Raw genomic sequence first — 60,875 nt, 5'->3', positions numbered from 1 at the left:
GGGGTGGGGAGGGGGAGGGTGCGCAGGGGTGTGTGTGTGCGTGTGTGTGTGTGTATGTGTGTGTGGTATGTGCTGGTGGGGCATGATACATGTCATGTGGTGTGTGTGATGGGGAGGGTGTGGGGGTTGTGAAGGGGGTGTGGTGTGTATGTGGGGGTGCGGAGGGGTGTGGGGTGTGTATGAGGGTGTAGGGCAGTGTAGTGTGTGTGTGGTGTGTGGTATGGGGGTGTGTGTAGGTGATGTAATTGTGTGTGGGGGGTGTCGGGGAGTGGGGGGCGTCGGGGGGTACAGGGTGGTATGGTGTGTGATGGTGTGGGAACGGATGTAGGGGGTGTGATGTGTGTGTGTAAGTCGGGGGTGGGGCTCCCCTTTACAGGAACTAAATGGAAATGGCCTCATAATGCTAACACGATGACAGTTCTAATGTTCATGCCCTTACACACAGACCACATTCATGCACATTAGGGGCAGTAGGATCACTGCGGCTGGATAAGTATGGTGGGACGTGGACCAGTAGTGAAAGGCGGGAGACAAAGGTGTGGAACAAAGGAACAATTCCCCTGGTTCTCTGGGTCTCTGTCTCTGTCTCTCAGGCTCTCATGACCTCTTTCAGAATATCCTCTCCACTTACCCTCAGTGCTGCCAGACCCGTCCAGCTGGGAGCCGTGTCCTCATGTCCCTCTCGACACCCCCATAGGAGGGCTTCCACATTTGTTCCTTCTTTGAAAGTCCTTTTCCCTCATTAGGAAGTTAATCACCACCTGCAGCCTGTCCTCAGACTTTAGGGAAGGAACTTGCCAGTGTCAGGGTGACTGGTCTGAGATCAGAAAGCCCCACCATCTCACAGAAGAGAGTTAAAATCTAGGGCTTCTGTCCCAAAGGAGTCACATACTCCAGGAATGAGCTCTCCTCATGGAGAGTCAGACAGGGAAGTGACCTTCAAGATCACCTTCAAGGCCGTGCCCTGATTCTTTCTAGTCTGCCTTCAGAGGGGCTTAGGGTGGTCTGGTTTAATGACACACCCTGTCCTGGAATCAGCTGAGGTGGTCACCATTCCTCAAAAAGATGGAACTGGAAGGAACAGGTTTTATAACCTCAAGACTGAATAAAAGGCATCCGGACCAATGAAGGCAAAAGGGGGCAGAGCAGCCTACACGCACCTCGTAGTGAGCGTGGCTGGTGTGGAGTTAGTTTTGCTTAGTGGTTAAGCTTGTGGGCACCTGTGTTCTAATCCCAGCTCAGCCATCAGCTGTGGCCACTGATCCTTCTTTTCCCCAGAGTCCCCAGTTGGAGTTGGTCAGACAGAACCTCTCGTTCTCATCTGGGATCTGCTGCTTCTTAGCTGTGTGACCATCGGTGTCACTATCTAAAAAACAAAATGGCAGTAAGAACATCTCCTTGTGGGGTTATTGTCAGGATTCAGAGACAATGGATACAAAGCACCTGGTACAGAAGGTAATTAATATGTTAGTCATCCATTCTTGCTGCTCATGACCATGTGATGACGGCTAGGTAAGCCCTCAGAGGGCATGGACCATGTCTTCCGCACCTTTGCACCCCTCGCCACTTGGTGACATGATGAAAATGCTCAGCACCATGTTTGTTCAATAAATTTTTAAAAGCGAGCATCTCCTTCCACTCGATCGACAGCCCTACAAGAGGGAACGAGAAGTGATGTGTTCCGGAAATAGAGCACCAAATCCACCCCTCGCTGAATATGTCATATTGACAACGCTGGTGGGCACGTGACTTGTATCTGGCCGCCTCCATCTGAATCACCTTCTAATTTAGAGGAATTCCTGCACCCCCACGAGGGGCTGAAACAGTCTGTCTTGGGAGTAGAAAAGACTAGCCATTTCCTTTCTAGCCTATCCTGCAGCTCACATTTATGCTCTCCCCAACAGAAACCACTTCACCAAATTTTTACATGGGAGCTGATGAGACAAGAGAAAAGGGACAGGGCAGCAGTGGGAGCAATGACAGCTGAAAGGTTGAATTTCAGGGGGTAAAAGAGCGCTGGTACAGGCTGCAGTCACAGAAGCCACTGATGCCTTAACAGAAATGCCAACTCTGGCGTCTGGGTCTCTGTGAGGCTGGCAGTGGTTTGCTCACCAGGAAAATGGCTGCCTGGCATCGGTCTCTGTGACCTCCCCTGATCCCCCTAGCTCCAAGGTGCCACGCCAGGCATGCCTCTGGAGGCTTAGCCCTGGTTCTCTGTGAGCTGCCCAAATTCCTCTCAGTGGTCTGTTTCTGCTTTATCCCACAGTCATCTCCTGTAGCTTACTGGACAGATACAGCAAGGTGCTTAATCTCTGCAGCTCAGTTTCCTCATCTTCAGAATGGGGTGAATTACTTAGGGACAGAGGAGGTACTATATGCCAAGCGTCCAGCATCAGAGGACTCAATAAATATTATTTTCCTATGACATCAGTCTGGTGACAGTCATAGTCTCCAGCCACAACATTACCTTAGATTCCTTTCCTGACTTTGGAGTATTTGCGTGCCTTGGGGATCCAGATGATTCTACCATCTCATTGGTTGGTTCTCTAGCTAAAGTGAGGTCAGGAGGCCAGGAATAAATCATACCCCACATGTATAGGTTGAAAGGCTCAGAGCCCTCAAGAGTGATCTGTAAGATGGGGTGCCTGGGTGGCTCAGTCGTTTAAGCATCCAACTTGGGCTCAGGTAGTGATCTTGCCTTTCGTGAGTTCCAGCCCCATGATGGGCTCTGTGCTGATGGCTCAGCTCTTCCCCTGCTCCCACTCTGTCTCTCTCAAAAATAAACATTAAAAAAAAAAAAAAAAAAAAAAAGAGTGATCTGTAAAAAGTGAACCCAGGATGGGGACTGTGGTCCTCATTTCAAAAAAAATAAACCACAGTTAATATATCTAAGTTTCCCCAAACCCTCCAGATGAAATGGAATGATCTTGGCACAAATACTCTTTCAAGGCTTTCGAGACTATAATTCCTTGCATTTTCAATATTTATTGAACTGGAATAAGAAACAGTTGCAGAGTTATTACCCCTTGACATCTCTTTCACTCACGGACTGGTTGGTTTTTGCCCCTTTGTGAAGACCCCTGCACTTTATGGATATCTTCAGGTGGTGATAAAAAGCCACATGCTCTTACCAGGGAGCCTTAACAGAAATTCTAGATACCTTATCACTGCTTTAGACTCACCTTGTGGATTTGTAGATGACTTTGTAATTTGTTAACTGTAAGAAAGGAAAACCACTCAAACTGGCTTAAGCAAAAAGGGATAATTCATTGGATGTATAGCCTAGTATCTAACAGAACCCAAGGACAGTAAGGACAGCCAGATCTCAAAAGAATTGCTCTCTCCATTTCTCTAGGACCACAGGAAGCCTTGTCGCTAATCCTCTCAGTGGCCTGCTTCATTATTTCCTGCTAGATAGCCCCTTGGATTGTTCCCTTGTTTCACCTCCCCTGTCCTCCTTCTCAAAAATAGCAGCCTCGGAGCACCTGGGTGGCTCAGTCGGTTAAGCCTCCGACTTCAGCTCAGGTCATGATCTCGTTGCTCGTTGAGTTTGAGCCCTGCGTTGGGCTCAGTGCTGACAGCTCAGCCTGGAGCCTGCTTTGGATTCCATGTCTGCTTCTCTCTGCACTTCCCCTACTCTCTCTCTCTCTCAAAAATAAATAAACATTAAAAAATTAAAAAAAAAAAATAACAGCCTCACAGCCATCCATCTCTATGGCCTTAGGGGCTTCCTTTTCCTGCATCGCATGTATTATGGCCTGAGCATATAGTGTGCATGTATTTATTTTATATCTTTCCCTTGCCCCACTAGCATGTAGACTCTGTGAGGAAAAGGACTTTGTTTTAGGCAATATTGCATCATCTGCATCTCAAAGAGAGCATAATGCCTAGAAGGTATTTACTGAATAGTTTAAAATGAATAAAGAATGAATGAGTGAGTGAATTCTCCTCTCTCCAGTCTTGTTCTCCACTTCTGGGTATTCATGGAGGAAAATGGCTGCCTAGCATGGGTCTCTGTGATCTCTCCTGATCCCCCATTCAAACTCCTAATTATTGACTAATTTAGTTTCTTCGTGAAATCCTTTTTTTTTTTTTTAACGTTTATTTTTGAGACAGAGAGAGACAGAGCATGAACGGGAGAGGGTCAGAGAGAGGGAGACACAGAATCTGAAAGAGGCTCCAGGCTCTGAGCTGTCAGCACAGAGCCCGACACGGGGCTCGAACTCACGGACGTGAGATCATGACCTGAGCTGAAGTCGGCCGCTTAACCGACTGAGCCACCCAGGCTCCCCATCTTCATGAAATCCTTGAAGAGAGAATCTGATTGCCTCAGGTTATCCTGCAAATGAGTTCCTTTGGAGTCTACTCTATGTCCCAAGACCTTTGGGTGCAGAATGGAGCCCAGAGCACAAAAAGGCATCCAGGACTGTCGGAAGAATTTGCATCTTTAAGTAAAAAGCCATCATGAACAAAGTCTTTGTTTTATTTAATTTTGTGTTCCCACTGAGGAGATTGGACAATCACTAATTGGTTTTTGTTGTTATATACGCACACCTATGATATTACACCAAAAAAATACACAAAACACACGTGTATGTGCCTTTCTTCATGAATTCCCAATTGTTTCTATGAAAGCCTTTTTAAAAATTGTTTTAATTTTTATTTATTTTTGAGAGAGAGAGAGAGAGAGACAGAGTATGAGTGGGGAGGGGCAGGGAGAGAGGGAGACACAGAATCTGAAGCAGGATCCAGGCTCCGAGCTGTCAGCACAGAGCCTGACTTGGGGCTTGAACTCATGAGTCATGAGATCATGACCTGAGCCGAAGTCAGAACCTAACCAACTGAGCCACCCAGGTGCCCCTCTGTGAAATCCCTTTTCAGTGTATCTTCTCAGGAACGCTGATCAGAAGGCTTGGCTTTCCACGGAACCTGAACCCTAACTTGGCAATTAAGCTTCTCTCCTGATAGAGCTTCTCTCCTAAGAAAACCTTCAGCTATTTTTCTGCTGGTCATCCAGTTGGCTATGAGCTGAACTATTTTCATCCACAGTTCCCCGCCACACACATCAGTTCTTTCAGGTTCTTTCCCCAGTTAGCTTTAAAATGAGACATAAACCCTACTCTGCTGTAAAATTCCATGTTTCTCTTTCATCCATCCCTCACCAGGAAGAAAATCATCCCAACCAGCTTCCTCTTCTCTATAGCTAGAGTTGGGTGCAATCACTGTGGTATTAATTAATGAACAGACTCTTGGTCTGGTTGCCCTGGCAATGCTCATCAAAGCGTCAGAACCCTTCCAACAGAACAGCACATCCAGTAGTCGATTAACTGTTTTCTTCACATATGTAAGCCAAGTGCACAGAGCACCTGGTGCAGAGATGGGCACCCAGGGGATGCTCAGTAAACACTTGCTGATTAGCTGACAATACCTAGGCCAGTGAAGAGGGTGCTTAGTCCGCTGCCTTGAACATCTGAAGGCATCTAGAGCTGGTGGCTGAGACACCATCCAAAGGGAATAGCAACCAGTGTGATTTTACAAGAGCATCAGCATGGTGCTGCGACCTTAGAAATAATCTGGAAGAGCACGGAAGGGACTATAAGCCCTTTACTAGGGTCAGGCTGTGATTGGAGGGGAAGACGGGAAAACTAGAGCAATTCTTTCTGCCTGTCATTCCCACTACCATCTCCCAAGGCAACAAAGAAGACTCTCCACTTTGGACTTCAGTCTCAGGGGTTCCTACATAGCCAGCCATTAGCCCAACTCATGCTAGGTCAGACGTCCAGGCAGGAAAAATCTCCCTCACTCAAGTGTAACATAGAATGCCAACTGTATGCATAAACATAAGAACCAGCTTTCAGCTTAGTTACAAGCATGGATTTTCCAGCTTGTTTCTTCTGAGCCCATGTTTGGGGCTGTACTCTTTAGGAAAGTTGAGTCCTCCCAGGTACATCTCAAACCCAAGTGGAAACTGTTTACTCCATTACATGCTCAATCACTGATTGCTTCTCACATTTCTTTGGAAAATAAAGAACAGAGGGAGACCCGTTTATCCTAGCCCACTTAAAGGAGAGTTTATTGAAAAGATGAAGAACTGGCAGTCACCTGACCTATCCAGGCTTCTTGGAAAGAGGATCTAAGTAACTGAGAGGCGTGAGGCCCAAGCAGCTACCCTCTCTGGTTCTCTCGGACACAATAGTCGTGCATCTCAGCCTCTCTCCAACGTCTACTATCTTTTCCTCTCTGCTTCGTCACTCATGGTTTCTGCTCTCATAATTTAAGCTTTGGCCTGCACTGGAGCTGACTCTGACCCCATCCCTATATGCACTTTGGGCCCACATGATGACAAATAACTCTCTCAGTCCCTCACTATTCCACTTCCAGATTTCAAGAGAGGGATCTGATTGACTCAGCTCTGCTCAGGAAACTGCTCTAGACCAAGTAATTATATGAGAAGCAAGGGGCAAGAGTGGGTTGTATGCTATAGTCATGACCACCTTGGTCAACCTTCCTGATCTGGGCTGGGAGCAACTGCCCAAGGAGGAAGCTTTGGGTGGGAGCATGAACCCCAAGCTATGTTGACTGCAGCTTCTGGGATGGGGATCTCCTGGGCCTTTTCATTTCCCGTAGTTTCTATATACTGCTGCCCATCATTTAATACTTCCTTTTGTTCTTCCACATTTTCTTTTTACCTTTTGAGCATCCTTTTCCTGACCATGGCCTTTGTGGTCTCATCACCTACCCTCAACTGTAGTTACTCCTGCATGATATTCCTAGATTCTTTTATGGATGAAGGGTATCGTACACAATATGGTGCATGATGGTATAGAATCTCCACGCAGACATTCCACATCTTCCACTCATGCTCACCTGCTTTTACTCCACTTATCTGAGCACACACCCACCTTCCTACTCACTGAAAAACATTTGTCTCCAAAACTCATGTTGACATGATACTCTATAGCCATCTGTCTACCCAAAGTCTGTTCCGTAAGTCATTTTGTCAGCAAAATCGACTTCCTTTGAGAATTTGAGGACTTAAGCTTAATGAAGATAGTCATAACACATCAATCAGCATGGTCCCTGAATCCAAGTTAAGCCATAAACCAGTTTTCACAAATTTTCAATTCAAACTTATTTTCTAGACTGCTTAATTCTGATTCCTAGAACTTAATGAGACCAGGTGCTTTTTGAGTGAGTTCAAAACAATAGCCCTCATTCAAAATAAAAGCTGCACATTATCTCCTTCATTTGCTCACCAACGATTCACCTGGTGTGTGTTAAGTCTTACCTTCTAGGGCGAAGGAGACACAGGTAAACAAAAACAGACAAGTCCCTGCTCTCCTGGAGACAAACATTAATCAAGTATCTGTATTACTGTCATGATTATAAACTAAGATGAGGACAATGAGGGAAGGAACACAGTTTGAGATCATATAACAAAAGAATTTTATCTAGACTGGGGACAGGGCTGAATTGGAGGTTTCCTGAGGATGTGAGATTTGTATTCAGTGCTGAAAACAAAGTTACCTAGGCCAGCAGGCAAGGATGAGAAGACAACTCCAGGTGGAGGATGTTCATGCGCAAAGGCCATGTAGCCAAAGGCAGCAGGTTGCATTTAAGGAAGTGCAAGACATCCCGAGCAAAGGGATGATAATTCCCAATGAGACTAGAGAGGCAAGGGGGCAACTAGACTCCACAGAACTTGTAAGGTCATGTTCAAATCTTTGGGCTTTGTCCCAATAGCACAAGGAAGCAGTGCCATGGGAGGACTTTAAGTGTCAGGTGGGTGAGGAAGGGTTGCAGAGGGCTAATACTACCAGACTCCTGTGTTCAAAGACTCCCTTTGGCTATAAAGAGAAAAACAATTTGGAACGGGGAGGAATGACGTGGACAGACCAAAGAAGCAATGTAGGAAATGTGAGCAAGACAATGGAGCTGGGACCAAGCCAGTTGGGAGAAGGGTATGGATTTGAGAGATATTCGGGGGAAACCCATCAAGAGCTGTGCAATCTGCTGAGAGAGCTAATGTACATACATGAGTACATAACTGTAGGAGTTAACCTATTTTAAATGACAGAGAGAAACTGGTTGAAGCGGGGGAGGGTAGTGTTAGCTCTAACCAGGAAAGGCATTATGGAGAGACAACATAGCTCTGAACTGGGGCTTATTGAACATGATTAGATTTGGACATGCTGGAATGGGGGAGAATGGGGACCCCAGATGTTCCCGGGGAATATGTTTTGCAGTTCAGATGATGGGTTATTGCGCTAGTATACTTTACACATAGACTTCTCATTGCCCAGTGAGGAGTAAAACTTGAAAAAAATAAGTCAGATAATCTTGAAAGTGCACAGAGGTATTCACTGAACACGGGCCAATGTTTGTGGGATGTCTCCTCTGTGACAGTCACTGTGATTATACACAAATCAACACCACACAGTTGCTGCCCCTAATATGCTTATGGTCCAAGCCCACCATCTTCGCAGCCCACAGAGCAGTCTCTACAAGTAGAGTCTGAAGACCGCTTGCGTCAATGTCACCTGGGCAGCTTGCTCAAAGTGCAGATTCCTAGGATTCTCTCCAGACCAACCAAATCTGACTCTCTGGAATGAGATCCCAGAATCTTTAGAGGCTGTATATGCATCTCAAGCCCAAAAATGGAGTCGGGAGGGGTGTGGAGAAGGAAACAAGTATTCTCCAAGTGACTGTGCTTTGTATGTGACAAGCATTTTACATATTAATTAATTTAATCCTCCCCATGATACTACCCATGTTTTTATTATCTCCATTTTATAGACAAGGAAACCCAGATGCAGAGAGGCTAAGGAAGTTACCTAATGATACAACACGTGTTGTAAAATGGAGGTTTTCAAAGGTGAGATGTTCTGTTCCACAAAAGACATTTTTTTTAAGTTCAGTCCAACAGTCAAAACTTGAGACAGACCACCACCTTTTAGCGCAGCAACAGAATGGCATTGGGCCATTTGATGAAAATGCCCCGTGAAGATCTGTGATCTTCCCAACAGAAACAGGTAGAACTCCTTTTGACATCTCTCAGGGGGATCAGTCATGGGGGAAAAGGAACAGAAGGAAAAGAGGGAGCCAAGGAAGAACAAAACTGACTCACAAGCTGGTAAATCGAGTCAGGTGGGCCACAAAATCACTGGAAGGGCCACCTGGGTAATTCACATGCTATCTCTTGACAAAGTCATTGGTTTGCAGATAAAATGGCCTCTTTGACACTTAGACTCCCTGCAGAGCCACTTCTATAGGGAGAAACAGCAAGCAAAAACATCAACACCTTTTCTTCCCCCTCCAATGCCATTTAAATATAACCTCCTGGGTCAGGCACTCGCTGGTCCCTCCCGGATTGCAGATCATACCCAGCAAAGCAAACACAAACCTAGAGGACCAGACCTGCAATTAAGCCACTGGGAGTTAGGAGGAGAGAATTGCCAGGTAGAATAAACAGGCACTGAGACTGCAGACAGACGAGGGTGGAGGTTTAATTCTGTCGAGCAGGGAAGATTGGTGAGCATGTCCCAACTGGAGCAGACTTTTGCAGCAGAGGTGAAATATTTCATTGGATATTTTCAGAGGGAGATACATGCAGAGGAGCTGTTCCAAATATTTTTTTAAGTATCTTTGCAGTAACAAGCTAGGTAGGAGCCTGTGAGTAATTGATGCATATGCATGAGAGCATAATTAAGAACTGTAAGACCTGGAAGATTTTCAAGCTCTATGGCAATTATAAACTATGAAAAAATGCCCTTCCTTGGGGTGTATGGCTATTATTCAAACATCTCTCCTCATTATGGTAGCTGGAACTTACGTGGCACCGCACAGAAATGTAATAAACAAGGGGTGAGCTGTCATCAACTAATAATGATTCCTGGCTTTGTGTTTTTCCCAGAGTCTTCCCATGCATTATTTTATTTGATCCCAGCATGTATTAGTTTCCTATTGCTGCTGTAACAAATTACTACAAATTGAGAGGTTTAAAATAACATAATTTTTTTTTTTTTTTTTTTTTTTTGCTCTTACAGTTCTGCAAGTCAGAAGTCCAAAATGAGACTTACAGAGCTAAATCAATGTGTAAGCAGGGGTGGCTCCTTCTGAAGGCTCCAGGGGAGGGATCTGTCTCTTGCCCTTTCTCACTTGCAGTCCTTGGCATGTGGCCCCTTCCTCCACCTTCAGGACCAGCCACATAACACCTACAAGTCTTTTTCTGCTTCTGTTACCACATCACCTTCTGTCCCGCTGACCTCCTGCCTGCCTCTTACAAGGACCCCACTGATTACATCAGACCCATCTGGATAATCCAGGAAAATCTCCCCATCTTAAAACCCTTAATTAGATCATATCTGAGAAGCCCCTTTTGCCTTATAAGGTAACATATTCACAGCTTCCAGGAATTAGGATATGAAAATCTTTGGGAGACATTACTCAGCCAACCACACTGCAGAAACCCTAGGTAGTAGATACCTAAATCCCATTTTTCAGATAAAAAAAACTGAGATTAAGTCAGTTTCTTGACTTGTCTTTGTTGGGTAGGGTCACTCATGTGTCCCACCAATATTTATTGAGAGTCCTCTGTGTGGCAGACACTATTGTACGCACAGCAAAAGAAAGTCTACTTTAAAAAATATTTTTTACTTTAGAGGGAGAGTGGCAAGGTAGCAGGGTAGAGGGACAGAGGGAAAGAGAGAGAGAGAGAGAGAGAGAGAGAGAGAATCTTAAGCAGGTTCCAAACTCAGTGCAGAACTGGATGCGGGGCTCAATCCCATGACCCTGGGATCACGACCTGAGCCAAAATCAAGAGTCAGGCACTCAATTGACTGAGCCACCCAAGCACCACGGTAAAGTCTACTTTGAGGAGGTTACATCTTGGTGGGACAAATAGATGAGTATTTAATAGATACAAATATATCTGTATTGTAAAGGAAAGGAATAGAGCAGTAGAAAAGAAAAATCAGAGTAATCATTATTTAGGTTGGGTGGGGGGGTGTTACCCAGAGGAAGCGTCTTTGAGGCCAAGACTTAGAGGTGTATGGGAGCAGTCAAAATGAGAAGGAGCAGCATGTGATGCTGAGGGAACAGTAAATGAAGATGGCTTGGAGTGGGGAGGAACCTGTAACTCCAAGAAGACAGTGTGGCTGGAGCATAGTGAACAGATGTCGCCTCTGCCTGGAAGGCTTTCCTTAGTCTTGCACAGCCCCTTACATGCACCCCTCATCAGAGGACCATGCTGATTTTTATAAACCTGAATATTTGGGTCTCTTTGACTAGAATATGAATCATGGAGAATGAGACTGGGTCTGTTCATCGCTGAACACCCAGCCTCACACAGCGCTGGACATGAAGAAGGTGCTCAGTAAACACTCATGGAATAAGTGTATGAATGAGTAATGTACAAATCGCTTCTTCTATAAAACTCCCTGGGCCCATGTGATCGGGCCACAGAGTTACCCACATTGTAACTACGGTGCAAAAAAACTATTACTCTTTTATTTCTCCACAGCTGATCTGGTCTTTCTCACAAGCCTTCCCTTCTCTTCTCAATTACCTTCCATCTGCCAGATAGCGAGGTGGAAAATCCTATATTTCGTTTATCTGGTTCAATTTTTAGATGTATGTGTCAACAGCCTTTCGTATCACCTGCACTCTTGAGGATACTCAGTCTTTCAGATTTTTAAAAAATTTTTTAATGTTTATTTCTTTTTGAGAGACAAAGCATGAGCGGGGGAAGGAGGAAGAGAGAGAGAGAAGGAGACACAGAATCTGAAGCAGGCTCCAGGCTCTCTGAGCTGTCAGCACAGAGCCTGATGTGGGGCTCGAACCCATGAACTGTGAGATTATGACCTGAGCCAAAGTCAGACGCTTAACCAACTGAGCCATCCAGGTGTCCCTCAGTCTTTCAGATTTCTGCTCTGTTTCCACCAAGATGGCAGCCAGGCAAACAAAGGGGGCTTTTCTGCATGTGAACCATTAACTCTTCTTCTACTAGCTCTGCTCAGTAGAAAATGAATTCATCCATGTTGGAATGGAAACTGAAGCAAAAGACTACACTATATCAGGCACTCTGGACAGTACTGAAAGTATGGAGTGAATTTCTGATGATACCAGTATCATTACTGGTTATAACTAAGGTGACAGACCACATCCCAAGAGAGAGTCAGCACTCTGTGACTAACTAGTAAAACAAGCTTAGGTGGTTGGTGACGCACTTTTTCCTGGTCTCATTTTCCTTATCTGTGAAACACGGAAAACAAAAATATGGATAACATTCTTTGAGTTTAATTTACAAAATCGAGGTGAAAAAGACATTTGGGGAAGGGAAGTTGAGAGATCCAGAAAAGAAATCAAGACCATTGTCCTCACTCCCTCGCCACCCCTCTAATCTGATCTGTCCTCCCAATGTTGTTTGTCATTTCACCAAACATCAAGATCCCATAGAGTCATGTTCCAGGTTGTCTCCTTGGGATTCTAGAACTTCCACTATCTTCTGATCCTGCCTCCCTTTCCAACCTTGTCTTTCCTGGTTTTGTAACCTCAGGCAATCTGTTTTAACTTCTCTCTGCTTCAGCTTCCCTGTCTGGAAGCTGACTCCTTTCTGCCTTACCACGGTTAGTGGCTTACTAAGTCAACCTGACATGACCCAGGCCAGAGAGTAGTGACTCAGTATACATCAGTTCCTTCCAGGCTGGGAGGCCCACCCAGACAGCCCATGTTACATCAGATCCTTCCTCCAGCCTCTGCTCTGGGCCTGGAATGCCTTCCCAGCTGAGGCCACTCCAGAAACCCTTCCTGTCCTCCAGAGTCCCTCCGAGAAGGGCAAGCTCCCCTCCAGGAAGCCACATGAGAATTCTTCACTACACCACTTTCTTCCTTGCTGAATACTGTAGAACCATACATTTCAGGGCTTAAATCTCTTCCATTTGTTCCACGTGACTTCTTTCTTCAACTGGCTGTAAAACGCTTGATGACCATGTCTTAGGCATCGTAGCACAGAGAAGCCGAAAGGAAGCCTAATGTCCTCACACTGGCTGAATTATCTAGATCCTCCTCGGCCCCAGGACAAGCGAACTCAGACGGGGGCTCACAGAGGCAGAGCTGGTCCGCCCAGCCAGACACACAGTCTCCTGCAGCAGTTGGAGGTTTCTCCCAAACAGAGAAGGTGGTAAGAAAGCTGATTTGCCCATAAGTAAGTAACTGTTGTAATTATGGAACATTATTCTCAACAGACCAGCGGATGGAAACCAATTTGCATAACAGACGTGGTTATTCATGGAAATGTTTGTGATTTATCTACCAAAGCAGATGAAGACCCTAAAATTAATGTGTGAATGCCAGCTCCAGTAAGCCTAACACTCACTTCCTCACCCTCGCCTCAACAAGGCACACAACTTGCCAAACAGGTCAGCTTTGGTGTCTTCAGATGTCTTTTGTTGGGGAGCACTGACAAATTGCAGGTCTGAGAGAGTGGCGCAGGAGCAAGGGTGAGGAAACGCACAAACCACCAGCATTTTCCATTAGGCCATGAGGTGAGAGTTGCTCGTCTGATGGACAGGTGTCTGGTATGAGTCTGGTATGTCCTGGAAACTAGGACTGGAGGGAGAGGGATGGAACACGTGAACCCCGACAAAGAGAAGTTGGTACGTTCTGAAACACTGGCCTTTGCGTATATCAGAAGCATTTAATGATTTTTTTTGTTTTTAAATATGAGCTTTTGTGAAAACCTGGATTTTCACACCTTGGCCCAGAATTTCAGATTTAAATGGTGAAATAAGGTGCCTCCCTGCATGCCCAGGGAAGCAGCCATTCTAAAATGTAACCAATACAGAATCATTTGTAAACTTGAAGAATGTGACATGTCACGAAAGTGCCACGTGTTAAAATAAAGAAGGTGGTCAATGGGGCCCTAGAAGCTGTGTGTTTCAAGCCCCCCCCAGGACATTTGGATTTAAGGCCCCACTGGTTGGATACACTAGGGAGGGGTCCAGGTACCCTACAACGTGTAAAATACCCATGTCCTCAAGTTCATGGCTTGAAACCAAGGGAGCAATGAAGGCAAAAGCCTCAGTTTTGAAGCAAACAGACTCCTTACCAGACCACTTTCCCTCTGGGGCTGTAATAGGGAAGAGATCTTAGAACCAGTGAAGAGACCGAACTACAGGGAACAAATGGGTAATCCCCAAGTGAAACCTCATAAATCTGGGGCTCTAAGGAGGGAATTCACACTTAAAGATACAGACCTGGGGCTTAAGGTATTTGTTTCTCCTAAAGACTAGCTTTTTTTTAATGAAATTTTTTAATATTTATTTATTTATTTATTTATTTGAGACAGAGAGAGAGCATGATCAGGGGAGGGGCAGAGAGAGAGGGAGACACAGAATCCGAAGCAGGCTCCAGCCTCTGAGCTGTCAGCACTGAGCCCGACGCAGGGCTCGAACCCACGAACCGTGAGATCATGACCTGAGCCAAAGTTGGACACTTAACCGACTGAGCCACCCAGGTGCCCCAAGACTAGCTTTTAAATGTCTATTAGCAACATTTGTTTGCCTACCTTTTTTTTTTTTTTTTTTAATTCTTTGCAAGGGAAAGAAAGCTTTCAGTTTGAAACTCCAAAACTCTTAAAATCAAAGGTTGGCTCTGCTTAAGGTCCCTGCACACTTTCAATTATTTTTGGCTCAGGGGATATTTATACAAGCTCCCATGGACTCCTAGCAACATTTAAGGTAGCAGCTATCAGTTAAATAAACCGACCCATGTGGTGCTTTAAGGGCAGTCTGCAGGGCGGGTCACAGAGAGTCCCTTTGCTTAAGCTTAAGGGGAGCCCACACTCCTGAGAGGGATCAGCTGAAGGGAACTGGGCTGTGGGAGTGACTCAGAGGACACCCATGGGTGACAGAGGGTCCGCCCACACACTCAGCGATGCAGATCAACACGAAATCATCTGTAGAGTTGGACGGTGTAGATGGCCATGGAAGCTCCATGCGTTCACATGAGGACGGTGATGTCACACAAGCACGAGCACAGATGACAGTAAGTGACAGTTGATGGCGCGCAGCCAGGAAGCAGAGCTCACCACTGTGAGGGGGACCGTCAGGGGGACAGGGGAGTGCACAGCTGGCAGCACAAATATTTAATCACTAGGAAGGCCTTTGCTTCAGCGGCTCAGGCTCGTCTCACTGTTTAGCCATCTAATGATTTGTTTGCTTTTCCAGGTGCCAAGAGGTGGCCCTTCCCAGAGGGCAGGCATCCCCATCTTGTCACTCTAAAGGAGAATCCTCTATTGGCTGTTGATGGACTGAACTCTCAGGACACATTACGGATACGTGAGCATAATGGGTGGGGACCCAGGTTCCCAGAGACTTGTCGCTTCTGGGTGCCCTGACCTGGGGATTTCTGACCAGCTGAGCCTTGAGCTGGGAAGGTCCCACAGGCTGTTGGAGGCTTAGCTAGAAACTAGCTTGCTTCTCTTCTCCAGCCTCCTACTGCCTCTCATTAAGGAGACTTCCAACATGCTTTATCTCTCTAAAAAAAAAAAAAAAAAAAAAGACATCTGATTATTTTAATATATGATGTAGAAAGTGGAAAAAGGCATTAGGAGGGATGCTGGGCATAACCAAGAAATGATGAGAAATCCTGGGAACTGACTACATGGAGACTGTCCTCGGCTGGGTAGAATGAAGTTACAGATATGGGATGGAGGGAAGGCATCCCAATTGTGGAATGGGAGGGGTGTAGGTAGCTGAGAATCATGTCCTAAGGCTGGGCTTCTTCCCTGTCTTAGGAAAGTCAAGACTTAGGAATAACTGACCACACTCAGCTCAGCTCTGCCCTCTACCTCCTGGGGGTGACCAGCCACAAACTGCCCGTGTCCTGCCCGGTCTCTGGGGCAATGCCCCCCACACCCACCCCATCTTCCACACACACATGGCCAGTGCTGCGTGGCTGAGTGGGCTTACCAGGATCAAGCCCCTCCGGTTGACAGACCAGGGGCTACGTCTTCCAACCTGGTCTCCACCAGTAATAAAAATGACACTTAGACTAGTTTTGTCCTATTTCTCAACTTATTGAGAATCTGGACAAGGAGGAGGTATGTTATTTATTGGGGCCTTCAATGGCTTTGGTGGAAAGAGCACAGGGTTTCAAGCCAGGAGCCCAACGTCTGAATTTGGACTCTACTTCCTTTTTTTTTTTTTTTTTTCAGTATATGAAGTTTATTGTCAAATTGGTTTCCATACAACACCCAGTGCTCATCCCAACAGGTGCCCTCCTCAATACCCATCACCCACCCTCCCCTCCCTCCCACCCCCCATCAACCCTCAGTTTGTTCTCAGTTTTTAAGAGTCTCTTATGCTTTGGCTCTCTTCCACTCTAACCTCTTTTTTTTTTTTTCCCTTCCCCTCCCCCATGGGTTTCTGTTAAGTTTCTCAGGATCCACATAAGAGTGAAACCATATGGTATCTGTCTTTCTCTGTATGGCTTATTTCACTTAGCATCACACTCTCCAGTTCCATCCATGTTGCTACAAAGGGCCATATTTCATTTTTTCTCATTGCCACGTAGTACTCCATTGTGTACATAAACCACAATTTCTTTATCCATTCATCAGTTGATGGACATTTAGGCTCTTTCCATAATTGGTCTATTGTTGAGAGTGCTGCTATAAACATTGGGGTACAAGTGCCCCTATGCATCGGTACTCCTGTATCCCTTGGGTACATTCCTAGCAGTGCTACTTGCTGGGTCATAGGGTAGGTCTATTTTTAATTTTCTGAGGAACCTCCACACTGTTTTCCAGAGTGGCTGCACCACTTTGCATTCCCACCACAAATGCAAGAGGGTTCCCATTTGTCCACATCCTCTCCAGCATCTATAGTCTCCTGATTTGTTCATTTTGGCCACTCTGGTGTGAGGTGATATCTGAGTGTGGTTTTGATTTGTATTTCCCTGATGAGGAGCGACGTTGAGCATCTTTTCATATGCCTGTTGGCCATCTGGATGTCTTCTCTAGAGAAGTGTCTATTCATGTTTTCTGCCCATTTCTTCACTGGGTTATTTGTTTTTCGGGTGTGGAGTTTGGTGAGCTCTTTATAGATTTTGGATACTAGCCCTTTGTCCGATATGTCATTTGCAAATATCTTTTCCCATTCCGTTGGTTGCCTTTTTGTTTTGTTGGTTGTTTCCTTTGTTGTGCAGAAGCTTTTTATCTTCATAAGGTCCCAGTAGTTCATTTTTGCTTTTAATTCCCTTGCTTTTGGGGATGTGTCAAGTAAGAAATTGCTACGGCTGAGGTCAGAGAGGTCTTTTCCTGCTTTCTCCTCTGGTGTTTTGATGGTTTCCTGTCTCACATTCAGGTCCTTTATCCATTTGGAGTTTATTTTTGTGAATGGTGTGAGAAAGTGGTACAGTTTCAATCTTCTGCATGTTGCTGTCCAGTTCTCCCAGCACCATTTGTTAAAGAGACTGTCTCTTTTCCATTGGATGTTCTTTCCTGCTTTGTCAAAGATTAGTTGGCCATACGTTTGTGGGTCTAGTTCTGGGGTTTCTATTCTATTGCATTGGTCTATGTGTCTGTTTTTGTGCCAATGCCATGCTGTCTTGATGATTACAGCTTTGTAGTAGAGGCTAAAGTCTAGGATTGTGATGCCTCCTGCTTTGGTCTTCTTAAAAATTATGTTGGCTATTCGGGGCCTTTTGTGGTTCCATATGAATTTTAGGATTGCTTGTTGTAGCTTCTAGAAGAATGCTGGTGCAATTTTGATTGGGATTGCATTGAATGTGTAGATAGCTTTGGGTAGTATTGACATTTTGACAATATTTATTCTTCCAATCCATGAGCAGAGAATGTTTTTCCATTTCTTTATATCTTCTTCAATTTCCTTCATAAGCTTTCTATAGTTTTCAGCATACAGATCTTTTACATCTTTGGTTAGATTTATTCCTAGGTATTTTATGCTTCTTGGTGCAATTGTGAATGGGATCGGTTTCTTTATTTGTCTTTCTGTTGCTTCATTGTTAGTGTGTAAGAATGCAACTGATATCTGTACATTGATTTTGTATCCTGCAACTTTGCTAAATTCATGTATCAGTTCTAGCAGACTTCTGGTGGAGTCTATCAGATTTTCCATGTATAATATCATGTCATCTGCAAAAAGTGAAAGCTTAACTTCATCTTTGCCAATTTTGATGCCTTTGATTTCCTTTTGTTGTCTGATTGCTGATGCTAGAACTTCCAATACTATGTTAAACAACAGCAGGGAGAGTGCACATCCCTGTCGTGTTCCTGATCTCAGGGAAAAAGCTCTCGGTTTTTCCCCATTGAGGATGATGTTATCTGTGGGCTTTTCATAAATGGCTTTTATGATCTTTAAGTATGTTCCTTCTATCCCAACTTTCTCGGGGGTTTTTATTAAGAAAGTTGCTGAATTTTGTCAAATGCCTTTTCTGCATCGATTGACGGGATCATAAGGTTCTTTTCTTTTATTAATATGATGTATCACGTTGATTGATTTGCGAATGTTGAACCAGCCCTGCATCCCAGGAATGAATCCCACTTGATCATGGTGAATAATTCTTTTTATATGCTGTTGAATTCGATTTGCTAGTATCTTATTGAGAATTTTTGCATCCATATTCATCAGGGATATTGGCCTGTAGTTCTCTTTTTTTACTGGGTCTCTGTCTGGTTTAGGAATCAAAGTAATACTGGCTTCATATAGTGAGTCTGGAAGTTTTCCTTCCCTTTCTATTTTTTGGAATAGCTTGAGAAGGATAGGTATTATCTCTGCTTTAAACGTCTGGTAGAACTCCCCTGGGAAGCCATCTGGTCCTGGACTCTTATTTGTTGGGAGATTTTTGATGACTGATTCAATTTCTTCGCTGGTTATGGGTCTGTTCAAGCTTTCTATTTCCTCCTGATTGAATTTTGGAAGGCGTGTGGGTGTTTAGGAATTTGTCCATTTCTTCCAGGTTGTCCAGTTTGTTGGCATATAATTTTTCATAGTATTCCCTGATAATTGCTTGTATCTCTGAGGGATTGGTTGTAATAATTCCATTTTCATTCATGATGTTATCTCTTTGGGTCATCTCCCTTTTATTTCTGAGAAGCCTGGCTAGAGGTTTATCAATTTTGTTTATTTTTTCAAAAAACCAACTCAGTTTCAATGATCTGCTATACAGTTTTTTTTTTATTATATATTGTTTATTTCTGCTCTGATCTTTATTATTTCTCTTCTTCTGCTGGATTTAGGCTGTCTTTGCTGTTCTGCTTCTATTTCGATTAGGTGTGCTGTTAGATTTTGTATTTGGGATTTTTCTTGTTCTTGAGATAGGCCTGGATTGCAATGTATTTTCCTCTCAGGACTGCCTTCACTGCATCCCAAAGCATTTGGATTGTTGTATTTTCATTTGTTTCCATATATTTTTTAAATTTCTTCTCTAATTGCCTGGTTGACTCATTCATTCTTTAGTAGGGTGTTCTTTAACCTCCATGCTTTTGGAGATTTTCCAGACTTTTTCCTGTGGTTGATTTCAAGCTTCATAGCACTGTGGTCTGAAAGTATGCATGGTATGATCTCAATTCTTGTATACTTATGAAGGGCTGTTTGTGACCCAGTATGTGATCTATATGGAGAATATTCCATGTGCACTCGGGAAAAAAGTATATTCTGTTGCTTTGGGATGCAGAGTTCTAAATATATCTGTCAAGTCCATCTGATCCAATGTCTCATTCAGGGCCCTTGTTTCTTTATTCACCGTGTGTCTAGATGATCTATCCATTTCTGTAAGTGGAGTGCTAAGTCCCCTGCAATTACCACATTCTTATCAATAAGGTTGCTTATGTTTGTGAGTAATTGTTTTATATATTTGGAGGCTCCTGTATTCGGTGCATAGACATTTCTAATTGTTAGCTCTTCCTGATGGATAGACCCTGTGATTATTATATAATGGCCTTCTTCATCTCTTGTTAACAGCCTTTAATTTAAAGTCTAGTTTGTCTGATAGAAGTATGGCTACTCCAGCTTTCTTTTGACTTCCAGTGGCACAATAAATAGTTCTCCATCCCCCCACTCTCAATCTGAAGGTGTCCTCAGGTCTAAAATGAGTCTCTTGTAGACAGCAAATAGATGGGTCTTGTTTTTTTATCCATTCTGATACCCTATGTCTTTTGGTTGGTGCATTGAGTCCATTTACGTTCAGTGTTATTATAGAAAGATATGGGTTTAGAGTCATTGTGATGTCCGTAGGTTTCATGCTTGTAGCGATGTCTCTGGTACTTTGTCTCACAGGATCCCCCTTAGGATCTCTTGTAGGGCTGGTTTAGTGGTGATGAATTCCTTCAGTTTTTGTTTGTTTGGGAAGACCTTTATCTCTCCTTCTATTCTAAATGACAGACTTGCTGGAGAAAGGATTCTCGGCTGCATATTTTTTCTGTTCATCACATTGAAGATCTCCTGCCATTCCTTTCTTGCCTGCCAAGTTTCAGTAGAGAGATTGGTCATGAGTCTTATAGGTCTCCCTTTATATGTTAGAGCATGTTTATCTCTAGCTGCTTTCAGATTTTCCTCTTTATCCTTGTATTTTGCCAGTTTCACTATGATATGTCGTGCAGATCGATTCAAGTTACGTCTGAAGGGAGTTCTCTGTGCCTCTTGGATTTCAATGCCTTTTTCCTTCCCCAGATCTGGGAAGTTCTCAGCTATTATTTCTTCAAGTACCCCTTCAGCACCTTTCCCTCTCTCTTCCTCCTGTGGAATACCAATTATGCGTATATTATTTCTCTTTAGTGCATCACTTAGTTCTCTAATTTCCCCCTCATACTCCTGGATTTTTTTTATCTCTCTTTTTCTCAGCTTCTTCTTTTTCCATAATTTTATCTTCTAGTTCCCCTATTCTCTCCTCTGCCTCTTCAATATGAGCCATAGTTGTGTCCATTTTATTTTGCAGCTCATTGATAGCATTTTTTAGCTCCTCCTGGCTGTTCCTAAGTCCCTTGATCTCTGTAGCAAGAGATTCTGTGCTGTCCTTTATACTGTTTTCAAGCCCAGCGATTAATTTTATGACTATTCTAAATTCACTTTCTGTTATATTGTTTAAATCATTTTTGATCAGTTCGTTAGCTGTTGTTATTTCCTGGACGTTTTTCTGAGGGGAATTCTTCCATTTCATCATTTTGGATAGTCCCCGGAGTGGTGCGGGACTGTGGGGCACTTCCCCTGTGCTGTCTTGAATAACTTGCGTTGGTGGTCGGGGCCGCAGTCAGACTTGATGTCTGCCCCCAGCCCACCACTGGGGCCACAGTCAGACTGGTGTGTGCCTTCTCTTCCCCTCTCCTAGGGGCGGGACTCACTGTGGGGTGGTGTGGCCCATCTGGGCTACTTGCACACTGCCAGGCTTGTGGTGCTGGGGATCTGGCGTATTAGCTGGGGTGGATCGGCAAGGTGCACAGGGGCAGGAGGGGCAGGCTCAGCTCGCTTTTCCTTCAGAGATCCGCTTCGGGAGGGGCCCTGTGGCAGCGGGAGGGAGTCAGACCCTCCGCAGGAGGGATGGATCCGCAGAAGCACAGCGTGGGGTGTTTGCGAGGTGCAAGCAAGTTCTCTGGCAGGAACTGGTTTTCTTTGGGATTTTGGCTGGGGGATGGGCGAGGGAGATGGCGCTGGTGAGCGCCTTTCTTCCCTGCCAAGCTGAGCTCTGTCGTCCGGTGCTCAACAAATCTCCCTCCCGTTGTCCTCCAGCCCTCCTGTTCTCCGAGCAGAGCTGTTAGCTTATACCTTCCAGATGTCAAGTCCCGCTTGCTGTCAGAACACACTCCGTCCAGCCCCTCCACTTTTGCCAGCCAGACTCGGGGGCTCTGCTTGGCCGGTGGGCCGCCCCTCTGCCCCGGCTCCCTCCTGCCAGTCCGTGGAACGCGCACCGGCGCACCGCCTCGCCGCCCTTCCTATCCTCTTCCGTGGGCCTCTCATCTGCGCTTGGCTCTGGAGACTCCGTTCTGCTAGTCTTCTGGCAGTTTTCTGGGTTATTTAGGCAGGTGTAGATGGAATCTAAGTGATCAGCAGGGCACGTGGTGAGCCCAGCGTCCTCCTACACTGCCATCTTCCCAGGATTCCTGGACTCTACTTCCTAGTTGCAACTTGGGCAAGTCATTTAGCTCAGCAGTTCCCCAAGGAGAGTTTGTGGGTCCTTCCAGGGCCCAGATGAGTCAAACTGTATAAATAAAAGTGCCAAGCTGTTTTTGTCCTTGCAGGTTGTGTCGACCTTTACACCACTGGTGCAGAAGCAACGGCGGGTAAGCTGCAGACGCCCTGACACGAATCTGCCTGGTTGTAACTGGACTGCACACTCTCATCGTGTTCTGCCCCACCACACACTCACAGTTAAAAAAGGAGAAGAAAATATGCCAATTTCATTTAAGGTCTTAGATGAAGCTGTAAAAATGACTCGTTTTATTAAATCTTAACTCTTGAACTCATGCCTTTTCAGTATTTTGGGTGAGGAAAGTGCACCTAAAGGGAGTTTAGCAGCAGAAACCCCTGGTGAGAACCTTCCCATGAACAGCTTTCCCTGGTGCCCCAGAGGGCGGATTTCCAGCATGTTCCAGCAGTTCAGATTTCCATAGGTTCGGCCATATGGTACCACAGTGACTTCTCTGCCATTCATGAGCCACAGATGTGCCCTCTTCATTGAAGTCTGAATCAGCTCTGAGTTGGGGGAAAGGGGCTATCCCTTGGCCACCCTATCGCAGTCCCAGGGAGGGCACATGACTCTGTCCCCGCTCATGGCACATTATTTCGCCCTCTCATTATGTTTTATCACCCAATCTCTCCTTACTCCAATCCCCTGTTAACGGTTACAAAGTCTTTACATGAAGCTTTCTTGATCACCTTCCTGTGTATTTCTCTCTCCCAATTGGGCCCTGATGGAGCCTCCTACAATAAGACAGTTTCCTCCAAAGGACCATCCCCTAGAAAGAAGCCTTGTGGTCAACAGCCCCCCAGTGTTCAGTAAGATCCCATGGTAGTACAAAGGGGTTTTTAAAGCTCCTGCCAAGAAGGCCTGGTCTTACTGGTGTGAGTCTGGGTGGAGAATGCCTTGTCTTGTCCACTGAGTGCCCTGTTCACTTCTTGGACTGCATCTATTACACATCTCACAAGACAGATGGAACAGAAATTCCTTTCTGGCTGAGTCCTGAGAAGCACCTGTAAAGCCCCTATTAGCCCCCTTCCTTCCCTGCCTCCCTCAGTGCCCTCCTGATAGAGCATGGCCTGGGCAGGACAGCAAGACATGGGGCGGCCTCTTGTACAGCCTGTCCCAGGATGCCCTGTCCTCATCATACTTTCAACCTGGCCTTTGTCTGGGTCTCTGAGACGTGAGGTGGGACAGGGTGGCCTCCTCGCCCTACCTGCCTCCCTGGAGCAGCTCATCCTCTAGCCGTGAGGGGTTGACAGCAGACCTGTCTGGAAAAGCACCTATCAGGGCCTTCTGGGGTTCCATGACTGGATGAGAGAGAAGGCCCAGAAGGAGATAAATAATGAGAACCTACCACTTCCTGTGGACCTTGGGTAGGCCGCTTAATGTTCTCTGAACTTCCCATTTCTACCTCTGCCACTCTGTCCTCTGCTAAGCGACTAGAATGATCTCTCCAAAACACACTATATCCTGCCACAGCCACTGTCCCTCTCAGTCCTGTCCCATGTTGTTCCTTCCACCTGATCATCCCTCTCTCCCCGGGTACCTCTTAGCATTCACACCCAGCACACGTCCTCCAGGAATGCTTCCAAGACTCCCAGGTTAATCTGAGTTCCCCAGTGTGCTCCTCATGCTCTGTGCTGGGCTGACTTTCTTGCATTTTCCTCCAACCACCCTTCAACAACCTCCTTAAGAAGAGGAGCTCCATTTTCATCCCTGGGCGCTGGGATCTAGCCTAGCCTATTTTTTCTCACAAAAACTATATAAATAATAAATTCAAGTACATATGGTAAAGTAAAATAAAATAAAGGCCTATCTGTCTTCTCTGTGCTTGGGGTTGTTGAATAAACATAAGCTGTTACTAGAGCCTGGTCTAACTAACAAAGTAACCAAGACAAGAGTTTGACTAAGCTTAAATCCCACAGCTAGTATGTGGTGGTGGCTGGACTCTGGCCCTTTTCTTTCAAGGGGAGGGAGCAGCAGGGTCACTGGGAAATGGTCCAGGGGTGTGGTCTTCAGCATTGCTCAGTGCCCTGCACGGGAGGTCTGTGTGCTGAGGGCTGGTGGAGAGGGGGCACTGAGGGGCCACCCACCACACAGGTAGACATAGCACCCACATCTCAGTAGCCAAGCTAGACACTTGGAAGCTCCCAGTTCTGCCCCCAGCCCCCACTTCCCTGCTCTGGCCCTGGGTGTCCCAGGGGGAATGACCCTGTTGCAGAGGTAGACGCCAACCCCACTACCAGTGAGCCAGTCCACTCACCAAACAGAAGGGCTCAAGACCAGAGCAAGAGGCTCAGATCACGTGGTCAACTGGATCAACTTAAAACACAGTGGAAAGCAAGAGGGGAGAGAGGGGGGGAGTTAACACACTTAAAATGCCGTGGGAGAGGGTGAAAGGACTACCCTACTGAATCCTGGGTTGCACAATGCCCATGTGTCTGTTCCTCTGCCACATCAGCCCTTCCCACTGATGGTGTGGTCACAGCACCAGAGTGGAGGCTTGAGCAAGGAGCCCAAAGGACAGAAGAGGCTGGAGCCCAGCTGCACAAGGGCTCCATCAGAGAGCTCACCAGTTAGTCAGCTGGGAGGCGTGGCTCTCTACCTGCACTTCCGGGGTGAGAATGGGACTGTATGGGTGGCACCAATGGGTGGCTGATTGGACATGGACAGCCTTGTATGTTGGGTATGTTGTATGTTGGACTTTTCCCGAGTGTTTGGTGCTTCATATGCCTCATGTATATTCAGTGAGTCATGAATATTCTGTGTCTGCTCAGCTCCTTCCTCCCTTCCTGTGTTTACACACATGCTTCCCCTCATCTGCATCTAACCTGTCTCTCAAGCCGTCTGCTTCTACACTTGCTTTGATGTATCCTCATTAGTTGGTTTCTCTTATTTTCGAGAGCAGAATCAAATATTCTCAAATAATCCAGCAAAGGCACATAATGCCAAGTCTGTTCCTTGAACTGGAACCCCCAGCTGGGTGCAAAACCCCTACTTTACTGGGTGCAAAGCTCTCTCACACTGAAAATCTTATCCGATCTTTGCCACGGTCCTGTGAGGCAGGAGTTACCAATAAATCAGAAGATGAGCACACCAATATCCGGAAAGCGACATGACTTTCCCAAGACTACACAATCACACAGCCCGTTGGTGGCCAAGGGGATGTAAGCTCAAGACCTATGGCTTCTGGTCAAGTATGTTTCCAATTTCATCAGCACCTCCCCCAAGATCAATCATTTCCACGCCCTGGGAGACCCCACCTTTCACAGCAGACCTCACAGAATTCAGACCTCTCTTCCCATCTCCCAAGCCTCACAGCCTGGCCCAGCCTGATCTGAAGCCACCATCATTCCTGGAAGCCTGAGTGGAGTGTGCGTGCACACACACACACGGAAAGGATAGGGAACAGTGCACAGGCCTGAGCAACAATCTCACAGGAGCACTTCTAGGTGATGCCTGCAAAGCTAACTGCATATTACAACCTCCTAGAGTCCACAGAAAGCCTGGCTGCAGCCCACTCCTTCCAGAAGTTCCTCCACTCATGAAGAAACGGTCGTAGTTTGAGGGAAGGAATGTCTGCACCCCAAGAACAGCATGGTCCTCTCAGTGCTAAACCTCAGGCCAAAGGCACTCTAATGATCTCCGATTTCTCCCTTCTCAAGGAAGCCAAAGACCAGGAAAAGAATGTTCTTTGTGAGTTAAACATCTGAGCTGCACCCAGGGAACCCCCAACCACATTCAGTGGGAATGAGGGTTAGCACACAGGCCAGCCTTGCTGAGGGGCCTGAACCAGGCCCACGTCCCCTAGTGTGTGTGGTGCCGAGGGGTGAAAGGTCAGAGGAGGCAGCCTGAGGGTCTGTCCATTCAGCCTGAGCCCGTGCTGCTGCCAGCTGTGTGGCCTCCGCGGGGCTGCCTCCCACCGTTACTGTTGATGAACAAATTGGCCCGAGAGCTGTGGGAGTGTGAGCTTGGTGAAGCTCCCTGTTGGGGGAGCCTTGATGCGAGGCCAATGCAAAGCCAACACAAAGACAACGATCATTTCGATCCTTTGATTCGGCCAAAACGAAAACGAATCTGGGAACGGGATCTTTTGTACAAAAGCTTTCCAAGAGATGTTTTCCGAACAGAATCGCAGCTTGGGTCTCAGGCATCAAGGGCCTTGTGGCCTCTGGTTTGCTCTGGCTCAGAAACCATTTAGCTTCCCCTTAGCCGAGAGGGCACAGCACAGGCCTGGCTCTGTGCTAAGCAGTTTAAGTACGTGATCACATGTGATCCACGGAGCACCCTCTGGACTGTGGATATGAGCCCTGGTGACTCATCAGGGTAACTTACACCGGTCAGTGGTGGAGCCCGACTCAAGTACGCATCCTTTTTTGTTTTTTTTAAGGCCAGCCTGGGCTCTTGCAAATTTGCTAAATCCAGCCAGAGGCAGATTTAGAAATGATACAATACAATCTCCTCTAACTGCACACATGACTTAAAAAAAAAAAAAAAAAAAAGTTGAATTGAGAAATTAGGGAATTCATCTGCAGCCCATGAATAACTGGTCAGGGAAACAAAACAACACCCAGACTCCCTGATAAGGTGAGGCCTGAGCCTTCCGCCTGCACCCCCAGCCCCCCCGACTCCCCTGTGTTGGGCTGTACAACTTCTGGTCTCTTTCTCTGGCAAGCCAGAGAAGCTGAGCACACTGAGGACAGAGATGATGACTTACCAAGCTGTCCTCCCCTCGGGCTGGGTCTGACCCGGGGCCAGCCATCTCCTGCTCACAAAGCTTCCACCGTCACTTGTAACCTGAAAGCAAAAGGCTCTGGAACTTGACCCAGCTGGTTAATGCTTCTGGGAGGGTGAATTCTGAATTTGTAAAAGAAAATGATGTCCAAGTCCGCAGGATGTCAAAATAAGAACGTCCCCAGGATGTCAAAATAAGAAGAATGTCTTCAGAAGAATATCTCTTCAAAATAAGAGAAGTCCCCAGAATGTCAAAGCCTGATGAGACTTTCAACAGTTGTTTGAACTGGCCCTGGGACCAGGGCACGGCACAGGACATCAGAGTAAACTGTACCTTAAGCCATATCAGAGGGGCCCTTTTACAGGTAGAGGAAAATCGTGTTTCTTTAAGCAACCCTTATATGCTACCATCTTTGGTTAGCATCTCAAACACACCCTGACTTTTCAAGGACAGGATTCACCTGAATTACTTCAAAAATTGTTCATCCATTCAGTAAATCCCAAACACGAGCTAAGCATTAAGTGAGGTGCTAAGCTAGGTCCTGCGGTACCTGGGTGAGCGGCCTGGACGCGGTTGAATCTCCCAAGGAGCTGCGTTCACAATGGTTTAAAATGGTTTTGCTTTTTCAGAAACAAAAAAGCTATACATTATTTAGGGGACAGTATTTGTAAAACAAAGTACAGGGCATCCATGAAAAACTAAGCAGAAAAAAAACGGAAAGGAAAGTGAGTTCCATGGGACTGAAGCTGGTCTTTTGAACCAAGTCGTGCTGGCGGGGCAATGAAGCAGCCCAGTTTCCCAAGCTGGAGACTGAAGGTGTCACTTGCCCGCACCGCGAAGGACCCTTGTGTGGGGACAGAGCGCCATCTAGTGCTGGTGTGGCCTCAGCACATGCCACAAAGGGGGGAAGGCAGGCTCCTGCCTCCAGGTAAATCAGGTGGAGCTCACAAGGGCACTGACAAATGCCAGAAGAGCTGGCATGTTAACTCTCGATACTGTGAGGTGAGTGTTGTTGTCACCATTTTATCAGTGACGCTGCGTGGATTCAGAAAGATGAAGTCATTTCACCAAGGTCCCCTGAAGTAAGGCAGGGATTTGAACTCGGTTCTTCTGACTCCCAGGTCATTGTCAGCACCCTGTTGACTTTCTAGCTTTGCTGGGGGAGAGGAAGGGCCTGAGCATCTCAGGATGAGGCTTGAAGTTCTTGAGTGATGCCTCAGCCCCTCAGGAGAGGACCCGGATGCCATGACAGAGCTTGCATGGGCCTGGCCACCGCCTGCCTGTGCCACCTGGGCCCACGCTGCTCCCTCAAACAGCTGAGCCCTGGCTCCTCCGCCCCACTGGCTGCGTTCCTGACATTCCATTCCATTCCACACTCTCCTCACTTCTGGGTCCTTTACCTCCCCACCCCATGCAGTACATTCCATCAGGAACCTTGTCTTTCTGCCCTCAGTGTCTAATCTGGTGCTTCTTTACTAAGCATCATCTGCCAAGAAGCCTCGCACCACCTGTCCCAGTGCCAGGCCACCTGTCAGTCATCTGCTGCCCCAGCAGATGGCCACCCTGGTCCCCGGTGCCTAGCACGGTGCCTGATCCACTGTAGGAGGCTGACCAGTGTCTTCCAACAGGTGGATGAATGTGTGGCTGGATGGCTGGATGGACAAATGGATGAGACGAGAGCTCACTACCCAACTGGCCTCACCACTCGCTGACCAGCCAAGTTAGCCGATGAGCCCGTCAGGACAGAGCATCACGGTGAGGACAGAAGTCTAAGGGCGACTGGCTTCATCCTGGACTGTGGACTCGCCACGCCTTCTCACGATTAGGTCAGTTCTAGATCACACCTGAATTGCCCAGCGGAGTGTCTGGAACAGGTGCTGGCAAGTATACGGTCTCATGGAAGACAATCCCAGAAGTTGCCTGGTCAGTGGTCCAGAAAACCCCCAGCTGGCAACCTGGGCTCTGATGTGGAAACTTCTCTGCTCCCAAGGTTGCAGGCGAGCAGAGGGCAGTGTCCTTGTCTGCTTGACTTCAGAGGAGCCTTAATAACGAGACGGTCACTTTCTCAGAGGTCCCTAGAGCTGAGTGCCTGACATTGGAGAGTGGGGCAGTCCTCCTGAGGCCACACTTCAAATGGCTTGAACAAACAAATGGCTTGAAATGTTCAGAGCGGGGACGTGGAGGGAGAAGAGGAAAGCGGAAATGGACTACGAAATCTTGGGTGTTTCCAAAGAGCTGTCACTACGAGGGAGATGATTGATTTATTGAGTGCCCATAGTACGTTGGCACTATTTCATATTCATAATGAGCCAGTGATGTAGACATTCTGGGCTCCATTTTACAAAGGGGTAAATTAAGGCCCAGCTAGAATGCTCCTTCCCAACCTTTCTTCACTTTCATTCCTGTTGGGTTTTGTACCCCTGAGTCCTGGAAAAGAGACAGTACTCAGGACATGAGGTCAGCGGCCCCAGATGGCTGTCTTTCCAAAGCTCCCTGAGAGCCTGACACACAGCCTGCTTCTCCACTGAGCCCGGCACAGCTGGCCCACTTTGGCCTACCCCTGATCCGTGCAACTCATTTCCTCCTTTTTTCCCATTATAAACATAAATGCATATATTTCATTGGGGAAACATCAGATTGAGAATCCCAGAGGCTCAAATCATTTCCCTAAGCCAGTGTGACGGTGGCAAGAAAGAAGTGCTATTTACAGTCAGCTCCCGACTGCCCTGCCCCAGGCTCCAACTCGAATCTAGGAGGTTCTCTTTGGTGGCTGAGTTTTTATACAAAACATGAGAGACGGAAAAGAGAAAAACCACGGATAAAGAAAGGGCAGGTATTTTAAGTCCCCTCTTGTAAATGTCCTTTTCTTTCACCAGGTAGGGTCCTTTTCTTCTTCTTTTTTTTTTTTTCCTGGAGATTTTAAAAGCTTGCACAAGTGCTCATCCCGGTGTTTTCTGCCTGCTTAGGCTGGATGGATGGACAACCCCACCTTCTGGACTCCCTGACCTCACCTGTCTTGGCACCTGAGGACCGATTCCTTGTTCTTCCTTCATTGGGCTTCTGGTATGCATGCTTGCTGCTTATCTGGGTCATGATAAAACTTTTGGCTTTTGACTTCCGGGAAATAGAGATGTCCACCTGTCAGACCTTCAACCTGGCTTCATTCTGACCCTTGTGCTGTGTATCCTGTCCCAGATCTTTACTTACCCCACATGCCCTGGAGTAACAGAGCATGGGGAAGAGATATTTGGGGGGAGAAATGGCTCTGCCCCTGGTCTCCAGTACTCAGCTTTGGGGGACATTGGAAGGAATGGAGGAGGAGGTCAGCAGGGCTTAAGGCATCTCTGAGTTGCCACAATGACAGCCTCAGGTGAGTGAGGATAACACATGAGTGACATAGGAGGGCAGTTCAGGCCATCGAGAAGCTAGAAGGGAGATTCTATCAGGCTTAACTAACTTAGATAATAAATACCATCTGCACCACACCATCACACTGTAGCCCAAGTGTCATGAATGAGATGATAGTATCACGTTCCCAACCCCCCAAATCTTCCAAATTTCCTTCATGGGACCAAAGCAATAGCTGTTTAATTAAAACAAACATTTACAATAGCAGAATCTAAAGACAGAGATACTGACAAATAAATAAACATAAAAATCTTGGCTATAATACACGATCATCATTTATAAAATTGGTAATATCTCATGTACCTGGAACTTTATGGAAAACCACTTCACATTTCATCATTTGGAATCAATAAAGGTTTTTCTAAGTAAAATTCTTTTATACTTCCTAAGCCTGGCTTAGAAAGTGTTTGCTCCTGCTAAGGGTCCATTTATCTGACCATCAAGTTTCCTTTTGTTCTGCCAATGGGCACGCTTTTATCCCATCATTCAGCTTCCTCCTTTAGTTTTTTATGGGCTTGGAAACCAGACGGTCATGTTTATTAGACAGTTTGAAAATCGAGAATAAATAGGATTTTAATGAGTGGCTCTGTGTTGCTAACCTATGCGTAAAATGTATGGGCTTTGGGAAATGGCTATTATTCTGGTTTTCTTCCAGGTTCTGGGTTGGTTGGGATGCTGTTAAAGTGAGGCGGCATGGTAGTGCAAAAAGTCGAATATACCCACCAGCCACTGATTAACTCTACGATATAGCATGGATTTGTTGTTCTTCTTTAAAGTAGCACAGAGGGGTGCCTGGGTGGCTCAGTGAAGCGTCTGCCTTCAGCTCAGTTCATGATCTCATGGCTTGTGAGTTCAAGTCCCACATGGGGCTCTCTGCTGTCCATGCAGAGCCCACTTCAGATCCTCTGTTCCCCTCTCTCTCTTTCTCTCTCTCTTCAAAATAAATAAAAACTTAAAAAAATAAAAATAAAGTAGGTACGGAGAGGGTATGGAGAATTATTTGAAATGGATAGTCCATAGGTCAAGTAAACAGATTGACACTTGTTACATGCAGGGAGCCCTTTGAAAATTCAGGTGTTTTAAATCCACTGGTTCCCACCTACCGCCCCCCCCCCCCACCGCCACCCAATTTAATCATCTGGAGATATGGTAGCAGAAGACCATCCAGTGACCTCAAATGCCAGAGCCAGCCCGACCCACCTAGACTCTGCCAAGCCTCTCATATTCTGTGTTCTTAAAACTCAATATAGCCCCACCCCACCTCCACACAATTGAAATTTAGCCTATGCCTCCACCAATTTATAGATGCTGGTACAGTTGTTTAAGGACATATTAGTCCCTCTTCAGATCTTGAAACCTAGAATATTACTCCAAATGGGATATTTGGCTAAGGCTATTTAAGGTTAAGGCTATTTAAATTGGATAGCCATCATCTTCAAGCGACCAAAATGTGATCGGCAACAACATAAACTGTAAAAAGGCTTATCATTGAATTAGCAGTAAGTCTAGAGATAGATGATTCCGGAGTTGGTTGAGTAGCTCAATAAAGTCATCAGTGGCTCAGGTTCTTTCCATCCATCTGCTGTGCCAACTTCACACATTGGATTTCATTCTCAGCCTTGTTGTAGCATAAGCCTTGAGAGCTGTTGTTATTTTCTCTCTTGTAATGCAAGGGTCTGACTTAGGCTTTGGTTGACCAGGCATCTTGAATAAACACTTTACCAGCCATAGGACTAGATAGATCTTGGTTCATTTCTATAACTGACCATGAACCTCTTGTTTCTGTTTTTCCCCCCTCTTCCCACTTTAAATTCCCACTCTTGTGTTAAAATTCACCAACAGAGAATGAACCCATGAAACCCTGCCCACAACCCCAATAAAAGGAGAACACCAGGCATTCTCTCCCTCTCTCTCTCTCTTCCCCTCACAACGACCTCACTGTGCAGCCCTAGGGGTGCTATGTAATTTCCAGGTCTTATAAGTAATAAATCTTTATTTTTTCAAAGTTAAAAAAATAATAAATTGGACAACCATGGAGGCAGTATTGTTAAAGGTTGACATACCAACTCTGGAGTCAGATTTCTTAGACCACGTCAGCTGACATCCCTGCTGTGACAAGGTTGTGGCTGGAGAATGACAATTGGTCTTTACAAGTCCAAGGCAATCTTTGCTAACTCCTTTCCCTTTTTGCACACTGCCTATCCAAGGGGAAGGTCTGCAGAAAAGAAATCTTCCCAGCTGAGAAGGCGATGACTGGAGACACGGTCCTGAAGAACAGTAAATGGTCTGAATGTGGATTGGTTTCAGTCAAAGGCTACCTTTGAGCCACATGCAGAGTTCTCAGTGAAGGCAGACAGGGCTCCAGCCTTCTCAGGAGTACAGAGTCATCATCAGCCACTGAATATATTGGGGAAGCAAATTACGGTCAGTGCAGGCCCTCCTGTGACATTCAGCTAAGGGTGCTTCATTTCTCTGTCACCAGACCCTGGAGGTTGACACAAGACTTAGGACCTCCTCCCCCTCATTCCTGGGAAGCCACGGAGACAGGACATTAATGGATGGTTTAGCCAGAGGGACCACACCATCTGGTAGTAAGTATAAATCAACCTGAAATATAATCAACCTTGACTTCTCATGGTGCCGGTGAATGATGATAACCAAGATACAGGCTGATTCTGTATTCAGTTCTCAATGCAATTTTCTGCCATGAATTCAACTTGGCATGCTCATGACAGTGGTGTGCAGGTGTGTGGACCAACTGGGTAGCAGAAATCCATTAGAGTCTATTCTACATGTTTACATTTAAGGGCCCATTTGTCTGACAGCTTTATGTGGGTGTGATGAACAGCCCCTCTAACTCACACAGAGAGAACCTTTGGAGAAACCACTCCCCAAGCCAATTACATCAAAATGGTGATACTGATGATGGTGGCGATGAAGATGATAATGTGAAGTTACCAATGGCGTCAGAGAAAACCTGCGTGAAATTCTAACAAGTTGGCTGCCACTCCCTGTAGGCCTCCTTGGATGGCCCTAAGGATCTCTTTCTCATGGAGCCAGAGGTGGTTAGAGCTGAAGAGGGCCTTAGAGACCACCTAGCCCAACTCATTCATTTTACATGTGGGGAAGCTGAGGCCCAGATCTATTCAAGTTGATTTGCCTAGGGTCTCACAGCTAGTTACAGGAGTGCTGTGGGTTCTACCTGGGGCTCAGTCCAGTTCTCTTCCCGTGATGGCACATTGCATTGCTGGGGTCTGCTCAGGCTGTGGACTACCCTGTTTCATGGTGTCCTGCTCTCCCAGCTCTGAGTCTGCACTATAGAAGCACTGCTTGGGATCTGGGCATGAGTTTGGGGATTTGAGATGGAGATGGACCCAGAAGATTCTAACCATTGTCCCTCTAGTTGAATCTTACCTTCACACTCAGACGTGGCCATGACTGAGGTGAGACACATGCTGAGGGTCCCAGTATCTTGGGAAAATATTACATGAAATGGACATTTGAGGTCAAGGAAGAAACCTCAGCTTTTACTAGGACCTTTTTAAGCAGCCCAAATAGAAGATGTGTTTTTACAAAGAAAGGGCAGATGGTTTAATTCCAGATTCCAGTGTCTTTGCAGCAAACCCCACTTGGCACCACATCTGACACATAGCAGGTACACAGTAAATCCATGAGGTTTGAAGGATCGGGCAAGACAATCAGTGTCAGGCACAGATTTGTCCTCTCGGTTTATCGCCTCTTTCACTCAAGAAACATTCGTGAAGCTCCTATTACATGCAAAGCACACTGTATGAAGTTCAAGAAGAGGACATCCAGACAGATCAGAATCCCTACCTTTATGGGGAAGGCTAAGCCAGCTGTTGAGAAAGATCTGACCCTGATCTTTCCAGACATCTTAAGCCAATTTTGTCATTCTTTATACTCTAGCCAGGACTGCACACAATGTTCCCTCTAGAGGAGGGAGCCTTTCCTACTCTCCACTCTGCCTCCCTGGCTCCTTCTGATCTTTAAGGTTTCAACTTCGATGTCACCTCCTCCAGAAAGGCCTCTGTGAAATGCCCTATTCAGACCAGCTATCTTATTACTGTCTATGCTGGACTTCATTGCTGGCCTGGGTCTTCACCCCCCTCTGTGTCCGTGCCCTCTGCAAGTGACTTTGATGTTCCTCTCATGACAAGGAGAAGGCTCTTTCCCCAAGTGCTGGAAGTAGGCTTGGCCACATGACTTGCTTTGGACAACAGAATGAGTTGCAAGGCACGATGTGCCTGATCTCAGACACCCTGCATGTTTAAGCTCACTTCCCTGTGCTTCTGCCATTGTCCTGAGACCATGAGACTAGACTGGCCAGAGCTTCCTCAATGAAGGTACACCAGAAAAGCCCCCCGTTCACCCACTGATCATGAGCCAGCCAGCTGAGATCCACTGACTTCCAGCCACGTGGCCGGGGAGCTCCATGAGTGTTGCTGTCACTGCTGAAGTTAGGTGGATTTGTCACATGGCATTATTGTAATCATAGTTATTGGGTCCCCTGAGTCAGTCTCCTGGTCCCTGCATAGGTGCCCAGCACAGAGTGAGTGCTTCGTAAACAGCTGGCAAATAGACAAATAGGTGTAGTCAAGGCAGGGCTACATCCCAAACTCAGTAGAATGAAGGACCCAGAACCCTGGTCCTTCACATGGACATGCCATGACCACCTCTCTCTAAGATGAGGTGTGTCAACCCCACAGAGAAGGGCTTACCTCTGGCTTCTGGAGGTAGATCCCTTTGCCATCTTGGGTTAAGTTCTGAAAGGCATCTGTGAACATGCACCAGAAAGGAACACAGATGTGTCTGGAGACATTACAAACTGGTTCCTCCATCCATCCCCTCACCTGCAAACCCGGTTTTAGCCTTGTGCAGCCATGTGTGCACTTTACAAGTGTAAGTGAACTGCCTCAGACCTTTGCCTCTGGGACAGGCAGGGTATACATGAGTTTGGAGCAACATAGCTGGGTTTCTTGGGTGCAGAGCCAGCGTGCCCCATAGCTCCTGGCTTATTGTTTCCGCCCTGGTAGCTGTCTTCTCTCCTGCTTGGACTGGGGGCAGGTGGGCAATCCGTGAGGCATGCAGAGGAAGCACCGGCCCTGCCTCCTTCCCCCCAGCTTACCCTCCATGTTCTCTGCACGCAGCATCAAGTGGACGAAGCTGACAAAGTCCATCTGGAGGTTGGGGCCGCCATAGCGGATAAGCATCAGCTGGCAGACGTCATTGCTGAGCATGATTCCTGCATTGAACACAGACTCCCGCCATGTGTGCTGGGGACCTCATATCCCCTCCCCTCCACCTGAGGCCCCTTGATTGAAATTGTCCCTCCCCTTCCAGGACCTGAATCCTGATAACACGGGGATCTTCTTTTATGGGGCTCATTAGTTTAATTATTAGCCAATTTTCTTTGTCTCATCTCAACTCCCCCTTCCTGCCCCCTTCGGCCACCGGCATGAGGATCTTTTTAGCGAGCGGGTTACCGGCCTTCAAGGTCGGAGGCAGTCTATGCAGCCGTGGTCAAGAGCATCCGCTTTTGAGCCTGATCATCCTGGACTCAAACTCCAGACAACTTACCTAACTTGCCTGAGCTCTAACTTCTCCCTCTGTAAAGTAGGGATTATCCCACGGTGTTGAAGATTACATGAGAGAGTGGATGTTCCAACCCCCCCCCCCCCAAATGTTAGCTATGACCATAGTGATAGCAATAATAAATCCTTCTGTTATTTGCAGATCCACATCTCTGGGCCTCTGGACTCAGGGAGCAACTGTGCACATTGGAATTACTTCAGAAGCCACGCACCCCTCCCCTCCCCGCTCCGCCCGCAGCATCTGCTCGGCCTGCACCTACCTGCATCCCTCATGGCAGCCTGCAGCTGGGTCCTGTTCAGGTATCCTGAGTGACTGCTGTCGTGCTTGTGGAAAACCTCCTGCAAAGAAGCCACACGAAAGGCTCGGGAACCAAGCATTTCTGTGCACCACATGAGAGCCCCCCCCACCCCGCCCCCGCCATGCCCCAGCATCCACGCTGCTATTGGCCAGCGTGAGGCTCCTCCAGCAGCACCTGCTGCCAGCATGAGAAGAGGCAGAGGGTCCGGGCTTCTGAGAAAGGGAGCGTTTTTTGCTTTTGCTTTTGTCACGGGGATAGACAGTCTGCGTATAGCAAAATGTACTTGATTGAGGCACGTCATCCTAAACCTTGAAGGGCTTCCAACTTTCTGACTCAGGAAGGTGAGAGGGACAGTTGTGAGTAATAACTGGAAAAATGGGAAGAAGCCATTTGATGCAGGACTTTAAATGCCATGCTAAGGAGTTCAGACTTTATTGGAAGACCGTGGAGAGTCTCAAACAAAGCAACATGATCAGACGTGCACTTTAGAAATCCAGGAGACTATCTGGGACCCTGGGTGGCTCAGTCAGTGAAACGTCTGACTTCGGCTCAGGTCATGATCTCACAGTTCGTGGGTTCGAGCCCCGCATCGGGCTCTGGGCTGACAGCTCAGAGCCTGGAGCCTGCTTCGGATTCTGGGTCTCCCTCTCTCTCTGCCCCTCCCCCTGCTTGCGCTCTGTCTCTCAAAAATAAATAAATGTTAAAAAATAAATAAAATTAAAAAAAAGAAAAGAAATCCAGGAGACTATTGCAACAGGCTCTCTGAGTTTGGGAGAGAGGGAAGGCTGGCCCACCGGAGGGAGAGCAGAGCAGATTGGGTGAAGAGTGGGGTACACAGGGCTGAAGGGGTAGTGGTGCCTCACACAGCTTTGCAGAGCTGCTGCCTCTGCCCCTCCCGCAGGGACGTGTGGTGAAGACACACTCTTACCTGACACAGCATCAGCTGCTTCCACAGGTCCCTGAACTCCTGGATGCTCACGGTACCCGACGCATTAAGCTGATAGAAGGTTAAGGTCAAAGCCGCCAGGGGAGTTGCACTCACACCTCAGAGCGGCAGCTGGCCCTCCCCATGATGGTGCGCGGTTTGTGGACAGCCCTGTCCCGTGTCTGATCTCCCTACTTGGCCTCTGCTGGCTGGTCAGTCCAGCCCACAGCTCCCTCGCCCTTGCTAGGAAAGGACAGAATGAGCCAGAACACAGCCACACTGGGAGAAGTCTGATCACGGCGGTGATGATGGTGATGAAAACAGCTACTGTCTAGTGAGACAGGAGAGTTCGACCCAGCCAATTTGATGTGATTTAAATAAAAAACAGTAACTCTTTTTATGTTATTAATTGCTCAAACCAACTTCTGGAAGGGGTCAGTCACAGGGTGGCTCTTTTATTTAGTCATTTTAGAAAAGGTTAAAAGCTTAATGAGTGGCTTTGAGCCATGTCCAAATACCCCTGCCTCAGAGAGACTGGGTCAAAATATTGTCACACACACCTCCATCTGGGTCCTTCGGGTGGCTCTAGGACCGAGTTACACACTTTAATTACGTTACTTCATTTTCACCTCATAGGTGAGGTGGGTACTCACTCCCCTCTAGAGTGGATGATAAAAGAGGGGCTGATGAACTTCCTGCATCTGGTGATGAGGTTGGGACCTCCTGCAATGCCTGCGCACCTGACTCCTGTCCCGTGATGTCCATGCTGTCTGCAAAGTTTCTATAAAGACTGCTTTTGTATTCACAACCCTCCCACCATGCATTCACACACCTCTCTGTAGTACAGATAATTAAACTGTGATTAAATGGTTCACGTAGAAAGAGGGTTTGCTAGAAACATCGGAACCAGGAGGGCAGAGTCTGTGGCATGCACTGAACTTACTGAGCTCTGATTTCCTGATCTGTCAAGGCGAGCAGCCACTGCCCTGTCACCAAATGAAAACTTGGAACCCTGAGGCTCTTGTAACAGTTTCTTGTTACTTGGGGGATTGTTACTAACCACCACCCAGCAGCTGCCTCATCCTCGCTATCAGGAAACAAGATTATTTTTAGTAATAGCTAATACTGAAAATGTAATCGATGACAGCACTAAACACTTCGCCTGGGTTACCCCATTTGCATTCTCCCACTGATACTACAGAGGAGCTGTAGCATCTCTATGGTGCACACAAGGACCTGGAGGCACAGGGAGGCTACATGATGTGTCCAAGATCACACAAATAGTAAGTGCTTGGGCTGGGATTCAAACCCAGGCAGCCTGGCCCAGAGCGAGGCTCTCCACCAGCAGCATGCGTCCTGCCACAAACCTGAAAAGATACATCCAGTAGGGCCAGGATCCCCTGGCAGGCTTCCAGGCTGAAGAAAGGCTGGGCACTCCCCAGACCTGCAGAGGGACAGAAAGAGTCTGCATGGGGCCCCGCCCTAGGACTGCACAGCCCTTTTCTTAACAGTAAGAGGCAGCACTATCTAGGCCACCTGTAGGTTCTAATGACTGTCATTCATGGGGGGTAGCGGGAAGTAGAACAAGAGGGCAGGGAAAAGAGAGAAGGCTTAGTGGTGATTCCTACACCCAAAAAGCACCATAAAACCCTGCAGAGAACACCTGATTACAGCCTGGTCTTCTTCCACAGAGGGTCAGATGAATGGAGCCCTGTGTACCTAGGAGAGAGGTACCCTCACAGAGTCACAGGCTCCCAAGTCTGAAAGAGATCTGAGACATTAATTTGTTCAACTTCCACCTAAATGGGAGGTTTCTTTCCTCAGGTGTTGGTGGATGGTCTGTCAGTTACGGGTGCTCACTTTTTCACATGGTCGGATAGCTCCAGTCAGGAGAAATTTATGTTAATTCCGAAAGAACCGCCTGCAAAATTCAATCCCTAGTCCAAGTTCTGCCTCCAGAAGAGCATGAACAGACATCTGTCTGCTCTTCGATGTTTCTCCTGCATTTTAAACATGGCTTCTAAACCCTCTCCACCTTCTTCTAGACCCTATGCTTTGCCATCTTCTCTCTAAAATGCAGAACCAAGATGGGAACATACTCCTTCAGCTACAGTTTGATAAGCAGAGAACAATGGGGCTATGACTTCCCAAATTTTCAAGCTGCATTTCCCAAAAATTATGTTCCAAAGATGATGTTCTGCAGAGAAAGTGTTTTGAGTTCAAATACATTTGAAATATTTTGTATCTATAGACCCTTTTTCTCCATTCACCATGCATCTTAGCATATAATAGGTACTGAGGAGCCAACATGGAAATTTTGTTTTTGTTTAATGCAGAATTTCCCAAGCACAACTGACCACAGAATCTAACCCCTTTTATTTCATGGAACACTTCCTAAAACTTCTTAGTCTCTAATCTTTCTTGCAACACAATTTCAAAAATACAAATCTAAATGTTTTCATTAAATATAGCCTGAATTCAGATGAGCTGATTTAGCAGCAACTTGAAACTGTTAGCTTGTGTTAAGCTCCAGGTCAATGAAATTAACCAGATATCTTTCACATAAACCTCCACAAAAATGAGATCTCTTCTTTTAGGAACTTATGCAATTAATTTTTAAAAAAATAATGAAATGGCAGTTTTTCATTATCAACCCGACTCTGTTTCATCTTTTTGGTTTGGGGCACAGTCTGTTGTGAGCATTTTCAATTCTGCTATCTATTATGTTAATGATTTCTCCCAGCTTTGTGCCATCTGCAGATCTGAAAAGCCTACCTCCCATGTCTTCTTCTGAGTCATTGATAAAAGCTGGGGAGATGAAGGGCACCACGGGTAGAAACCAGAGACCCTCGTCTATACTTAGAGACTCTCATCTATAACGTAGAATTACCCCTCCGGTTTTATATTTATATAACTCTTGGGAATGGAACACATCTCATGTTGCTACTTTCCAACCCACATGTCTTAATTTATCATCAGATAGTTTACCAAGTATTTTGCCCAAATCCACAGTTCTCTGATCTGCCAATCCAGAAATTCTCTCAAAGGACTACAAGAAAGCAATTTGCCCATACACTCTTTGGAACACCATTTTGCATGCTTGTGATCAAATAATCTAAAAAATTATAAATGTGCACAAGCTATCTCTTCTAGATAATTTCCCTAGATTTTTCCCCCCAAGATGTGGGGGAGCTCTTATAGTCTATAATTTCTAGAATCTCTCCTTCTGGCTCTTTTATGATACCTGAATTTGGCTTTGAGGAACCATCTGGAAATTATTCCAAACCCTGAGCTATACAACACCCTGGACTACAATTTGTTTGGACTTGAAGTCTTGGTTTCACATAAAGGAGAAGTAATAACATATCTTAGGTGGCAAATACCCTTTAATTGTTTGGTTTACTTTTTTCATTTTGAAGTCCTTCTTCCTCCCTAGAGAAATCATGTTCTTCTCTCTTAAAATATACATATAAACATTTTTCCATGGACTTTAAGCTTTCCTAATAATTTTTCTCAAGCGTCATATGAAGGCATCCACACTAGCCACTTGTAGCCCCCTAAGGGAATGTGCTCCCCTCCTTCGATTTTTATAGGTTGGTCAATTTAAATACGAGTTCATTAGAACGTTCCCTGGTCAGCTCGTCAATACTTAAGATTTATGTACCAGCTTGGGTATGGTCTTCCACACAGAATTTATATGCCAAGAAGTACTCGGATATTCTACTCAAATTCTCACGCTAGCAAAACTTCAGAAATATTTATTTTCACAGCCATGTGTCTCTACACACCCCAACTAAGCAAGAAAACCTCCAAAACCAAAACACTATTTTCCAAGCTACAGAAACTTCTCTACTGCTTTCTCAGACCACATGACCCCCTGATGTAAGACACAGCTGTCTGGGGGACCATTGTGCAGCAATTCATGTGCTCCACAGGGGAAAGAGAACAGACCCAGGGTTCAGCAACGTTGTGTCCCCGGAGTCCTACAGGATGACTCTCAAATACTCACTTGACCAGGTCATGTGGTTCAGGACCTTCTGCAGCTGCACTGCGTTTATTTCTGGACACTGAAGGGGAAGCAGAGTGGCAGGAGAAAACCATCATTACCGAAGGCTCATTAGATGCAGAGCGGCCGCCACAAAAGAGGGCTGGGAGTCCACTCCCGCATCAGCTCAGCATGGTACACATGCCATTCTGGGTGGAATAAGTGATGCTGGGGGGTCAAGTCCCGAGGACCCCAGCAGGGCAGGGCTCTTAAGAAGCAGACTAATAATGGTGATTTTCAAATTGGGTTTTATCAAGATGCTTCAAAAGTTCGGCAAGCTATTTGGTTTGAATTTGATTTTATTTTTTAATGTTTTATTTTTGAGAGACAGAGAGACAGAACATGAGCAGGGGAGGGGCAGAGAGAGAGGGAGATACCAGAATCCGAAGCAGGCTCTGAGCTGTCAGCACAGAGCCCAATGTGGGGCTCAAACTCACGAACCATGAGATCATGACCTGGTCTGAAGTTGGAAGTCAGATGCTTAACCGACTGAGCCACCCAGGTGCCAGTGAATTTTATTCTTAATAAGGCATCTTCAGCCAAGGCTCCAAATTTTATTTCAGAGTTTCTCAGAAGCAATCCTTTACATTAACATTTAACTTTAAAAAATATAAATGAAATACAAGCAACATACAGTTGAGCTTATGAAATAGATACATACTCACAATATACCTTTTTTTTAATCTGTTTTTTACATATTGGGGTTCTTGGTGAGATTCCATTAGATAAAAGGACTGCAACAGAAAATGTTTGGAAACCTCTGGTATGGAGGAAAACCTTTATAACAACTTATGTAAGAGTCTGACTATCCTCTCTGACTACATTATGCAAAATTCCAGGGGTGAATACGAGAGAACATAGGTGCAGGCACATAGTGAATTAAATCCAGTGTTATGAACACAAGGAGCTCATGGTCTTCTAGTTTTAATGACCTCACTAAGGTGTCAGACCCCATATTTCTAGAGTATTTCTTGCCGTACTCCTCAATGGATTTAGTGCCCTAAAGGTTAGGGACAGAGGGGCCTCCAGAGCCTTGCACACATACCACTGGCCTCCTGATCTGGGTCAACCCAAGGAAAGAACTCAAGGGAACCAGGTATGTAGCCCCAGGCCCTCCTCTTCCCTAATGCCCTCTTACCAGCCCTATACCTCTCTAGGTGACCACCCAAGGGATCTTTCTCCTTGGGCTCTCCCAGACTGCTAGGGCTTGTCATGACCATGCTCTGAGCCACTACCGACACTGACTCTTGGCTCTACTATAGTCCATTTTCTCAGGGATTAAAGATTAAAGCTGTTTCTCCTACAACTGATCAATGTTGCTTCCAAGAAGAGATATGCATTTTACAGGAGCCTTTTGGAGACAGTCCACTTTCCCCCAGTTGTCTAAAAACTTGAGGACTTAAATAGAAAGTGGCAGTCTGGGGGCGCCTGGGTGGCGCAGTCGGTTAAGCGTCCGACTTCAGCCAGGTCACGATCTCGCGGTCCGTGAGTTCGAGCCCCGCGTCAGGCTCTGGGCTGATGGCTCAGAGCCTGGAGCCTGTTTCCGATTCTGTGTCTCCCTCTCTCTCTGCCCCTCCCCCGTTCATGCTCTCTCTCTGTCCCAAAAATAAATAAACGTTGAAAAACAAAAAAAAACAAAAAAAAAAAAAAAAAGAAAGTGGCAGTCTGGCAAAGAGCAGCCTTACATCGTGCTTCGTACACAGGGTCAGTACACAGTCCCCGGCTTTGCCCACTGCTCGCCACCATACCCGGTCAACTTACCTTTTCAAAGAGTTTAGTGAAGAATTCATCCTGCCCTTCATTTTTGTCTACTATTTCCTGTAGGAACAGACACACAGAAAGACTTAGTCGTTCACCTGGATACGTGGACGCTCATGGGCGCACTAACGTCTCATGACCCCCAGGCCCCAGAAATCCCTAAGTTTGACCTTGTGCACTGTCTTAAGTTTTCTACCACCATGTTCACACATTCTTTGTTTCTCCAATTCTCACTGCCTTTGGGGAAGTAGCAAACAGTGAAATGGGCAAAAGAAACATCAGGTAGAAAGAAGCAAAAGCAAGTAAATGTATCACCCATGTACCTGGGGCTCTGGACCCTCAATGACAAGGAGGTGACCAGAAGGATGTGACGTGACCAGGACAGCTCCTCTGGTGCAAAAACAGCAGAACCTGGGGGTGCCTGGGTGGCTCAGTCGGGCCTGACTCTTGATTTCAGCTCAGGTCATGCTCTCATGGTTCATGAGGTTGAGCCCACATCGAACTCTGCGCTGACAGCACAGGGCCTGCTGGGGATTCTCTCTCTCTTCCTCTCTCTCTGCCCTTCCCCCACTCATGCTCTCTTTCTATCTCCAAATAAATAAATAAATAAATAAATAAATAAATAAATAAATAAAATTTTTAAAATTATAGAAAAACAGCAGAACCTGGGTGCCCTCAGGGCACAACAGGTAATGAAGTATGGGTGCCATGGAGTAGGGTCTGCAGGATCTGCCGACTTTCCCCCACAGCCTGAATGTGAGGGGAGAAGCCCACCATCTTGGCTTTGGAAACAGTCCTGCATGTAGAATTCCACTTGCCTACGTACCTTAGAGAAGACAGCACTGGAATTGCATCCAATTTCACTGAGGGGAAATAGAAGGCAGAATTACTTCTTGGGATCATCTGGGGAGCACTTTGGCCAACAGTCTCCCTCCCCTAGGAACACATCTTCCAAGTTCCTTAGCTGTGTGCCATGTGGGCTTTGCCCAGCTCTTATGCCTTACTCTCACATCTCCTGCTTGAAGTTGACAGAGCAGCCATGTGGCCCAGCACACTGCTTGTCTCTCCCAACATGCCTGGCACTGTTCCTCATCTCCCCGCCTTTGCGCAACCAAGCCCCTTTTGTTGTCTCCACCCACATCGAACTACTCCTACTCATACGTATGACTTGGCACCGACAGGCAGTGAGGCTTGAGGTCAAGTCAAACTACCCAGAGCCAAACCATGGAGAAAAAAAGAAAGGGAACTGGATTCTAAGCATTGAAGGGCTGTCGTGTCAAAACAATCATAAGCAGAAGAATAAGTTGGGCTGGAATGTGTTTGTATATTGATTCACCTACACACACTTATGGCATCTGAGCCTGCTCATTGATGACGGCCTCTCCTCATCTGCCCAATCCCCTCTATGCATCTCCTAGAAACTAACACCTCCCTGAAGTCAGCCCTGTCTCCCCCCAGGACCATAGAAGGTTGGCTCAGATGCTCTTCCTTGGTGTTCTCCTAACACCCTGTGCAGATAAATGCTTGCACTGGATGCAGGATAGCATAAATAACTACTCATATGTCCCGTCCCTTCCAGGCCCTGAGCTTCCAGAGGGCAAGGGCCAAGCCTGTTGTAGCTCTTTCTCTTGAATGTCTAGCAGACTGTTCATTTGTTAGAAGGAGAGCGGGGAGGAAGAGGAGAAGGATGCTCTCCATGCAGGGAGCTCCCTGCTCTCCCTACCCCTCTTCTGTGTTGGCCACAGACCCCGTCCTCTGCCATTTCCACCTCATCTTCTGTATCTCCCCTAGCCCCAAAAGGCCCCCACCTCCAGGGAAGTCCCATGTCCTTACTGAAAGATGTGCTTCCTGGAGAATACTCTCAGGACAAACTCTGCTTCCTGGCCAGCCTTGGATGTGCAGGGCACAACGAGGTATGTCCCTGGCTCCAGCTGCAGTTCCTGACTCACTTCTTTCTCTGTGAGAAATGCTTCAGGCCATCTTATGGGGGCATTTTTCCAGAAAAACTCAGAGGGCAGTCTCCTCTGGTCACCATAGTGCTGTGGGTGGAGGACGGAAGAGTCCCAGTTAAGGTGATCCCCAGGGTGTGTAGCCTGGCCTGGGGCCCTTGGCCAGGAGACAGGATAAGGTGGTCTCTGATTAGCCAAACCCTACTGCTCCAGGGGAGGGGTGAAGGGGTGAGGAGTGGAGATGAAAGAATAGACCATGACAGGGATGGATACCGTTGCTGGAACCCTGTGCGAGGCTGAGTAGACATGTCAATTCACTTGACTTTATGTTAAAAACAACATCATATACAAATGATGTGAGAAATGTCACCAGGCCTGTACTTTCCATTTACGGTTAAGGGTGTGAGGCTCAGACAAGTCAGGTCATATACCCAAGGTCGCCTAGCTGGTAAGAGTCTCGGCCATGGTTGGAACTCAGGGCAGTTGAGCCTCCAATGTCCATGTCCTTTGCACTTCCCGTGGCAGTCCCCATGTATGCGATACAACTGCAAGGTTAATTATGACATGATTATGGTCACCCATACAGGTGGACCGCCAAACATCTCCCTGCCTACATTATAACAGCTACGTACTGATAAATTGGACATTCTACATCATCTCAGTGGAGGGGAAAGAGAGTAGGACAAAAGTTCACAGGACCTGAATCAGGGCTCCGGCTCTGACATTGCCTGGACACGTGTGGGTTTTTTGTTGTTGTTTTATCTCATACTCTCTTTCTCTCACTCTCTCTCTCTCACCCTCATTCTCTCTCTCTCTCTGTCCTTTCTTCCTCCTTTATTTCTCTATCTTTCCCTATCTTTCTCTCTTGCTGCCTCTCTCCTTTGTTCTCACTCAGGGTTGTGGAGGGAGACAAGGACCATAAGCAGGATCCTCACTCTAGTTTATATACAGATAACAAAGACATGACCTACCCACATAAAAACATATTTCACAGATTCTACTCAAGGCCACAGAAATAAAATAAATCTCCTGATGATGCATGCTTTCTTTATCAGATGATGAGAACTAGGGAATCATCCTATTGCCATCTTTGCCTTGGCCTCTAGGAATCTCAGAACTAAATTTTATATTCAGCCATATTAGCTGTCCTAGGTTTAGGGCTCCTGGTAGAATCAACTGCTTACTTTATCCATGTATGACTTTTTTCGTGCCTTTAAACTTTTTTTAAACTGTATTTATTTTGTGAGAGAGAGAGTGAGGGGAAGGACAGAGAGAGAGGGAGAGAGAGAATCCCACACAGGCTCCACACTATCAGCACAGAGCCTGATGCAGGGCTTGAACTCACAAACCACGAGATCACGACCTGAACCAAAATCAAGAGTCGGATGCTTAACCGACTAAGCTACCCAGGTGCCCCTTGTCTTTTAAATTTTGAACTGGCTTATAGTTTTGTTCTGTCTATAATTTAATTGTAGGTTGACGTATATATATATATGGGAGATATATATATATATATGGGGTATATATATATATATATACCCCATATATATATATACGTCAACCTACAATTAAATTATATACCCCATATATATATATATATATATATATATATATATATCCCATATATATATATATCTCCCATATATATATATATATCTCCCATATATATATATATCTCCCATATATATATATATATATAACCCATATATATATCCCATATATATATATATATATATATATATATATATATATGGAGAGGGAGAGAAAGAGAGAGAGAGAGAGAGATGCATGATATAAATAACTATTTTTAAAATTTTATAGGCAACTTTGGGAGCCTTCATGTTCCCACAGGAGGGAAAAAACCAAAACTGACCCAAGATACCTAATGCAAAAATGGTTTCTGTTAAAAAAAAAAAAATCAGTTTAATTCAGTTTAATCAGTTTAATGTCAAATAATTAAGTTTTCCACTCCTGTTTCTTTGGGACACAAAACAATAGCTGCCACCCTTTTGGAGGCTGGGATACCTCAAACCTTAATTGATCCTTCTAGGCTGCCACTGCAGGTAAGGGACAGAGTGGTTCTTGCCCTCTGCCTGGATTTCTGTCCTACTTTCCCAAGCCTTTGCCCCTTGTCTCCAAGGAGATGGGCTGCATGGTCTCCCAATGTCCCATATGTTATAGATCTGTTTTATTATGAGCTTCAAAACTCAGGCAAGGATGTGATTACCATTCTCCCTATGCTGTGACAGCCTCTAGCTATTTATGTAGGGATTTAATAAATTCTAAAATTTATTGGTTCTGCACCAGGCTCGGAGACCTCCCTATAGATGCAGAAGGATTTCTCAGGGTCCTTGGCAAGCACTCATTTCTTCTACACACACGGGCAGCCAGCATTTTTGCCAGACATCCTCGTAGCTCCTTATGTAAGGCTGCTACGGTCAAGCTGAACCTCACGGGTGACATCACTCCAAACCAGAGCCAGCTGGTCAAGTGTGGAACTCACCTTGCTCAACTGAAACACACAAAAAAAGAGAGACCTCATTAGGCACGAATCCAACTCTTGCACAAGCCCTAAGTGACGGAGGCTGATGTATAGGGAGGCTGTAGCCAGAGGCCCCCTTCCCTCCCTTAAGACTTGCTGTTCTAGTCAGGGACATTTTAATCCATCATCAAGAATTCTGGAAAAGGGTGAGGGAAGGCAACCTTGGCTCCTTGGGAGAGAAAAAGAACACCAGCCACCAGTACTGATTATAGAAACTGCGTGCCGGGCACCACAATAAAGCCCTGGTGCGTGATGTTCTTTTACTCTACCCTTTGCATAAATATCATCGTCCCCACTTTACAGAGGAAGCTGATGCTCAGGGGCAAGGAGGTGACTTGTTCCAGATGACATATTCCTAAGGGACGGAGCCAAGGCCTGCACCCAGGTCTGTTTGTAGACAGAGGCAGATGGGGAGGAAGTCGGGAAATGGAAGAAAGGATGACCAGTGGTGGGAGATGCCCCGTGAGGCCACATGCCCCCGAGGCCCACCTACCCTAAAGAGGTAGAAGCCAATGGCCAGGTGAGGCTTCCAGTTGCGGTGCCTGTGCCTGGGCTTCTGCAGCAGGGACACCAGCACGCTGCAGGGCATCGGAAACCTCCTGCCCTCCTGAAGGCTCCAGACAGACAGCAGGAACTGCGGGTTCTTCCAGAATGTGTCTGCAGCAGAACACAGAGAGGTGGGTCAGGCCTCCCCACGCCCCTAGCATCTGGCTCCCACAGACCCAGGGTGCCTCCCCTGGGATTGCCACCCAGAGGTCCATGTGGACAGAGTCGGGTTCTCAGCCTCCCCTCTATCCACCCTCCCACTCCACCTCCTCACCCCGTGTTCTGCCATAGACACGCAGACCGGAGTATTCTAGCTGCTGTAGCCCCTTCACCCAGCACACTCACTGCCCGATGAAGTGACTGCATTCATGAATGGAGGAGAACATGTCCATGACCTCAGGGAGGTTTGCATTTTAACACGGACCAAGCCTTAGCTGAAGGGCAGCTTGAGCGTTGGGGCGGACCTCTCTGGCAGGAGGGGGGAGCCGGAGCGAAGGGCACCTGGCCATCTGAGACCGTACCCCATGGGTCTTTCCTTCCAAAGAGATGGCTCAGCACCTCCATTGTGGAGAAAGGGACACAAAACCTCTCCAAACCTCTCCACTTGGAGAGTTCAGACACGTTTGCCCCCTGTAACCGGTGAGCTAGGAATCCTTGATGTTATGTCACTACCAAAACCGTAGGCAAGGAGGGGCCGATACAGATGATAAAGTTACCATTTCACTCCTGCCTTTAAAGGGTGGTTATCTCGGGGCGCCTGGGTGGCTCAGTCGGTTAAGTGTCTGACTTCGGCTCGGGTCATGATCTCACACTTCGTGAGTTCGAGCCCTGCGTCAGGCTCTGTGTTGACAGCCTGGAGCCTGCTTCAGATTCTGTATCTCCCTCTCTCTCTGTTCCTCCCTTGCTCTCTATCTCTCTCTCTTAAAAACAAATAAAGATTTAAAAAGAAAGAAGGAAAGAAGGAAAGAGAAAGAAAGAAAGAAAGAAAGAAAGAAAGAAAGAAAGAAAGAAAGAAAGGAAGGAAGGAAGGAAGGAAGGAAGGAAGGAAGGAAGGAAGGAAGGAAGGAAGGAAGGAAGGAAGGAAGGGTGGTTATTTCAGCATGGAAATGACCTTGTCCTAAAATCAAAGATTTAAGCCACCCTTTTACCGTGGCATGTGTGCCGAGGAGGACGCAGCCCAGGGCCAGAGCACACAGCTCAGTCAGTGAAGTCCCTCCACGCCTCAGCCAGATGGCCCATGCAGTGTGAGGGCCTCACCACCATCCCCAGCAGCTCTGCCCGCATCCGCACCCCTGCTGGCCAAGCTGCCACATTAGCCCCAAGGGCCCAGGCTCCTGTGCGCGTGCTTACCTCGGGGTGACTTCATCGGGCCACCGGCCGTGATCCCCTTTTCCCATCTTCCCTCCCGCATGGTGTATGTCCACTTCTGGCCTACATCCTGACTCAGCAGGCCCGGGGTCAGTTTGCAGATGACCAGAAGCATGAAATGTGTTTTAAAGTCCTTCAGTGTCATCCTGTGGAGAGGAAGAGGGAATAGCATGACGTCTCCTCATCAGGACCAGAGTGGGGGCTGGAACCAAGCTGCCCCACCAGCCCCAGCCCCACACCACACCCTGCTGAGCTGGCCTTGGACACAGGAGAGCACAGCTGGCTAGATAAGCGTGAGGGTGCATCGGGGGTGATGGACCACCCTCCTGCCCCCTACCTGTGGCTGCAAGCAGCCTCCCACAATGGGTGCCTGGCGGCAATGTTCCTGTTTCGCGGATTGCGGTGATAAAGCTGAACTGAGGCGCTCATAACTAGCCAATTAAGATACAAATGTTTGATAATATTTGCACAAGTCGGTTCTCAATTATAAATTGAAAAATTCTTAGCCCCTACTTGCCAACTTTGTGGCTCAAAGCGTGCTAGCCGAACTGGCTGATGCTCAGTTTACTTATCTGTAAAGTGGAAATAATAGTATTTTCAGGGCTTTGCAGTTCAGTGATGACTTCCAAAGAGAGAGGAGTCGCAGCGGTCTAGAACGGGTGCAGAATGGGAGAAGGGGGCCCGTGGGAACAAGGGTGGAAGTTAAAAGCAAGGGCAAAAAGCGAAGGGCAAAGGGAACAAATGGGGCTCATGTCAGACACCCAGAAACCATATTAGCTCAGGGTGTCTTGGTGGCTTTTCATAAAAAAGGGGTGAGTGGCTTTGGGGCGGGTGGGAGTCATGTCATGGCGCTCTGGGGGGTGCAAGTGAGATGGCTCAGAGTTTATAATCTCATCTTCCTTTCAGTCCAGGAAAGGCAAAACCTCAGGATTGAGGGCATTGAGACAGAACGCAAGTCAGAGAGAAGGAGGTGGCCAGCCAGCCCTCTGCTCTGCTTTGAGGGTCCACTGAGCCCCACACCAGCAGTCACAGGTCTCACTGTAGAGACTGTGACCGTTTGCAGGGGCTGTTTGCCCGCTAGACTGCGGGCCCCTAGTGGGTCTTCTTGATCTCTACACAAGAGGTGCCTGGCATACACATGGCACCCGATAAATAGGCTGGGTACCCAAATGTAAGCTAGGGTGTTTGTCCCGAGTCCCCGAGTCAGATACCAGAATTCTCCGTCATTGCTTTTCCTCAGGAGCAGAATCTTCTCCTTGGGGCTCAGTAGCTCCCACATACCCGAGCTGAAAATAGAAAAGGGATGTTTCCAGGGGGGGATGAAAGGGTTGCAGAGGACGTGGCAGAGATGCTTTAGTAAATCCTCTGCCATGTCATTATTTACCTCATCTTCATGCTGCTTTGCAGACAACCACACCTCACGTCCTGCTTTATAAAAGTAACACGTAACCTTAACTCATCCCTCACTGTGCCCCAAGCTCTGGGCCAGGCTCTCGACATACTTTCTCTCATATAAGGCTGACCACAATTTTTATTGCCGTTCTACACATTCGGAAACAGAGGTTAAAAGAGATTAATTCACTTTCCAGAAGTCACAAAGTTATGAAATGTCTGAGAGTATTTGAGCCTACATTGGTACTCTGTATTTTCAAAGCCCATGGTTCTGAACTTCCATTGCTGACCGTGAAGGAGTTAAGGCTTCCCTGCGTCAATTCCCCACCATAAACAACTAAAAATGGGATAAAACATTGAAACAAACAAAACAAACAAACAAAAAAAACCTGTTCTCAGATGTTAGACAGCAGGCAGCATAGGGTTCTGACCCCGAGAGAAGGGGAACAATGTCACCTAGACCAGTGTCACCTAGACTCTGCCCAAAACTAAATACCTGGAGGGTGACACAGGGAATCACATTCCGATAATAGCGATAATAGCGGAAAGCCCAGAGGTCATGACCGGTCACCAGACGGTTGAGGCCAATCCAGATCGTCTACCTCTGACTCAGCAGGCTCAAGAGCACACTGAACCAGGAAAAGAACACTGGGTTAGACTCCAAACACCTTGCTCGAGTCATGCTGAGAGACCTCGAGGAATTCCTTCGCTAAAGCATCAACATCGTCATCCGTAAGATGGGGATAAAACGCCCTACCTTACAAGAGCATTGGTCAGAGGACTAGAGGTAATGAAAATTCAAAGTGCTTGGTGGAAATACGCAAATAGGGAGACTTCTGCACATGTGAAGTAAGTGCAATTTTTACTTCCAAATAAATAAAAAAATAAACATGGGAAGGGAGAAAAAAAATATTCAAAGCCGCTTAGCACAGGGCTGGCAAGCTCTCAATAAACATTAGCTCAATTATTATAATGAATGAGAACACAATCTATATATCATTAAGCATCTCATGAATGTGAGAGCTTGACCTTCACAATCTGAAAGCTCCCCTGTCAGGCTGGAGCCCAAGAAAACACTTGTGAATTTGTGTGCAGGCAGCCAGCTCCTTTGCCGGCTTGCCCCGCCCCCTCCTGGCCCCTGGCAGCCGGTGTCAGGCGCTCACCTGTCACTCCAGTCCCCTTTCCATTCCACTTTGCCCCAGGGGTTCCGCAGCTTGACTAGATATTCTGGTCCGTGTCTGCAGGTCACCTGTGCAAAAGGAGTCGCAATTTAGGTGGCTGGGCTGAGTGCCAGATGCAAATGTTGCAGATATCTGGGTGGGACTTGTGCCTGCCAGATGAGACCTTGAAAGGGAAGGTTAAAGGCGCTGAGGGTTAAGAGAAGAGAAGAAGGCTCTGCTGCTTCTTAGCTGCTGAGACCTATGGCAAGTTCCTTAACTTCTGTGTTCCCTCATCTGTAAAGTAAAGCTAATTGTCACATCTCGCTGCAATGGGTTGAATGGCGGCCTCCAAAAGTCCCGTCTACCCGAAATCTGTCAGGGTGATCCTATTTAGAAAAAGGCTCTTTGCAGGTGTAATTAAATTAAGGATCTCAAGATAAAATCACCCTGGATGAGGGTGGATCCTAAATCTAGTGACAAGGGAAGGGAAGGAGAGGGGGAAAGACACAGAGGAGAAGGCCATGTGAAGATGGGGGGAAAGATTGGGTTCTGCATTCCAAGCTAAAGAAGCCGGGAGCCACCATCAGCTGGAAGAGGTGAGAAAAAATCTGCCCCCCAGAACCTTCAGAGGCTCTCATGACCCCTTGATTTTCAGACTGCCGGCTTCAGAACTGGGAAAGAATACATTTCTGTTGTCTGAAGCCACAGGATTTGTGGTGATTCCTTATGGCAGCCCCACTTGGCTAATATGCCCACACCCAGGGTTGTTGTAAGGATTGAGTTAACATTTGTAAAGCAGTTAGGACACTAGTTAGAGCAGAGTAAGTGCTAAATTTTGTTAAATATGTTAAATAAACATGAAACAAAACATAGGCATAAACATGTAACTGCCATACTGAAAAGCTGCAAAAATAATACAGTTTCTTTATTGACCTCACCCTGCCCTTCCCTACTGTTAACAGTTTGCATAAGCAGGGTGTAATTACCAACTAAAGAAACTGAACATCAATCAATGAAATGTCAAGTCGACTACATCTCATTTGTTTAAATGGATTTTTTTTAATGTTTATTATTTATTTTTCAGACAGAGAGACAGAGTGTGAGTGGGGGAGGGGCAGAGAGAGAGAGAGAGACATAGAATCTGACACAGGCTTCAGGCTCTGAGCTGTCAGCACAGAGCCCGACGCGGGGCTCAAACCCACGAACCGTGAGATCATGACCTGAGCCTAAGTCGGACGCTTAACTGACTGAGCCACCCAGGCGCCCCTGTTTAAATGGATTTTAACAGGTAAAAATACATGGTTCAAAACAAAAATTATATGAAAAGCGCTGTATTAAGTAGTCTCTTGCCTACTTAGACCTCTCCATTTCCAGCCATGCTTCCTTCCAAACCCTTTGAATGCTTCTGTATTCAAATATGAATATATATTATTATTGCCTTTTTAAAAAAAAATTTAATGTTTATTTTTGAGAGAGAGACAGAGCATGAGTGGGGGAGGGGGAGAGAAAGACAGAGACCCAGAATCCAAAGCCCGAGGAGAGGCTCAAACTCGTGAACCACATGATCATGACCTGAGCTGAAGTCAGACACAACCGACTGAGCCACCCAGGCGCCCCTACTGTCCTTTCTTTCTTAAAGAAAAAGTAGCATACGATATAAATTCTCCTGTCCCTCACTTTTTCTACTCAACAGCTTTCTGGAGATTTTCTGAGGCACTGCATGAAGCACTTCTCATTCTTCTGCAACAGCACACTGACATAAAAATCTAAGTTTTGTTAAAGGACTATGAAAATAAGTGAAAAGCTCTTGGCATGCACACACACACACACACACACACACACACACATGACTGGTGCAGATCTGGGAGGAGGAAGAAGTCAGGTTGCAGTGGAGTTCAAGAAATTTAAAACAGTTAAAGGAAATCAGGGACTTGGGGACATCAGGCCCTCCAGGGGACATCAGAGGGTGTTTAAGACTGAACCGGTAGATTCCTTACCTGCATGCTTTTCTGTGTGGCCTCCTCCACCAGGAGTGCCCTCACCAGCCACCCTTCAGGGGCCAGCTCAATGTCACCTCCTCTACAAAGTCTTTTCTGACTTCCCCCAACCCAATCAGGAGAATGTCTTCTCTCCTCCCTCTGAACGTTGAAATCCTTTTGTCTATTCTATCGGCCCCCCAACTTTCGACTTTGCTTTCTTACCATTCTTGCATATGATGTGTCTCCATACCTGACTATAAGCTCTGTGTAGGCAGGGACCCTGTCTGATTCATCTTTCCCTCAATGGGGAAAGAAAGATGAATAGCAATGAAAAGAACCTGAGAGGTTGACAAAAAGGAACTTCTGAGAAAGAAGTAAGAATTTGGGTGGGAAGCCCCAGATATGAAGGTCATCAGTGGCAGCCCAGAGTGAAGGGGTCTCAAGGAAGGGGTGGAGTCCAGCAGGGCTGGATGGCTGATCGGCTGGGCTGCCACAGGGCAAGAGGGACCGGGATGGTGCCCCACAATGGCAAAGGCCAGACCCACCCCATCACTCCAGAACACAGGTGCACAGGTGCAGGGCACCCACCACCTGCTTTAGCAGGCCTGGAAAACCCATCAGACAATTTGCCTTTCTAGACTGGGCACAAATAATAACACGCACTGGAGCCTTGCTGAGAAGCCTTGGGAGAGAAGGAGAGGGGCCTGAAGAGAAAGAAAGGGGCTGGTTCCACCCACCTTTCTGATTCCTGTGAGGGTATAGGCATGGCCGCCCACCAGCCCGTTCTCCAGCACCCTCTCTTTCTGTGGAGACAAGAGAACTCCTGTCAGCCCACTGCTAATGGTTTATGTGGGGGTCATAGGGACCTGTGTGGTCAAAGCAAGGGCTTAAGGGGAGGGCTGGGAGACACCCACACTGTGTCCTCACAGTGGTCAAAGCTCTTCGGCACCCACAGTCTCATTAGGGCCTCTAAATCAGGATGCCATTCTGCAGCGAGCCCCATCCCATTGTACACAGGACAAACTCAGATTCAGAGCTGCTAAACCATCATGTGGGTTGGCATCATGGGGTGGCATGGCAGTTGCTCCTGGAGGCAGGGCTGAACCCAGAGCTCCCTACTCTAGTTAGAAGTTCTTGGTTGTTACTAAATCAGGCAGTAATAGTAAAGCATCTTGCCCCTGGGTGATACTTAGTCACTGTCAGCACCCTTGTCTGCATGCCGTCTGCATACTACTGTGGCCTTGCCCACCCGAGGGTTCTGCATGGCCGCTCTGGTTTGAACATCAGGACTCTAGGTGTAGGAGCTGGGTGGGAGTGTCAGGGCCCACACTGCGGTGAGGACAGAAGTTGGTGGATGAAGGGGATGGGAACAGGAGAGGACATTCTGCCAGCACACAACCCACTCGCACCCCTGAGTGTGTCTGGCAGCCAATGAGGGTTCTGCTGTAGGTGGCCCAGGTGAGGATGTCCCAGAGGTTGCCAGGAGCCTCTGCTGGCTTGATGGTCATTGTCACCCCTCCAGTGAAGTCCACAAGTGCTTCAGACACCTGTCCACGCTGCAAGTCTTCATAGGAGCCAGACAGCCTGCCCGGGGAAGGAGTAAACATGGGAGGAGAGGGGAAGGGGCATTTGTATTGTAGCCTAGGATGATCCAAGTGAGTCTAGTGAACCCCCTGTTTGGTTCTTCTCTGGGCATACACCTGTTACTCCTTCCTTCCATCCCCGGGGCAAAGGAAAATCTACACTCTGACTTCCTGTCCTTGTTAAATAACTCCATCCATTAGAGAAAAGACAAAATTCCTGACTGCTTGTTCAGATGGGGAAAAGTCTACATAAGAGATTCTGGATACATCACTTCTACATTCAAGGAGCCATGCCTCAGTGGCTCTTGTACCTCCTTCCTCTTGCACTCTCCCAGCATTGATGAGTTAGAAACAGAAAGACAGAGAGTGGGGAAGGGAGGGGTAGGGAAGGGAAGGGAAGGGAAGGGAAGGGAAGGGAAGGGAAGGGAAGGGAAGGGAAAAAATTTCTGGTGGTTGTCTTACTTAGCATAGGCCTTTTCCAGAAGAGCTCCCCAGAACACGTTTTTGTAAGTGGAAGAGACAAAGACCAGCTGGCCAGCTGTATTCACAGGAAGTCGGTCATCTATCACCACAGGAACCCACTTCCCAAAGTGCCAGAACTGGAAGGAGAAAGTGTCCACTGGTGAGTAAAGATTGCCATGGAAGGCAGTCAGCTCAGGAGGCAAAGACATGACTCTTCTAAGAACCTTCTTTCCTATGGCTTCCTCTGGGCTGGGGCCCCAGGAGGATACTCACCCAGAACTGGAAAATGCCGGCATAGTTCTCAGTGAAATTCTGATTCAGGGGAACGACACGGCTCAGGATGTCCTGATGCAAAGTCAGAGCTTGCAAAGCAGCCAAGAACCAGCAGTCACCTAGGCCAGAGAGTACAGTGTCTGCATGGATGTACCACACATTCAGGCACATTCTACAAGTGTCTGCATGAATCTATTGAGGACCTATCACATGTAAGAAATCCCTAGTCCCAATTGCTATCCTCTCTGGACTTGTAGCCTAGTTTCACAGAAGGGAAAGATCTACTCAGAGGAAGACAGTTAGGAGGAGGTGGAGAGGGGCATTGGCTGGAATCTCAACTTGACACCAAGAATCGAGTCAGATTCCTGGACCAGCTTTTAGCTTCCTGAATGCCACATCCTCAGGAACTTGGACCCTAATACAACCAAACTTTTCTAAAGTCCTACCTCTGTAAGTGATTTATGTTCTCCTGAGAAAGCCTCAGCTCTCTCTGGACTCCATTTTTCTGTCTGTGAAATGGGTATCACTACATTTCCCTTCCCCAGTGGCCAAGGTTTTTTTTTTTTCTATTCCCCTAAAAGGAAAGTTGGGATGAGAATGGGCTTACTTGGACTCTATCTGGGGTATCTAGTGACTGGTGTGCTGAAAAGGACTCATTAAGGGGACTAGAGTAGAGAGAGCACATTCTCCCAAGACAAAACTTACACCTGTCAACTGGTAATGAGGGTTATTGTTAGGCAAGTTTGGGCATTCCCATACATCCTCAGAGGACCAGCTGTTATCATTTTCCCAGCAAGGCCACAGCACTTCAAGGTGGAGTTCAGGGTGGCCATTTTCCCCCATTGGGATCTCTCACTTCTCCTCTTCCCCACCCTCACTCTGGGCTGGGCCAGGCTCGCAGGTGCCAGGCCTATGTCTCCAGGGGCTGTGCAGACTTACCTACCACTCCCTGGCACAGGTCCAGCCTTTTGGTGTCAGCAGAATAGAACTGGGGATTGCTATGCAGCTCCTGCAGTGACAGACGGAATCATCCTTCTGACCAAGAAGAAGTTCCTGGAGCTACAGCGACTGTAGTTTCCCATACCCCAGGACTGGACTTATGGGGATATAGATATAGGATACATGTGAAAGCAGGGCTGGCCCAGACAATCTGGCATATGGATTCAGCCCACCGTACTTCTCACTCCTTCTTGCAGCCCACATAAGCCGGAGTCCTGGAGAAATCTGTGTGGGCACTGAGGTACAGGGCTTGTACCCACAATGCCTTTTCTTAGAGCTTCTGTTTAAAATGGAAGTATGTCTTTTGGAAGGTGTTCTCATGTTTTCCTAGAGATCTTCACATTCTCCTCACTGTCGTCCTACGCCTTCCCACCCCACCCTCCAAAATAATGGTTTCTTTGCCTTTCTATGCTGAGACATGGGGCACGGTGGTGGTGGGAGGTGGGGAGGGGTGGTCTGTGCTTCATGGGAAGCACCGAACCCCTGGGGTTCTGCACTGGCACAGCTCTCCTGAGGTCAGGTATATGGCAGACTCTATGTCAGCAGTTTCCAAACTTTCTGGGAAAAGTAGAATCTTGGCTGCTCTCTAGATTGGGAAGCCCACTTGGGAATCTTATGCACAGAAGGGACTTGGTCTGGGGCTGCAGACTTTGATGAGAAGTCTGGATGGGCACCGAAGAGTAGAGAATTTGTAGCACACACTGACTTTACTTTGTTATAGATGTGACTGGGAAATCGTTTGTGTAAATCAAGTTTGGCGGGGGCCAGACTGCCTTTGAACACATTAAGTCGCCTTTTAAAGGAACCATCAGAGCACTTTATAAAGTGAAGAATATTGTTGTAAAGTGATTAATAGCTTCTTAATTTACGGGTTCCATGGGCCTGACTTTGGGGTTGGGAGTGAAGATATGTGAAAATGTGTCTCTTTGCAGATGGCCTCAGCAGAGACTCAGGGCGTCCTACCATCTTAGATGAGGTCAGACAGTACTTTGGCCACAGCTGCCCAGTGTATTTCTGGGGAGGAGCTGAGGGAGAGGCACACCTCAGACCTCTCTCAGCATCACCCCTGGTTTTCTCCATCTGGAAAATAGGAATGTGGGCACTCCCCCATTCCCCTCACATGGAAATCAATGACAGTGAGTAAGATGCTGCATCTGGAACACTCCACCATCCTTTGGTCTGGGTTGACTTGGTGTGTGTGTGTGTGTGTGTGTGTGTGTGTGTGTGTGTGTTTGTGTTGAAGGGATGCTTCCCCACAACTCCCCCCTTACCGGAGGCCTCCTCCACTGCAGGCCGGGCGGCAGCTTCCGCAATAGGGGCCCGCTGCCCACAGAGCACAGGCTGGCCGGGAAGCTGTCATCTTCAAAGAGGCGGCCTTCCATCAGGCACCTTTCCCTCAGGGCCTTGTAGTCCTGCTTGGGGAGCTGCGAGGAGCCCCCCAGTGAGTTCTTCTGCCCCATCTTCCATCTGCCTCGGAAAGACAGACACAGAGACATGGCAGAGTGTGGATATGAACTCTCAGGGTCTTCTGGGATGGTCTCTGTTGCTCCTGGAATGGAGAGCCGATGTTCAGTTTACTTGCTGCATCCAGAGAAGAGAAGGATGGAGAGAAAGTGAGATGGGCTGGGGCACCTGGGCCAGTTCTTGTCCTAGAGAGTGAGGGTCCTTGAGTGCTTGTCCAGTGCTGGGGCTCGAGTTGGGGGTCCAGGCTCCACTACCAAGGCCTGAGGGAAAAGAGGGGTGTCACCAGCCTTAGGCTGGGTCCTGGGCCTGTGACCATGCCAATGTCACTAGGACACTTCTGCTTAGCAGGGAGGCGGGGAGGAGGGCAGCAGGAAGCAGAAGCTCAGTCCATTGGGCTTGAGGGTCCTGGTGCCAGACAAGGAAGGAGCAGTGGTTGCGCCTTCTGCCCTGCTCCGCAGAGCCTGCTTGCCATCACCCCTACACTCGCACACGTCCTTCCTCCTGCACCTTCCCCGTCTCTGGCTTTCCTCATTCTATATTCTCTTCAAAATTAACTCCTTCCTTAAAGACATTTTTGGCAATATTAAAAAAAAAAAAAAAAACATTCACATACATATCATGGCAAATACTGACAGTTGTCTCTACCTACCCATTCACTCCTTTGCCTTATTAATAGGATCCCAGTTTGGGTCACTCAATTATAAAACTTGATTTCCAAGACCTTCTTGTAGGACAAGTTGGCCACCAATACACTGCTGGCCAATTAGATCAACGTGGTAATCTATCAGGTGGGGCTTTTGGAAAAGCTGTGACTTTACCAGCTTTCCCAGTTGGCACCACTTTAGACCTCTGCCCTTTCCCCTTCCTAGAAGCAGATGTAACACCTGGAGATAGAGTAGCTGTGTTGGGATCACTAGGAGAAAGCCACATGCCAGGAGTCTGGATCTTGATGATTTCCCTGAACAAACGTACATCCTTGGTGGCTTGCCTCTAGACTTATTACATGAGAAAGATAAGCCATTTGCTTATTTAAGCCATAGTGGTGGCCAGACTCTGCAGGTTCTCTATGTCAACCACTGTTGTGTCTGTTACAGGCAACCACAGCACTCCTAAGTGACAGTCAATGGCATGCAAAATTTTACATACATTTTTGGGAGATCAGTGGATCCTCCTTCTGAAGCTCGTCAACAAGCTTCATGTTAAGAGCTCTGCAAGCCAATGGGACCCCACCAACCCCAATATTCTAGTGCTTCCTTACATCTCCTACATCTATTTTTGTGCAGTGGTGATTCCATAAGTCAATGTTTTTATGGCCTCTATTATTTGCATTCTTGTCTACTTAGAATCTGAAAATGTCAGAAGCTAGAATAGGCTTTCGAAATCATCAAATCTAGTATTTCCCCAGAATTATTTTAGCTGTGGGGTTCCTTCTTCAAATGAAATCCTATAGAAACTCAAGGGTAGAGGCAGGTTGGACCACAGTGCATCTTTGCAAGGTTTCTCATTTTATGGTTTGAAACCCACCAGTCTTATCTAGCCCCACTCATTTTTTAAGTATTAAAACCAAAACCCATTCATCCATTGGCTCATCAAAAATTTTACTGGGAATTTGTCATCTGAGCTAGGTAGGCATCATTCCCCAGAGGCAGTCCCTGCCTTTATGGCTCTTCCAGCCTAGTGGGGATCAAATAATCTTCCCAGGGTTACATGGGAAAATTTCACCAGAGCCCTATCCAGAACCCAGGGCCCTGATCCCCATAACAGTTCTCAGCCCTTGATGTGAACAGCTCTCATTTGTGCCAGTACAGTGCTTGGGACAGATTGTATATGCACTCAAAGCAGTCTGCCATCAAGTCTATGCCAAGCACAAGTACTCCCTCACAGCGGTAGGATGATCTGTGGGTCTCATCATTTGTCAAGGTCTTACCCATCCTCCAAAGTCCAACTTTATCTCCTCCACCAGGAAGCCTTCCTCGACTTTCCGGTCTTCACTGAGTTCCCCTCACCTTGCCTGTCTACTGACCCACTGCCTACCACCTAGGACACTGGTGCTTCTAACTGGTGCTTCTCAAATTATCACTAGCGAAGTACCTATATTCTTTTATCTTCAACTTGTCACACAAATTAATGAATATAAATTATTAGAAAAATGAAATTTAAAAAAAGATATACAAAATAC

At 46.9% G+C, this 60,875-nt stretch overlaps 1 protein-coding gene across 1 annotated transcript; it reads right to left on the bottom strand.

Annotated features, from left to right (window-relative positions):
• Window positions 1-32,297: 32,297 nt before the first annotated feature.
• Window positions 32,298-58,763, bottom strand: CAPN14 (calpain 14). The gene is made up of 21 exons (XM_045443800.1): window positions 58,504-58,763; window positions 57,173-57,242; window positions 56,234-56,352; window positions 55,961-56,097; window positions 55,325-55,499; window positions 54,653-54,718; window positions 51,940-52,025; window positions 50,596-50,670; window positions 49,367-49,530; window positions 47,964-48,127; window positions 47,432-47,440; window positions 44,813-45,018; window positions 43,806-43,842; window positions 42,983-43,039; window positions 41,186-41,243; window positions 38,556-38,620; window positions 37,180-37,248; window positions 36,213-36,291; window positions 35,487-35,603; window positions 35,080-35,135; window positions 32,298-32,737 (listed from the first exon to the last, which is right to left on the bottom strand). Exons 1-21 carry the CDS (start codon window positions 58,726-58,728, stop codon window positions 32,711-32,713), a joined length of 2,061 nt encoding a protein of 686 aa, XP_045299756.1. The 5' UTR covers window positions 58,729-58,763; the 3' UTR covers window positions 32,298-32,710.
• Between the last annotated feature and the right edge of the window lie 2,112 nt (window positions 58,764-60,875).

The sequence above is a fragment of the Leopardus geoffroyi genome, chromosome A3 (genome assembly GCF_018350155.1).
Source record: "Leopardus geoffroyi isolate Oge1 chromosome A3, O.geoffroyi_Oge1_pat1.0, whole genome shotgun sequence".
In the NCBI taxonomy this organism is placed as follows: Eukaryota; Metazoa; Chordata; class Mammalia; order Carnivora; family Felidae; genus Leopardus; species Leopardus geoffroyi.
This window is presented reverse-complemented; position numbering and strand designations above follow the sequence as displayed.

Excerpts from the sequence above, each read along its gene's own strand:
- CAPN14 (XM_045443800.1), bottom strand. The coding sequence starts at position 58,728 with ATGTCTCTGTGTCTGTCTTTCCGAGGCAGATGGAAGATGGGGCAGAAG. Across the intron at positions 41,244-42,982 it reads TCACTAAACTCTTTGAAAAG|TGTCCAGAAATAAACGCAGT; the intron begins GTAAGTTGACCG and ends CTTCCCCTTCAG. Across the intron at positions 32,738-35,079 it reads TCTACCTCCAGAAGCCAGAG|TGGCTGATGATGACTCTGTA; the intron begins GTAAGCCCTTCT and ends CAATATATTCAG.